The sequence below is a fragment of the Panthera pardus genome, unplaced genomic scaffold (assembly GCF_024362965.1).
Source record: "Panthera pardus isolate Hobbes unplaced genomic scaffold, ASM2436296v1 HiC_scaffold_13, whole genome shotgun sequence".
Taxonomy (NCBI): domain Eukaryota; kingdom Metazoa; phylum Chordata; class Mammalia; order Carnivora; family Felidae; genus Panthera; species Panthera pardus.
Window position 1 is genome coordinate 180,615,804 of NW_026526688.1, and position 72,089 is coordinate 180,687,892.

The following is a 72,089-nucleotide window of genomic DNA, read 5'->3' on the forward strand; positions in this document are numbered from 1 at the left end:
TTATGCAGGCGGATTTTATGCAATTTCTAGTGGCTGTTTAATTTTCCATTATGTGGGTATCTGAAAAATGTTTTAGTGATAAAATGCTATTCTAAGTAATTAATTACAATGCCATAATTAATTCTCCCCGAAGTTTTGTCTATAAATTGGGATTGTATTGATAGAAATGATATTCTATAACATTTATTAAGCAGTTCTTATGTGTGAACACTGTGATAAGTAATTAATAAGTCACAGGATAAAAGGCAGAGTAAATATAGTCAATGATATTGTAATAGCATTGTATGGTAATAGAGGGAGCTACACATGTGGTGAACACAGGATCATATATAGAGATATAGAATACATATAGAGACGTACATTTTACACTTGCAACTAATATAACATTGTGGGTCAACTATACTCAAATTTAAAAATAAATAAATAAATAAATAACCCACTCTTAATACAAATATCAAACAAAAACAAGGTGCATAACATTATTTCTCTGTTTTATAGACAAGAAAAATAAAGACCAGAGAGATTATTCACCCAGCAAGGATTTTAACCAAGGATGGAAGCCCCATCATATTTGACAAAACTTCAGGGAAGATCAGAATATGTGTGGGAGATAACAAAGGAAGACATGTGAATAAATGATAGAGGCTTTATCAAGGTGAGAAATAGGGTTAAAGCATTAGGGTTCAATTTTTGGAATCCTTTAAATATCAGGTTAAGTGTCTTTGGGGTACCTTAGAGCACAGTTCTGTTCTTCATCATAAAATATTGTTTGTTTTACATCACATTAGATGTCTATGTTGCCACCTACCTACCTCTAGACACTAAGATTTCTTTGGATGGGTATGTGTTGAAAGGACTTTTACAATACAAACCCCTTTAGACTCCAAATGATAATTATAAATAATACTCTAAAAAGTAATGTCTTCATTCACGAACTAACTTTCTATTGCTTTGGACATTGTCCATATCACTGTCTATTCTGATTATCATTATCCTACCCATACTTTTTGATTAGGGGCACATTTTCCATTATTTGGAAAACTTTTTTTTCTTAATCATAATAACCAGATATACTCACTGCCTTCTCTGAAATCCTATGGTTTTTACTGTTTTCTGTATTCTCATGGGTCTTAACATTTCCTTTTTCTTCTCAGATTTATTTGGATGTATGGTCTCTAATTTAACACAACTGTAAATTAGTTAAATTAGGAAAATATACTCTGTATCATTTTATAATGTGTATTTCCACCATCCATTAATTAGCTCATTAAGTCAGTCAACAAACATTGAATCAATTTTCAGATCTTGGCTTACTGCTTGGTATATAGCAGTGAACAACAAAGACGGAATCCTGGGGCACCTGTGGCTCAGTCCGTTGAGCGTCTGACTCTTGATTTCCACTCAGGTCCCGATCCCAGGGTCGTGGATCGAGCCCCATGTCAGGCTGAGTATGGAGCCTGCTTAAGATACTTTGGCCCCTCTCCCCAGTTACTCTCTTTCTCTCTAAAATAACTGCATATATATATCTATACACACACACACACACACACACACACACACATATATATGTGTGTATATATATACATATATACATGTATATACACACATATATACATATACATACATATATACATGTATATACACATACATATATATACTTATACATATGCATATATATACATGTGTATACACATATATATACATATATACATATATATACATATCCATATATATGTGTGTGTATATATATATATGTTTATTTATTTATTTTGAGAGAGAAACAGAGAGCAAGCAGGAGAGGGACAGAGAGAGAGAGGAAGACACAGAATCTGAAGCAGACTTCAGGCTACGAGCTGTCAGCACGCAGCTTGACACAGGGCTTGAACCCACGAACTGTGAGATCATGACATGAGACAAAGTCAGATGCTTAACTGACTGAGTCACCCAGGCACCCCTAAAATGAAAAAAAAAAAGACACAGTCCCTGTTATTGTGGAGTATTTTGTCTGGCAGGAGCCACAAATATAAGAAAATAAATTAGCACAAAAATATGTATTTAATTACAACTGTGATAAGTGCTAAAAAAATTATTTTTCTCTCCATTTCTTTTTCTCTCTTTTCATATCTATCCATCTGAATTAATGAAAAGAATAATGCACCTAAGATGAATGAATTAGCAAATGAAGAACATAACAATGGATTTAATATGTTGCATAAAATGTCAAAGTAGTTATCTGGGTTTTCTATTACTGCCACAAAAAATTACTACAAACTTAAAATAACACAAATTTATTGCCTCATGTTTCTATATGTCAGAAATTCAGTGGGCTCTGCTGGGGTTGGGGCACTGGGTATCACAAGGCAAAAATCAACATGTTATTCTCTGGAAGCTCTAGGCAGAATCTACTTCCTTCCTTATCCAGACTATTGGCTAAATTCAATGCCATACTGTTGTCAAACACAGGTTCAAGGTTCCTTGTTGGCTGTCAGTTGGTAGTCATTCTCAACTTTAAGAAGTCTCCTGGATTCCCTGGCTTTATCAGTCTTTCTTTTCATCTGTAAAGCCAGGGTTAAGTACTTCTCAGGCAAGGAAGCTCTCTTAAGTCCCTTTCCACTCTATCTCTCTTGCTAATTCTTCTTCTTCGCTCAGACTCATTCCTTTGCATTTCTCTTCTGTATTTAATGGCTTATGTGATTACATTGGACCCATCTGGATAATCCAGGAAAATGTCCCTATTTTAAGGCCAGCTATTTAGCAACCTTAATTCTATCTATAACTCCGTTTACCACCCTACCTATAAAAATAATCTTTTATTGAGTAACCTTAGAAAGGGACATATTTAGAACTTTGTTGACCACACTGGACTCTTTTAGTTGTACCAGAACCAGTGATTAATGAGTGCAGTTGAATATAATATTATATTACATACCCAAAAATTTAAAACAAGGTAAAGCAGCAATTGAATTTTTTTATGGAATTCACATTTTTTATATTTCCTAAAATGATCATATTTTGAGACAATACAAAAATAATGTGAATGCTTGATTACAACTCCCGGAGACCAAGTTCTCTGTTGGAAGATCTTAATCATTGTAATAATTATGTTCTTACTCTTCCGTGGCAGGGATTAGGTCAGATACTACAGAAGCCTCAGGCTTTCCTTCAATTCTTAATATTATAGTGTATTAATTAGCTCAAAATTTTAACACTGGAAAAGGACATAAATTATAAATGAACATATGTATATTCCCAGCTTTCTACCACCCCTTTCCCCTATACTTTCAGTAAACTGCTGTCACACAGGTAAGTTTTTCTTGCTTGGTTTCCATGGTGCACGTTCAGACTCAGCAATGCAGTTCCTTTCCAAGAGTAGGGTTTCCAAGGTAACTAGATGGCAAACAAAACCAAAAGTCTTCCTCAACATCAACATGTTGAATTTCCCTAAGAAATGAACACCTTAGTTCTATAATTTTGCCAAGAATTTTCAAGGAAAAGGCAGAAATTAAGATAGACCTTTTACCAATATGTTTTAAGCTATTAAAGAGATAAATGTTTAATTTAAAAGTTAATTGTTTAACACCATCAAATATCCACAAGGCTAATGAAATAGAAGCTTCCTGTTAATTTTGTTACTTTTGACTCTTTGATGTAATGAAATTTTGAAAGACATGAAGAAAAACCAATACATATTCAAGATTCCATTTATAAAAGGAGGAAGAAATGCAGTAAATATTCATCATTTCATGAGAAAAAAGTTGTACATAATGTAAATGAATTTCAAGTACTTTGAAATGCATCAAAGATATTTTACATGTAACATATATAATTCTAAAATTACCTACTCATTGAAACTGGTTAATAGATCTCTAATATTTTCTAAAAAGTTTTAAAAAATACTACTGCAATGAGGGAGGCACTATCATATTGGTACTATTATTTTTTTTTTAATTTCACTAATGACCTATTCTTACACAACAAGAATAGTAAATCGTATTTTTGATATCTTATGATGATGATAACTTCAAGAAAATAAAATATTTTGAAGTAAGTTTTTCAATAGAAAATAATGACATGAAATACATAGTAAAAATCATAATAATAAAAAAAAATACTTCCCCTCCTTCATCTCTACCCTTGTAGTGTGACTTTGTTGAAAAAGGTGAAGTCATTCCCTCCATCCTTTGAAAATGGTTTGTGCATGTGGCTTGCTTTGGTCAATGAGACATTAACAAATCTGACGAAAACAGAGATATAGAATATCTTGCTCCTTGGGGCTTGCCATATTTAGCTTAACATAAATTCCTCAGACCGCCTATAGAAGTCTGAGCTAACCTGTTAGAGGCTGAACGGCCATGCAGAAGAGTTTCAACAGTTTCGGCAGCTGACCACAAATGCATGAGTAAACCATAGTTTGGTAAGTCTTTTACAGACCAAATAGACTTCTAAGTTCAATCCAGCCCAAATTTACGACCCACAGAACCGTCTAAATAGTTGTTGTATTAAGCCATTGAGGTCTGGGGTGTTTTGTTACATAGCAAAAGCTAACTGAAACACTATGTTTTCTACCTTTCAAGATATAAATATTGCCAAAGATTTAATGGAACATTATGCATTCCACAAAAGAAAAAAAATATCTATCTTTCAATTCTTTTGGAAGGGGAAGATGTCTTAGCTCTGAATCTACAAACTAACCTGAAAAGATTTCAGTGTAGGAGCACATTTTTTAAAACTTCTCAAATTCTAATCAAAGAATGTTTTAGGTCCTCTTGGCTTGAGAAATTACCAACTATTCGTAAGTTTCATAATGCAAACTTGTCACCATACTAGGAACTATTAAAAATTGACAAATAAAGTTGTTTACCAGGGTGAAATAAATTTTTGGAAGTGCTATAACATACTGTGTAACATTAAAACTTTCCTGTGAAGCTAAATTTTATCTGGGGATAAGAATTGTAACCTTAACAATAATATATATTAACTTTTGTGACTGGATATACATTTAATTGTATGAGTTTATCTCATTATCCAATCCTAATAAAAGAAACCCCAGTGCTGTGCTAACAGCCAGAGCCTGGAGCCTGCTTCAGACTCTGTATCTCTCTCTCTCTCTGCCTCTTCCCCACTCTCATGTTCACATTCTCTCTCACTCTCTACCCGCCCCCCCAAAAACTAAATAAACATTAAAAAACAAATTAAATGGCACAAAGACAGACACTAAGTCAATGGAACAGAATAGAGAACCCAGAAATGGACCCTCAAACATATGGCCAACTAATCTTTGACAAAGCAGGGAAGAGTATCCAATGGAAAAAAGACAGTCTTTTCAGCAAGTGGTCTGGGAAAACTGGACAGCGACATGCAGAAGAATGAACCTGGACCACTTTCTTACACCATACACAAAAATAAACTCAAAATGGATGAAAGACCTCAATGTAAGACAGGAAGCCATCAAAATCCTCGAGAAGAAAGCAGGCAAAAACCTCTCTGATCTTGCCCGCAGCAACTTCTTACTCAACATGTCTCTGGAGGCAAGAGCAACAAAAGCAAAAATGAACTACTGGGACCTCATCAAAATAAAAAGCTTCTGCACAGTGAAGGAAACAATCAACTAAACAAAAAGGCAACCGACAGAATGGGAGAAGACATTTGCAAATGACATATCAGATAAGGGGTTAGTATCCAAAATCTATAAAGAACTTATCAAACTCAACACCCAAAAAACAAATAATCCAGTGAAGAAATGGGCAAAAGACATGAATAGACACTTCTCCAAAGAAGACATTCAGATGGCCAACAGACACTTCACTCACCACTTCACTCATCATCAGGGAAATACAAATCAAAACCGAATGAGATACTATCTTACACCTGTCAGAATGGCTAACATGAACAATTCAGGCAACACAGATATTGGCAAGAATGTGGAGAAAGAGGAGCTCTTTTGTATTGTTGGTGGGAATGCAAGCTGGTGCAGCCACTCTGGAAAACAGTGTGGAGGTTCCTCGAAAAACTAAAAGTAGAGCTATCTTATGTCCTATGACTTGGCAATTGCACTACTAGGTATTTATCCAAGGGATACAGGTATGGTGTTTGAAAGGGACACATGCACCCCAATGCTTATAGCAGCACTATCAACAATAGCCCAAATGTCCATCCATGGATGAATGGATATATATATATATATATATATATATATATGAGTATTACTATATAGGAGTATATATATATATATATATATATATATAGGAGTATATATATATATATATATAGGAGTATATATATATATATATATATATATATATATATATAGGAGTATTACTCGGCAATCAAAAAGAATGAAATCTTGCTGTTTGCAACTACATGGACAGAACTAGATGAACTAGATGGTATTATGCTAAGCGAAATTAATCAGTCAGAGTAAGACAAATATCATATGACTTCACTCATGTGAGGACTTTAAGACACAGAACAGATGAACATAGGAAAGGAAGCAAAAATAATATAGAAACAGGGAGGGGGACAAAACATAAGAGACTCTTAAATATGGAGAACAAACAGAGGGTTACTGGAGGCGTTGTGGGGGGGGAATCGGCTAAATGGGTAAGGGCCATGAAGGAATCTATTCCTGAAATAAATGTTTCACTATATGGTACCTAATTTGGACATAAATTAAAAAAATAAAATTTTAAAAGTTTTAAAAAATGAACACAAAATTAAAAAAGAAAGAAATTCCATATTACCCATATGCCAAGTCTAATAGGAAAGATATCTCATGGATTTAAAAAGATATACACATTTTAAATAAGTTTATGTGTTTATTTATTTTACAGTAATCAAGTACCAGTATTCTCTAATGATATGAAACATTAATTTCATCATGGCATAAAAACTACATAGCTTATTGCATTGTATGATTAATTTAATTATACTCTGGTATTCCCCATAATTTTTCAGCTCCTGTATAATGATATTTAATAACTTACAATGTATTTGTAACATACAGAGATCTCTATGAAATATTTGGTATTACTGATACCTCTCCTCTTGAATTCCATTGTATTCTTTCTTTTCACTTATTATATACATGCTCGATTTTACTTTTTTTTAAATAAACCTATCTTCTAACTTTCAAATTAATGAGTTTTTAGCCATGCCGAAACTGCATGGTTTGACACCATCCATTTTTGTCTTGTTCACTTAATAAAAAAAAAACTTGAGTTTTAGCAATGCACATGGTCCCTCACCTAGAGACTATATTTTTAATCATTGTATGAGCTAGTTACAGTGATATAGCTAAGTCTTTATCAAAATAATATGAATAGAGGTAATTTACAGATTTTATAGCTTTCTTTACATGATATTACTTACCTTTCGCTCTCTGTCTTTTTGACTTAGAAAAGGCAGAATGAAGAACTTTTTGGATTATATTTTACCATGTTGACTAATGTATTAATATAGAAGGAAGAGATATTGTGAATGATTCTGTGAGTAGATACTCTCATTGACATGTTTCCACCAGTCTATTATGTGAGAGAAAAGTTATTTCTATTTAGCACAGGTACTTTGGGGTACACTTTCCTTTTTCTTTATTTCTTTATTCATTTTGAGAATGGGAGAGGGACAGAGAGAGTGAGAGACAGACAGAATCCCAAGCAGACACCACACGACCAGCATGGAGGTCAATGTAGGGCTTGACGCGGGGCTCGAACTCACAAACCCTGATCATGACCTGAGCCTAGATCAAGAGTCAGACACTTAAGCAACTGAGCCACCCAGGCATCCCTTGTGATACCTTTTCTTACAACATCATAGTTTTTACCTTATGTAACAAAGAAACTTATAACTAAGAGTAGAATTGCTTCCAAAAAATAATATAAGTAAAATATTTGGAAAGCTGATGATTTCCGATGTCATGCCAAGGCATTTAAAATTGTCCCTTGCTTCATTTTAGAAGGTGGCCCACTGCACCTCTAGGTCATAAGAAAATGAATGGAAAGAATAGAATGCTAGTTTATGTTAGTTTTGTCTTACATTATCAATATTGTGGACCAGAGAGAAAACAGGCAATATTAAAAAAAAAAAAAATCAAGCCTGATGCTATATCGTTCCCTGAGGGCACAACCTTATTCACGGAGACTGCCACTTTAAACTGCTTGAGACACCACTAATTTGGAATCTCTCAGCCTAGATGGAAATCCAGTTTTTGTATCATATATCAAATTAAATAAGGTTTCTACACTTTATTAGTCACCTTCCATTAAGAAATCTTGATTTTGCAAAGAAAACTAGCACAGTGGCAAAAACACTACCTGATGCTCAGAACCAAGAACAGTTGAGTCTCCTTTCTCTGTAATTACACACAATTAATCAATTAATCTGCCAATTCTACGTTCAGATTACCCATGATATGACCACTTTTCATCAGTTTAATGGGTTTCGGCAGCATTCCATAAAGCCAGAAATATAGCTAATGAACAACAAAAAAGCAAGTCAATAAAAAACATGTAAACAAGTCAGAGGGGGGGGAAAAAAACATAAAATAATCTTCGTATATAGTAGATATGTGGAAAGATTGGAAAAAGGGAAAAAAGTACCTTGAATTGCTAACTGCTATGCTAAACTGTCCTCAGTCAATGATACAAATTATTATTTATGCAACAAATAAAAGGATATAAAATTAATGAGGTGATAGAGGATATCGAGGGGGCCTGGGTAGCTCAGTCAGTTAGTGTCTGACTCTTGATTCTGGTTTAGGTCATAATCTCATGGTTTGTGAGATCGAGCCCCACATTAGGCTCTGCACTGACAGTGGGGAGTCTACTTAGGAGTCTCTCTCTCTCTCTCTCTCTCTCTCTCCTCCTCCTCCTCTCTTTCTGCACCTCCCCACTCTCTCTCTCAAAATAAAAATAAACTTAAAAAATAGTTTTAAAAAATCAAATAGTTATTAGCCCAGAAGTAGTTGAAAAAGGAGAGACTAAGGGATATATAGAAGGCAAGTTAAATAAAAAATTAAAAAAAGAAGAAAATGATCATTAAAATAACAAAGGTTACAGTTTAAAAAACACTCAGTTGCATGAGATACATTGAGACAGTGAAGAAAGAGCGACATAAAAATAATAATGGGGCATCTGGATGGCTCAGTCTGTTAAACGTCTGTCTCTGGCTTTCAGCTCACGTCATGATCTCTGTCAGGGTTGTGAGACTGAGCCCCGTGTCAGGCTCCAGGCTGGGCATGAATCCTGTTTGAAATTCTCTCTCTCTTTCTCTCTCTGCCCCTCCCCTGTTCATGTGCACACATGTACACATGCTCGCTGTCTCTAAAAAACAATAAATAAAAAAATAATTATAATAACATTATATAAAGAATCCAAACCCTGGCTTACTGCAACCCTGAATAATGCAAAAACTGAATTTGTATATTAACAAAGATAGATAGCCTTCTGACAAGAAACATCAAAGAATTAAAAAAATGATATTTTATAATGATACATATATTCTAAATATGTATGTACTTTATGGTATATCTTTGGTGTAAAAAAGCAAGAGTTATCCAAAACTCTGAGCAGAAATAGACAACTCCTTGCCAATATCAACAAGTTTTAAGCACATGTCTCTAGATACCTGATAAAATGAATCATCAAATAACAAGATAATACAAATTATTTTCAAATGCACATGGAGTATTTACCAAAATTGGCCCAAGGCTGGTGTATAAGACAAGACAGTCATCAAAGAATGTACATCATTTCAAGAGATTCAATATCCAGACAGTAAGTGAGCACTCTATGGAAACAAAAGTAAATCAATGACAATAAAAGTAAAAAACACAAAAATGATAACATCTTTCTACTCGGAAATTGGCAGTATACGTCATAGGGAAGCAGGGGCCAAGAATATATTACACTGAAATATCAACATTATATTTAAAATATCAATGAAAACACTTTAAACTGAATAATGTTAAAGGTATAACATACTTATATTTGTGCAGCTAGAGCATAACAAAGAGAGACATTGTTTTAATTTTTTTAATGTTTATTTATTTATTAGAGAGAAAGAAACACAGAGTGTGAGCAGGGGAGGGGAGAGAGAAAGGGCGACAGAATCCAAAGTAGACTCCAGGCTCTGAACTGTTAGCACGGAGCCCGTCATGGGGCTCAAACTCACCAACCGTGACATCATGACCTGAGAAGAAGTCAGAAGCTTAACTGACTGAGCCACCCAGGCGCCCTTAGAGAAATTTAGTTTTAAATGAATAGGTTAGAAAGACATATAAAACCTTAACAAGTACAATCAAGGGAAAAGAAGAAAAATAAAAATTGTCAATATCAGTAATTAAAAAAAAAGAAAGAAAGAAAAGAAAAACAGGGAGCTTCAAGGTTTCAGTTCCATGAAGAGTATAAATAATATTCAGAAAAGAAATATATGATGCCCAGGGATGTGCTATGAACACGGAGAATAAGACATGGGGGTCATTAAAAAGTCTGTGAGGGAGTGGAGAAATGAGAATCTAATCAATACAAGTGTACAGAAGAGAGAAATTATTTATGATCAGAAAACCCTCCATTTAGGAAAATGATGGATAATTACATCATAGTATGTTGAGTGCTTTTTTTAGGAGGATGAAAATAATACCTTAGGGATTGCAGAAAATGGTATCTGAGGCCACCTTAAATGTTCTCTACGCCACGAGACAACCTGTCTCCCTTCTGACACCTATCATATTAGTTTGAATATTTCATAGTCCTACCAGTCACTTATTTGCACATTTTATATCTGAGCTCAATAGGAACATTCCTGGTTTCTCTTTTATTTGCTATTTCATTCCCAGCATCTAGAACAAAATAAAATATTAATAAATATTTATTATTGAATGACTAAATACTCTATGGAAGGTGTGATGAAGATTAATCTTTATTCCAATGCTATAACTAGCTTGATGATCAGCAAAATGAATATAGGCAAAACATATTTGTTAAGTGAATAAATGAATGAATTAATCATTTGGAATATTCATTTCCCCAAATGGTAAGTGAGTCACATTTCCCAAGAAAAACTTAATCAAATAAAACTTTGAAAAAGACTAAAAGTTAGATTTTTACATCTTAAAAATTATGTTAATTTATTGTTTAGTTTTGGGGGAGATTAAACTGTTCATTTGAGGGCTTTCTGGAAGCATGTAGTGTATGTGCCACTCTAACTGAGATATTGAGCTATGTGAACTTATGAATGTGAAACTGTTATTTAACTGCTATATTTCTGAATTTTGAATACAACTACTTCATGGATAGTAAATATCAATCACTCGATTTTCCAAAATGGCAGGCAATATAAATTCACAAGTAATTTACAACGTATTTTGAAAAAAACAAAAACCGATAACATATTTCAACTTTGAAAAATAAAGAGTAATCAAGAATATTATTTTTTTAATTTCCCTTTTTATGATGAGAAAATATGTGTGCCTTTATTGTTGTTTGTCATCTCCATATACATGTTCTTTGACTATCATATTAATGCATAATTATTAAGAAAATTCAGAAAAGCAGAAGTAAAAGATTAAATTTACCTATGTTTTTACCAAGTAGAAATCTAGGCTAGATTTTGTTTTCCATTATTCCATTCATTTTGTGTGTAAATGTGCATATACATATATACACACATATTTCTTTTTTCTAAAATTTTCTTCAAAAAAATAATGTTTTTTTTTCTCATTAAAAATACCACTGTGGTCATTTTTATAATTCTTTGTGTGCTTCTGCAGCTGATTTTCTTAAAATTAATTTCAGAAAACTGGAATTATAGGGTTCAATAAGTATAATAAATAGATTGATTTGTATACTATACTCTATTTTATATAGATTCCTATGCAAAGTAAAATATTTGCACAGATTATGTTACCACTAATAGTCATACAGGCTTAATGCTGAAGGTTAAAGAAAATTTGTAATATGCTGAACCTGTTTGTGCATTCTGTTGGTTATTGATAAGAATGGTTTAGTCATATTCATCACATATTTAACTCTCAGGACTGAATGGGGCTACTGATATTCTTCTGAAGGTGTTATAGGAAAGAGCTTATGTTCGTTTGAGTCCTCTGAGAAGCAGCTTCCAAACAAAATTATATGGATTAGAGAATTAGTGAGGAAGTACCTGTGAATGAGAAAAAAGAGAAGGATCCAGAAGAAAAAAGGAAAAGCTATCAGGAAGAAATGCAGCGCTAACTCCTGGGAAAGAGAGATCTAGGGTGGGGGAGGCTGGCCTTTAATTGTTTTCCTTATCTTACATATCATTGAATAGACTTAATTGTGCTAGATTGCATCTAGAGCTGGAGAATTGTGTTCTCATCCTGGTTTGGTTATTACATTTTTAGTGTCTTGGGGAGTGAATCTTCCCATGTATTTATCTCATCTTTCATACGTAAATAGTGCACCTTATCAGCAATACCCATTTCTTAGGTAAACTAATAAGCATTGAAGTATTTGGCAAATAATGATGGGGTACCTATGTAAATGCAAAATATTATTTTATAGTGTTAATAATGTTTAGTTGCAGTGGTCGGGGATGAGTAACTTTGACTAAAAGAATAGCTAACTACTGCTAACTAAATCCTCCACACTTCCTGGGGTTATAAGAATATCACGCATTGAGAAACCTGAAGTCAGAGAATTTTTTTTAACTAACAACATTTTCAAGAATGGAAGAGAATAGAAAAAAAAAATACTCACGATTAGGGCACCTGGGTGACTCAGTTGGTTAAATGCCTGGCTCTTGATTTTGGCTCAGGTCATGATCTCACAGTTCATGAGTTCGAATCTGTCTAGGGCTCTGCTCTGACAGAGCAAAGCCTACATGAGATTCTCAATCTCTCTTTCAAAATAAATAAATTATTTCTTTTTTAAAAAAGAGTCTTGGTAGCTTAATGATGGACCAAGTGTAAGAAAAAGTAGAACTTGTTCATTTCTAACAATGTTTGGGTCAAAATGTTACCTCCAAGACTGAGTATAAACCTTCATAGAAATCTAGAATAAAGAAAGCATATCATCATAGTGTTGTCAAATCCCTGTATTAACATCCTGTCATAAGTGAGAAACTGAAACTCTAGGAGCTCTATTTTAAAAATACAGCTTTAGTATTTGTTGTCCAAAGTAAGGGATTGTCTGTTGCTTTGAGGACAAAAGCAAAACAAAACAAAACAAAACAAAACAAAACAAAAAACAAAAAACAAAAAAACAAAAAAACAGAGTTATGATGAGATTCTTTCTCAGTCTATTTAAACACAGTCTAATTAATGGCAAGAAAGGAAGAAAGAAAGAAAGAAAGAAAGAAAGAAAGAAAGAAGAAAGAAAGACAAGCTAGTCTTGTTGATTACTCATAGATCATTAATTTATCATCTCTAATCATTTGGGTCTAAATTTTTTAAGTAAAATTATTCCAAAAGTTGTTCTTTGAATTATAAGTCAAGTTCATGTTGCTCTTAAGTGCAAGTCATTGTTTAATGAGATTTATAGGGTGGTAGTAATGATGGCATTTAGTAGCATAAAAGATCACTTTTTACACTATTAAAAAAAAACCACTTATTGGCTTTTCCAAGTGGAGAAAGTCTTTTGATTCTGCACTTGTTGGCACGCATTTATGTTTTTACTTTGACAGCATATTTAATTCATAGCCTTTGAAAACTCTTGAATGGTTAGCTATAACTGAGGAAAATATCTAAACATTTCAAACTTAACCATTTCTACTCTTTTCTAGTGCAATTCTCTACATTATTGAATGAATATCTCAATGGAAACAGTTACACTTGTTTATGATGTATAATCTCTTGCTGTCTCTTTACTTGGTTCTTTCACACCTGAAAACCTACAGTCAGATGTAAATGAATAATACAATGCTTACATTGTGCGATTGGATCATTACTTATGCTGGCTTTGTAATATTCCGAAAATAATTTGTGAGTTTTAAAATTTGTTTCTGTGAAAAGCAGAAGAAGGATAATAGAAAGAGTTCAGGTAGACATTCTTCTGGTCTTATTTCTCTTTGCTCTCTGGTAGTCTGGGGCCAAGGTAGCATGTGATGAACAACCACATTCAAAGGCTCTATAGAGAAAAGTATTTTCGTTGTTGTCAAAAAAAGAAAAAAAAAAGAGGACTGACTTAGAACCATTAAATATCGATGATTTAATTATTTATTTTCCAAGCTCTTCCCATTGTAAAAAAATAAAAATAAAAATAAAAGTACAACCTGAACTAGCTTAATTATTAAAGGGGAACCTATTGGCCCATATTAATTAACCACAAGCTCAGTGGTATCTCTGGCCTCATTAACCACTGGAGTAAAGGATTAGAATCTAGATAGGATCATATATATAGAGTCTCCATTTTGTTTGTTTTTTTTTTTTTAAGTTTATTTAATTTGAGAGAAATAAAACATTAGCCAGGAAGAGGCAGAGAGAGAGGAGAAAGAGAAAATCCCAAATTGTCAGCATGGAGCCAATTCGGGCCTTGAACCCATGAACCATGAGATCATTACCTGAGCCATGGTCAGACACTTCACCACCATGAGATGGTGAACTGAGTCAAAGTCAGACGCTTAAGCAAGTGAGCCACTCAGGCGTCCTTGATATTGCTTTTTAGTGATGGCTAGAAGTATTCCACTGAAGGTGGTTGTCACCCATGTTAGGCTTACTTCTTACCAGTTACATGACCAGAAATAAAAGAAAAAAAAAAAAAAAAGCAAAACAACAACAAAAAAGAACTTATCATGTTATTTACAGATTAGATATTACCAAGGGAGACCTTCTTCATTTATCATAGGTCCATTGGCCAATCATATGTGTAAAGGACTGAGATAGTCTGATGGATGATGCTCAGGATAAACAACATGAACAATCCATTGACCAACAAAACAGTAGAGTCTTTTATCAAACATGTGGAAGGACCACAGTCATGGCTACTAAAAATGATGTCTCCAGGAAGCTCTCCCAAATCATGTCTACTGAAATCTCACACCAAATAACTTCTTTGTTTTTACTATGTGTTGAGACACATTAAAAAAAATTCTAAAAATATAAAAAAAATGTACTATCTGAAATTAAAAAATTGCTATATGCATACACTAAAAGATTTCAAACAGTATAAGAAGATTATTCAAAAAGTATAGACTCTGTCTACAAAAAACTTCCAGCCATCTCATTAAAGGGTTTTGATTTTTCTTTTATAATCTTCCATAAATTACTCATTTAATAATATGGCTTGGAAAAATCTACATATTAGCTCAAACACAGTAACAGTATTATTATCATTGGTATCATCACTAGTGTTAATATTTACAACTATAATTATTTATTCTACTACTTTTAAGTTCCAGGACTTTTTTGAATAATAATTGTGGTAAGCAGAATCATATCCCAAAAGATGTCATAATTACCATAACCTAAGAATACGTCATGGTACGGGACATAACAAGAATTATGGTCACATACGGAATTGAAGTTGTTAATCAATGAATCTCAATAAGGACATTATCTAGGGTTATCCTGATGGATGCTATGTTGTCACATGACTCTTTAAACGAGGGAAATGTAGACAGAAAAATCAACACCAGAGAGTTGGTATCTTGAGAAAGATTGGGTCAACTATCACAGGCTTTGAACTTAAAAAGCAGTATGGGTCAAGATATGTGGGTAGCCTCTGGAAACTGAAAACAGCAAGAAAATAGATTCTTGTGTAGAGTTTTGAGAACCTTGTTGGCACTTGTGTTTGGCCCAGTGAGACCAACTTTAAGAAATCCTGACCGTCATGATTCTAAGATAATATATAATTGTGTGTCAAGTTGTAGAATTTGTGGTAATTTGTTACAGCAGCAAAAGGAAACTGAAACATTGGGCTTTTGTGGGGGGTTTGTTTTGTTTTGTTTTTGTTTTTAAGAGCTATTTTTCAAGTACTCAAATCTCATTATTGCCATTCCTTTACTAACATTTCTCATGCATATCCTGAAATCCAGTATTTTTGATGTGGTTTTCAAATTGATTTTTATTTATATTGTCCCAGGCTACCTATCAGCTTTGTCCTTCAATACTGTGCCCTTCCTTTCTTAATTCATTGCCCTGCTCACAACTCTGAAACGTGTCATGATGCTTTCACCTTTTCATATTGGCTCTTTCAGACTGGAATGTCTTTCCACACATTACGTACCCAATGCACACTTCCCACATGACCCAGCTCAAATTACAGACTCAAAGAAATCTCCTTTAATATAAATTCTTATGTGTAAATCTCTTTATAATAAATACCTGTGTGTATATTTGATAATTTTGTATTTCTTTATATCGTATTATTTAAAAAATAAATGTGCTATTTCTGGAAATATCATGCTGATTTCCACCTCTAAAGCTTTGCATTTTCTCTTACTTACACTGAAATTCTCTTCTCTTAAATACATGTGTTGTTTTTTTTTTTTAGCTTATTTATTTATTTTTGAGGTAAAGAGAGGCAGAGAGATCCCAAGGTGACTTGACGCCATTAGCACAAAGTCCAATCCGGGGCTTGAACTCACAAACCATGAGATGGCGACCTGAGCCGAAGTCAAGAGTCGGACGCTTAACCAACTGAGCCACCCAGGCACCCTTTGTCTTGAATACTCATTAGCCATGTAATGGTTCTATATTGGGCTCTGTACGATGACACACGATGTATTTTTTTGTTTTATTACTCCATAGCCCATAAGAAAATTGCACATTCTTTCTTTTCCCAGGATTTTTTTAAAAATCATTTTAATTGTTAAACAGCAAAACCAAAATACCATAAAAAATCTCCTACTCAACGTTTTCCATCTGCAGTCTATGTGCCTCAGAACCAGAGTCATAATGGCAAACGGGATGAGATGTATGGTTGATGTAGTTTGTTTTAAATTTCACCTGCCCCTCCCTGAGCTTAAAAAATAAATGCATTTCAGCTCAAACTTCCCTCGGTCGTTGTTACTTTGTGTCCCACCAAGGGTGAACCGAGAGAGAGGGACAAGAAGTACAAGAAATGAAAGGCTTGTCATACCTGCTCGTTGTTATAATCTGGCATTGATGCCTTATGAGAGTAGCAGGTATGATACCCAATCATTGTTTGCATGGTACTTTATCCAATTGGAGCATGTACAGCTTTCTAATTTGAGAAAAAAAACTTAAATAAGAATTAAAAAGGCCTCACTATCTAGAAACAACCCTAGTTCCCTAGTTTTCTCATCTGCAGTTTTTTTTTATGTTTAGTAATATGTCTTCTTTTTTTTCCTTTTATTTTAAATTTTTAATGTTTATTTTTGAGAGAAAGACAGAGACAGAGCGTGAGTGCGGGAATGGGCAGAGAGAGACGGAGACACAGAATCGGAAGCTGACTCCAGGCTCTGAGCTGTCAACGCAGAGCCCGATGCTTGGCTGGAACCCACGAACCATGAAATCATGACCTGAGCGCTTAGTCAGGCGCTTAACCGACTGAGCCATCCAGGCACCGCTAGTAATACGTCTTCTAAACGACCTCTGAGGCCTGCCAGATCAGGTCCAACTATTCTATTGGATCACTTCAGCCTCTAAGTGGATGTCTAGAGCACTAGGAGGCATCAGAGTGACCCAAATCCCACTTCATTTTTCAGGGTACATATTCAAGTTATATGAAACACATTTTGCCTTTCCAATGCAACCCCATATCTTTGCTCTGATATCTGCAATGCCAACCCAACACCAGCTGTATTTCACTGAATCTAAGATGCCATTCATCCTAAATTATCTTATTATTTTATGTACTACTAAAACAAAACAAAACAAAACAAAAAAACTCTCTGCTGACTAACCAGATAGTATAACAAACAACAATTTACTTTGAAGTCATAATTCTGGCTCTTATGTTAGTCTTAGTAATGGTCAAAACAACATATTTAAAATTTAAAGGTTATGGTATTGGAAATTCTGTATTATATGTGAATAGTGGTGTGGTCCTGCTTTGTGGATTCACAAAAAATTTAAACAAAGTTATTGATAACACTGAAACACCAATAAATGTCAGTCCGTTGATCGCTCACCATTGCAAGATGATATTGGGTATGTTGCAAATATTAAGTCTTTTCAGTCTCACGCAGCCCCATAAATATTATTGTCATTATTGCACTAATATGTAAATAGCATTTCAGTTTGTTTACATCACATGGCAAAGTATGTATAACTCAGGAAATATAACATAAATGTAAGAATGGCACATTCTAATGGCCATGGTCTTAGACATCATTTTATACTGCGCTAAAAACAGATTTCTTTTCCAGATTATTTATCTCTTCATGCCATACAATTCTGTTGTCTCATCTTCAATTTTAACTATAAGCCTGAGTTTAATTACCTTTCCTCTGTTTTCAGATTACAATTATGCTTTTTATCAGTCATGGATTTGAATCAGCACCCTGTTATAGTATAGGCGTAACAGAAAACAAATCATGAAAATAAAAAAATAAGAAAATAGAATTTTACCCTACATTTCAACTACATTAAATATAAACTTAGAAACATTTTTTAAAGGAATTTGTTTATGTAGGTTATCGGTGGGTAATGTTGGCTGTGATATTCAAATATATGTTCATATGTTAAATGGATCTACATTTCTTCATCTGTCCTTGTCTGGTATTAATATTGAGGCGAAACTGTCATCATAGGGTTTCCTAGTTATTAAGGTTTAATTAATTAATTAGATTCTCCAATAATTATTTCTTCTAGGGAGGTTAACATAAGTTGAAATGATCTATTCCCTTGACATTTGGTACCAAACATCAGTAAAATCATCTGTGTTGGGTTCACGTGTGTGTGAACCTCCTACTTAATATTTAGTTGCTATCAGTGCTAAAAATTACCAGTCTAGTTCAGTAGATTTTGCTGATATATATTTTTTAAGCTTATTTGCAAAACTATTTGACTTCTACAAATTCAAATTACTTTGAATGGCTTCTGCATGGAATTCAATCAAGAGAATGTTAGATACAAATATATGTATTTTTAACTCAATAAATCGGTTTGCTAGAGCAGTTGAAGTGAAAACTTAGATGATGAGATGATCCAGAGCTTAACTCAATGACTATGACAGCTTTGAAACATGGAAATAGGGATGATCACAATAAACTGAAAAGAAAACAAACTCAGGACGCCTGGGTCGCTCAGTCTGTTGAGCGTCTGACTCGGGCTCAGGTCATGATCTCGGGGTTCATGATTTCATGTGTTCGAGCTCCAAGTCGGTCTCTGTGCTGACAGCTCAGAGCCTAGCCTGCTTCAGATTCTGTGTCTCCCTCTTTTTCTGCCCCTCCCGCATCCGTGCTCTCTCTCTCTTTCTCTCTCTCTCTCTCTCTCTCTCTCAAAAGTAAAAACACTTAAAAAAGAAAAAGAAAACAAGTTGCGAAATTAGAAAACAAATAACTGCATGTCTAAAAGTTATATAACATAAAAAGATGGATACGTTTTAAAGGAGTTCTTGTTTGGATTTTACATCAAAATTTGGAGATAAAGTTTCCTGAGTGTAAGCTACAATCTTTTTGTCATGTAGCATTTCACTCGGGACCATAGTCCTTACTGAAAGAGAATAAAATTTACAAGCTAAAATTGTAGTTAATCTATGCACATGACAACTTCTATTTAGTTACATCAAAATTTCTTTGGAATTCGAATGACTATTTTGACATTTTCCCAGTTTGTAGGCTAAAATAACATTTATTTTCCAAACAAATCAGTTATCTCATTCATATTCTTGTATTTCAATATATGAGCATCCAGCTACAGATTGGTGTTGAAAATTGCATTCAAATATTGTTGATTCGTTCTCACTTGTATTTGGGATTTTTAAAAAAATAAATGACTATCTGCAATCATCCCCATTACCAAATACCCCAAGTATTTTCACATTGAACTGACACACCCATCCATTAACCCCTCACTAATTTTGAGTTAACATACTGCAGTTTTCATGTCACTTTTTGAATTTATTCATGCAACAAACATATAAAGTGCACAAATGCTAAGTAGTACCTCGGTAAATTTTTACAAAGTGAAAACATCCGTGTAATCATTACCCATTTTAAGAAATAGAACTTGAATTGCTCTGTAGAGGCCCCATGGTACTCCATTCCAGTCACTATTCCTCAAAAAAAAAAAAAAAAGTGATAAATTAATTAAAGAATCAATTAAAGGTAAGTTTCTATTTAGTTTAAAATGAAAGAAAATAGCTTGCATAGAAGATCTCAAGCCATGCACTATAGTGTGAAAGCATACTCCTAAAACTGTGATAATCCCTTATTTTGGTAGCAAATGTGTTAGAAATAAATTCATTTAATTTTATGGATATTGACTAGAAAAGTTGAGTTATTTCAAATATCATAATTACTTATGTATGGAGTTTTTCCCCCTACATTGGATCCCCATATCTTTTGAGAAATGTAGAAAGTATGCAAAATCAATTTAATTTCTATTTATTACACATTTTATAAGCCCTTACTTTATGTCAGATTCTGAGCCCTGTTCTGCAAATGCACAATATGAAGTGTCGCTATCCTAAGAAAAATAGTTAGTTTAAAAATGTTTACTTTGTTCATTGCCAAAAAGTAACATTTTGTAATCTGCTAAAAGTTAGCAATCTAATCAGATGTTCTTTTGCATTTTCTGATGCCTACAGATAACCTAATTCCTTTCAGGCTTAATAGGAGTATCATATCACCTCTATATTCCTATTCAATTGCCTTACTGGTCTACTTTTTCTTTCTATAGTATAATTTTCTTTATATTTTAGATGCATGCCATAAAGATCTGTTCAGTTGGTTGTATGCCTTCAGAATCGCTATCCAATCACTTTTATGGGACATAAACTCACATTTTTACCCTGAGATAGAGTTCTGAGGGTTGAAGATGGACAATGTGAATGGTGGGGTCCCTAACAGACTCAGTGTGATGAGCTTTAGAGAGGACTTACAGAGTAGAAATATTCTCCAGCCGAATTCTCCCATCACACACACACCTATGACACAATCAAATCCTACAGAACCATTTTCACTCAATTAATATTAAGGTAGAGAATGAATCCATGTTAAATGATCTAGTTATAACAATTTCATGATTAAGATAAATGCATCCATACAAACTCTGTGTTTTCTCTCTCATTCTGGTTCATTATAGACTAAGTTGAATGGAAATAGGCTCATTAAGGCAATAACCCACAAATACATCAAATAGAACACAATTTCATTTTCTCCTACTAAACTGAAAATTAGTAGAAAAAGTCCGTAGTTCCTACAAAAAGTTTCCTCATTATATCAGGAGAGATTATTATTTTCTGGCTCTTTAAAAACATACACAAAAATAAATCATGGAAATGAACATAATCAGGAGAACACTTATTAATGGTAAAAGGGTATTCATGCTTTTTAATTTTTTTCTTTTTTCTTCTTTCTTTCTTTCTTTCTTTCTTTCTTTCTTTCTTTCTTTCTTTCTTTCTTTCTTTCTTTCTTTCCTAGTTTTTTCACATTACCACATTAACTGATACTCACCTATGACTTACATTCCAATAAATTCATGTCTGGTGCCTGAGGCACAGAAGGTAAAGCATGTGTTGACACATTTTGTGGTGGGGAAGATTCTTTGTCAGAGAAATTAAAAGTCTGCATTAAATCCAACCAAAGAGAGTGTTTTCTTCCCCTTAATTATGAAATGAAATGAGTTTCAGTTCTGAAATCTGGTAAATTGATCCCAACAGAAACCTTGGAAAGTTAACTAAGACAAACCCTTTAATCTGAAAAAATACTGTGAAAAAAAAAATATATATATATAAGTATTGACAGAGATATCTAAGTGCTTGTTATTTTGTAGTTAAGATATTTTGTTCAGGAGAATTAACATCTGACAATTGACAGTTTAAATTTAGAGGAATAACTTGATCATATAGCAGCAGCAAGGCAGTTTAAATATAGAAGGATTTACAACCAATAAAGCAAGATAAATTAGGAGACAGATCAATTCAAGAAAACAAAGATGTATTAAGACCAGCGTAAAATTCTTGATGATGGATGATGAGAATCTAAATTATGGCAGTTTTGTGGATATGCCGAGGTGAGAGGTAGAAGGAAGATGGTTTATATATAGTCAAGAAAAAAATAAGTTATGAAAGTTTCAGTGCCAATTAGAATGGTAGATGAGAAGGAAGAATAAAACTTATTATGGAAATTAGAAGTGGAATTTCAAACAAAATGTTAGAAAAGCCTAAATATTGGAATATAACTTTACATAGAAATATAAATTTTCAAAGAATTAATTTGTAATTAATCACTGGCATCAAAAGCAAAACACTATGGCTATAGAGGAATGTGCAGGTGAGATATGATTAAGGGGAAAATTGAGTAACACCAACATTTTCCTCTGGGAGAAGAGACGATATTTGAGGTGGACACTGAGAATAACTTTTTTATTAGGTAAAGGAAAAAAACCAGGACAATATGGGGCCATGGAAGCTGATGGAGACAGGAGTTAAGAAGAAAGAGTGGATAAAAAAAAAATATGGTACAAAAGGTCAGCTGTGATTAGAACTGGAAAGGGGACATAGATTTGACAATCAGATAATTATTAATGACCTTCACTAGAGGATTCGCAATGAATAAGTTGGGTAAGGAATGGACCCATTTGAAAAGCTTGGTTATGAATCAAAGTGAAGAAAGCACATGCAATGCTAGGGCAGATCACACAGAAAGCAATAGAGAGGCTTTCTTCTTCTTCTTCTTTATTTATTTTTTTTTTCAGAAAGTATAAAGGTATTGACAACTGTAGAGTCAATAGTATGCCATTGGAACATGAGCCAGAGGAGATCATAAACTCTGATCACAAAGATTTCAGAACAAGTTTCTTCCTCAGAGAAGAGTCAAGTTTCTGATAAGATAAAAAAGTAGAAGAAATCTGTACCAGATCATTTTTACTGCACCTGCAACATTTGTAAGAGTCAACAAATATACATGAATGAATGAATGGCATCCATAGAAATTGAATGTACTTATCAGGCAAAGAGAGGAGAAATGGAGAAGCAGATGTAGCCTTCAGATTAATACCATCGTAAGAATCGGTGAAATATTCTTCTAATGTCATGAAGGACTTTCTCCCCCTAGCATTAGAAGAGTGTCCTAAGGGAATTGTCCCCAGTGAGGTACAGCCTGGGGATACAAGAATAGATCATTCTCTAACTTTCTATTCCCTCTTTAACCAGAGAGCTTCATGCATTGATGCTTTCTATAAGGATTTTTTTAAAGAAAATAAACACATTTAATAAAAATAAATAACCTCATAAGCCACTTTAAAATTGGTCGTTTATCTTTATCATGACACCTCTTATGGGTTGAATTTGGATTGATGATTTTTGTTTCTGATAGAAGTGGTCATTGGCCACTTGAAATAAAAATAGTGAAAGTCACATGAAGTTGTAACTATGTTATTGTATATATACATGAATACATATATAATGCATGTATATATGTATGTTTATAAGTTACATATACTATATATAAAATTATAACATGTATGTAAATTGACCAAATACACAAATAGATTTACAAACTCCCGATTTTGTCTAAACTAGAAGAATTTAAGGTCTTTTATAACGATTGCTACTATTTGTAATATCATTATCAATTGACAAAAAATACATTAAACTCAATTTCTTAGTTGTATCTTACAACAACATATTGAGATATGTTATGTTAATGACAATACCACTCACAGTTAGCAGATAAGGAAACTCAGACTTGTAGAAATCAACTTGCCTAAGCTAAGAGAGCTATTAACAGAATGAATTTGGGACCAAAATTAGGCATGCCGTGGAAAATTCCATGTGTTTCTGCCCTGTAGTATTCTGCCTTAGATAACTAGTATAGATGGTAACACAAATGTACGTATTGAAAGAAATGTAACTTCAATTCTGACATCCTTTCTTCTTTCTACCCCCTAGGATGTGGTATCCAGGATTTCTTTTAACCTTATTTTTTCTTTGTATTCTCATTTTTGCTCTAATTTACCCATTTTATTTCCCCTGCTAAATCCTGAATCCTGCTCCTGATCAATTCAAACACAACCAATCCACAGTGTTCTCTGTTCTACATCTAAACCCCTTTCAATTCTGGCGGCTTTAACCACATATTTCTTTACTCAGGCTTTTTAGTGCTTTCCCAATGCTCCCTGGATCAAATAGTAGCATCTAACTATGGCCTTCAAAGCCGTTCACCTTCTGGCTCTATTCCTGTGCAGCCTCTCTGTCTTCAGTCAAACACAACCTGTATCTTAAAGCTTGCCTTTTTGTGTTCTACATCTTTTTGTTTGTTCTAAATCTTTCCTCTTCATGTCTAAGTTTTATCTGACCTCTTCATGTTTATGGAACAACGTTACTATTCAGTGTCAAATTAGATGCCTTCTTTCCTTGATATCACTTGGCAGATAACCGCTGCTTCAAGCATAGTTCACATATTACCCATATAATTCCCATGTGTTATTGATTCAATATCAGTCCCTTCTTTCTGTATTTGTATTCATTCTTGAATTAAGTGCATATGTGAATGCCTATTACAAGGTATTCATGCTTTTTGTCATCCTTGTTTTAAATTTCCCAACCATAGACGTCATGCATGCTGTGGAAAAAAAAAAAAAAAAAAAAAAAATATATATATATATATATATATGGTACTAAAGAATATTTCCCACCAGATCACAGTCACAGACATCAAAAACATGGTATTTATCACAAAATAAGAAAAAAAAAAAGGAAGTATAATCATTTCAAATCATACTTTGTGAGTCGAGAGGAAAATGTTAAATATGTTGGGAATCACAAAGTAAGAGAAAAAAATATTTTTGAGTGTTTAACTACATAGAAATTAGCTTCTGACTGCCTCTGGGTAAGAATATGTTGAGTATTATTATCACTATCAAAATTATTTGGAAATTTATGTAATGATAACAGACCACATTCTGTGCCTTAGAATTCACAGTACAGAAAAACTCTGTTTAGTACTTTCTTTTATAGAGAGAATACTTTGTTTTCCAGGTGTCGATTACTCAGCCAATCACATGGTTGCAAATCCAAGTAAAATATTTGCTGAATGATTGGAAGGGCAGAGACTGGAAATAAAGAGAAAATTTTCAAGGTATATGTTTACACATGTATCTAAGAGCTAACGGCAGTATCCTGATGTTTAACCACATTTTTCACTCAAAGGCTTTTTAAATTCTTTTAATTCTAATCATATGTGAAGTATATAAGAACATTGTAGTTATTCTATAGCTCTGTCACTCCCAGAGGACTTAAAGACAAAATTAGTATGAAAATGGAAAAATCATTTTGAAGAGAAGATCAAAGAAAATATTTTTAAAATATCAAGAAATGCTTTTATAAATCACACATTTATCTCTGGGTACACATAACTTATCTATTTATATTCTCACTTGATACACATATATTCACGTGGTTCATCTTTAATACTTATTATAGAGGTGAGGCGCCTGGATGGCTCAGTCAGTTAAGCATCTGATGGGCTCGGGTCATAATCTTGCAGTTTGTGAGTTCAAGCCCCACATCAGGCTCTGCTCTGATGTGTGGAGCCTGCTTGGGATTCTCTTTCCCTCTCTCTGCCTTTTTCACACTTATGCACACATGCACACATGCGAAACACACAAACTCTAAGAAAAGAAAAAAAAAACTTATTATAGAAGTAAAGTGGAAGTTTTTGGTGCTCTATATTCAAACATTCTCACTTCCCATTCTCAAGTTTCCCAGAGGCAAACTTGTTCATCTAAGTTTCCCATTGGGAGTCAGGGTGGTTTTGTTGGGGGAGAGGAGGCGCTGTAGGATGAAAATTAAACATAGAAGTGAAATTATTTTTCTTATAGTGAAAATTAAGACCATAGAAATAAAACATTTACAGGATATGTCTGTCTGAATAGAGAAATGATCTTAGTTTCTTCCCCCACTTGAAATCATAAATATATAATTTAAACATTTAAAGTCCACTTTATTGATTTTAGGATCTATCAGGTTCCTTTTTCTGTTTTGCATTTTTTGTTAATTTTGTTTAATGTTTATTTTTGAGAGACAGAGACAGAGGGTGAGTGGGGTAGGGGCAGAGACACAGGGAGAAACGGAATCTGAAGCACGTTCTAGGCTCTGAGCTGTGAGACCATGACCTAGAGCTAAGTAGGATCCTTAATGATTGAGCAACCCAGGAGCCCCAGGTTTCTTTTCTTTTCTTTTCTTTCTTTTTTCTTTTTTTTTTTTAAGTTGATTTATTTTGAGAGAGAGACAGAGAGAGAGAGCACATGCGCATGAGCAGGGGGAGGGACAAAGAAAGGGAGAGAGAGCATCCCAAACAGGCTCAGCGCTGCCAGCACAGAGCCCTAGGTGGGACCCCATGTCAGGAATCACAGTCATGACCTGATCCGAAATCAAGAATCAGATGCTTAACCAACTGAGCCAGCCAGGCACCCCTGGATCTGTCAGGTTGCTGATGTCTTTCATGAGGAAGTAATTTGGGAAAGAAACTAGGCAAGTATTTTGCAGTTTAAGAATTTTTCTCCTGGGGGCACCTGGGTGGCTCTGTCGGTTGAGCGGTTGAGCATCCGACTTCGGCTCAGGTCATGATCTCGCGGTCCGTGAGTTCGAGCCCCGCGTCGAGCCCCGCGTCGGGCTCTGGGCTGACAGCTCAGAGCCTGGAGCCTGTTTCGAATTCTGTGTCTCCCTCTCTCTGACCCTCCCCCGTTCATGCTCTGTCTCTCTCTGTCTCAAAAATAAATAAACATAAAAAAAAAAAGAAAAAAAAAAAGAATTTTTCTCCTGAAATTATAAATAAAGTTGATTTTTTAAAAAGTCTATACCACTCCCTACTAATACGTATGGAAATAGCTTCACTGGATCATTAGGTCACTTCTGCTGGTAATTGGTTTATTTATTTATTTTTTTTAATTATGTGATCATTCCAGATTTTTATTTTTTTTTAATTTTTTTTTTTAACGTTTATTTATTTTTGAGACAGAGAGAGACAGAGCATGAACGGGGGAGGGGCAGAGAGAGAGGGAGACACAGAATCGGAAGCAGGCTCCAGGCTCTGAGCCGTCAGCCCAGAGCCCGACTCGGGGCTCGAACTCACGGACCGCGAGATCGTGACCTGGCTGAAGTCGGACGCTTAACCGACTGCGCCACCCACGCGCCCCGATCATTCCAGATTTTTAAAAATAATTTTCTGTTTAAACTATTAAATGACGGGACACTTTTGTTTTTATTTTGAATGATTAAAAAAAGAGAAAGAAAGTTTAGGGCAGACAGTCACCATATAGCACATACCTAGAGACAATACTTAGTGTATCTGTATCACCTAATGTTTACATCTTTCCCTTTCCCTGTCCCTCTTCCATCCTCTCTCCTCTCTCATCTGCCTGTTGTATATGTTATATGTTAGAAGCATCTGGGAATATGTTGGAAAAAGAAACAAACTTTTTGTGAAATCTTAGAATTCACTAATGACCTTGCCTTTTTGACTCAAAAAATATACTCTTAACACCTTGTGAGGCTGTGTGCTTTGATATGCAGATATGTAGAATGGATATGTAAGTGTTAAATGTTGCATTTTAACTTAGGAGAGGAAATAGAGCAGAAAGAATTGAAGTTTCTGGAAAAAGCTGTCTTTTGCTTTAAATATACACAAAAACAAGCCCGAACTAATCACAAGCAGTTACATCAGCCACTGCCATTATCATGATTAACTATCATTAAAGCTATCACTGAAATGAATGAGCTCCTAGTTAAAAGGAGCACTATTTTCTTTCTGTTAAATGACAAGAAAAAAAAATCAATTTGAAATGATATGTTTCCCTATTTCTCAGTGCAAACTAGCACATTTACAAAATATTTTATTGCTAAGCTAATTGTTACTACACTAAACAATGTTTCAAGACAGAATGTTTTCATTATTCCTTGCAATTCTCATTTCCCTTTCTATCTTTCTCTTCTCATACTTCATTTTTTGCTCATTTTGAATCTTCATTGTGGATCATTTATAAATATATCCACCCCATTGGTTTCAAAATGCCTCTCTTTTCTCCATTTGTTTTTCAGTTGGAATGCATAACTGAAGCACATCTTTCATGTAAGACAAACACTTCTGGTGTTTTTGAAATCTTTATTAAATCTTCATCTTTTCAAAGAGAACTTAGAGCCCTACAGTGTATTTTCTCTTAAATGTTATTTGTCACAGTAATTTGGGGATGCATCGACATTACTATTATGCCAAGCATTTATATTTTTTATATCTAGAATTGCTGTTAGATTTTTTTTCCTGCCTTCACTTTCCTAAAGCCTTTTCAATAGTGAATGATTATTACGTTACAAATTTACTAAATATTAGATTAACAAAGAACACTTAATATTAAACTATTTGCTGCATTTTTTATTAGAACAACACCTTCCCTCTCACCCTACAGACTCCCCACACAAGCACATACACACTGCTGAGCTAATTATTCAATATACTCTGTGTTAGGAACTATGTTGGTTCCTAGCCAGACATATGTGTATTTCTAATTAGTTATTTTTTTATGTTTTTGTGTTTTTGGAGTTTGGATTACCAATCCTTTTTGCCTTTAACACGATATCCTTTATTTATTTTGTTGTTTAAAAAAAAAACCCACTTTATTTTATGGATGTATTCCATTATTTGACTTTTTGCTATATCTTATTACAATTATATTCAAATCTCTTTAGATTATTTTATTATCTTTTTTTTAAGTTTATTTATTTATTTTGAGGGAGACAGAGAAAGAGAGAGAGAGAGAGAGAGAGCAAGAGAGAGAGAGAGAGAGAGAGAGAGAGAGAGAACAGGAGGGGCAGAGAGAGAGAGAGAGAGAGAGAGAGAGAGAGAGGAAGCCCAAGCAGGCTCTGAGCTGCCAGCACAGAGCTCAAACTCATGAACCATGAGATCATGACCCAAGCTGAAACCAAGATTTGGAGACTTAACTGACTGAGCCACCCAGGCGCCCCTAGATTACTTTGTTATCTTAATTTTGAGATCACTGAACTGAATTCCTAAATTTGAATTTATTGGATGGCCTTCTTAGGGTCAATAATCTCCACTTATTTTGGAATTTCTACATTTCTATTCCTCTCCCTCTCTCTCCTTCCCTCCCTCTCCCCCCCTCTCTCTCTGTCTCTCACTTATTATTTCTGGGAACTTATAATTTTTTACTAACAGTTTGGCATTTCCTGGAACTCTTGGGTCTGTGTCTAGTATTAGTTCTTAAAATAGTATTTCAAAATATATGCCCAATAGTTACATTAAAGAAATCAAAGATATGGGAAACAAATCTTGGTTTAGATATTGTCTGGTAATTTGTAACTATGTTTTCTTGTTTCCTTTCATATATAAGTCTTAGTATCAATGTTTTGTGACAGTTTTTTTTTAATTAACTTCCTTATAAATGGAAGGAGGACACCAAATCAAAATCTTAATAAATAAAAGATGCGGAACACCTTTCATCTCATTACCCAGTGAGCCAAGCTCCCAGTTTCCTTGCCTGCTTGAGTCAGTAAGACGTATTACTTCAGCCAGGCTCACCACTTTGTTTTATTCTTTTTTCCTTGTTATTATTTTTTTTTGTTTTGTTGGAGGCTATGACCTTTAATTATTCTTTGTTATAATTTATCTCTCATTGTCATATTTTATCTCCCTTTGTTATATGTTCACAGCCAAGTGAAGGCTTCAAAGCATGACCTTCAACACCATCTTGACTGAAAAAAAAATAATAGTATTTTTAAAAGTAAGTTACGAGTTTAGGAGTAAAGTATTTTAATTCACAGAGACATTATACTTGGGGAGATGAAGTAGAGAGCATTTTCTCTCCTACACTATGGCCTCAAAACTATAGCTTAGTTTCAAAATTAGTAGGTCAAATTCAGCTTAGAGGTAAAGAAAAATAAGAACAGAATAGTTAATGTCTCCTTAACAATCTCCTTTTGTATTATATTCAATAGGGCAGTCTCTTTTCTATTTTAATACTTGTCAACTTTTTCTAGAGCTAGTTAATGAATTTGCCAATTACTATTGTAGACTTGAAGATGTGATCAGAGATGACCGAAGAGAAGGCCGCTCCTTTGTCTTTGTTTCATGAATATATTGAACATCCATCGGATCAAAACACTTTTGACCTCTGCTAAAATCAGCTGGATTTGAACCGGCCACTAGGAAAGACTTTGGTTCTAATTATCAAAGATCTTCGCGGTTCTGTTCCTTAGAGACTTAATTTTCTTTCTTCGTCTTCACCCCTGTCATTTCCCAGTCACAGTTCTGGCAGTGAATCACGTTTAAAAAATTTTACTCTTCAAAACTTTGGGGATTGAAGCAAAATGTGAACTGAGCATTTTTTCTCTTACTTGATGTTTCTGAAAATATTTCATTATTATGGACACGTATTTATGGCTTAATTAAAATATCTGTCTGTCTATTTATCCATCCATCCATCTAACATCTATCAATTTATCCCATTTATACTTGTCCTTTGTCATTAGACAAAGGAAATATAAACATGTAGCAATATACTTCCAATCAACAAACATATTAGGATAACTAACACTAGCAGAATATGTTAGTTAAATTAGTTACAGCAGTCGTGCTATTGCTAGACTAACATAGATGTACATCATACTACAATTGATGAAAGTCAGGCCCAAACCTTAATGTAATCCATTTTGATCTAGACTTAAGCAACTTTTCCCTGTTTTCTAAAGAAATCGTAAGATCTAGAAATAAAGTAAGGTAAAATTTCTAATGTTCACTTTTATATTATTTTTTTTATTTAAAAAAACATTTAACATTTTATTTATTTTTGAGAGACAGAGAGAGACAGAGCATGAGCAGGCGAAGGGCAGAGAGAGAGGGAGACACAGAATCCGAAACGGGCTCCAGGCTCTGAGGTGTCAGCACAGAGCCCGATGCGGGGCTGGGACTCACAAACTGCAAGTTCATGACCTGAGCTGAAGTCGGACGTTCAATGGACTGAGCCACCCAGGCGCCCCTGTTCACTTTTACATTAAATAAATATATGAAGCTTAGATCTCGTTGCACTTTAGTAATTTACACCAATCTCTTAGTAACCAACCTGAGATAGAGAATGAGTTCTTCTTAGGCTTTCAGAGTAGTGGTGACAATGACAAATAACAGTGGAGGGGCTCTTCAGGACTTAAGTGTATCGGAATCTGACACATAGTAGAGAATAGGCAAGGAAACAAAAGTGGAACAAGAATAAAAGAAAGCTGAGCCTTCTTGGAAAAAGCCTGGCATACCCTTACACGTTGCCATTAGTAGAAGATGAAGAAAAATGATCCAATATTGTTGACATCTCCAACACTGGAACTATGACCCAATACAACCCAATCCATGTGTATCATCCACTCTACAGTGCAAATTCTAGAAAGGAAAACTGCCATGTGTAATTGGTCAAACTGCCATATCCAGTTCCAGGCCTACCTACCAGGAAGCGATAAGTATATATTAATTAAATGTTTGAATAAATGCCTAATCAAGCTATTTGACAACTTTAAAAAAGAAAAAAAAACTCTTAACCTCAATGCACTTTTGTGCATTTCTGCTTTGGCCAAATAAGGAAATAGTATGCACCTAGATAAAGTACTGTCTTGATATCATAAGATTACTTTTAGCGATGCATTATGAATTGTTTTTGAAGTTGCTTTCAAACCGTATAATGACCACATATTTTTAAAATTGTTCAATAATCTCCTTAAAGTCAAAAATATTCATTTCCACTCTTAAACACAGGAAACAAACTGAGGGTTTATGGCGGTGAGAGATTGGCAGGGTGGGGAAAACGGGTGATGGGCATTGAGGAGAGCCCTGTTGATGGGCGATGACGAGGGCTCATTGTTAGTATGAGCACTGGATATTGTATGTAAGTGATGAATCATGGGAATCTACTCCTGAAGCCGAGACTACACTATATGTTAGCTAATTCGACCGTAAATAAATTAATTAAAAATAAAAAAATTAAAAACAAAAGCAAACAATTGAAATCATCCCTTACCAAACAACATTATGGAGAGATAGAATTTTTATATGTGCTCAATGACAGTTTGAAAAACTCTACACATCCAAAATCTAAGTTAAGTCTGAGTGCATTTGGTCTGTGGAAACATATCATAACCACAGACAGTTTTGTTTTCTGTATTTTTATTTTGGTATTTACCCAGTCCTTCTCACTTAAAATAAAATATAACTTGACAGGTGTATCTAAGTAAATTGACTCTCTCAAGAATCCCTTTTTCAATCATTTATCTTTTCTCTTGTTCTCTACTATGTCAAAGGATTGGCTACTTTTGGACATTATATCTTTATTACCAATAAATTTCACTTCATTACTAATAAAATTATTTCACAGATAATACTACAAAGAATGTGTCTTACTCATAGAGTCCTCATTAATTGAATTAGCAATAAAGTTTTCCTTTTATAGAACTCTGTACAGGAAACAGTAGTTTATTTCATTTGTTTTTAACATTTATATTGAAATATAACAGCATACAAAAAGTGACAGATCCTAAGTATACAATTTAATTACATACTGTCCAGACTAACATAGAACAACCAGATTAAGACACAAAACATTGCCAATATCCAGAAGCCCCTCCCCACTACCTTGTGTCCCATCCCAGTTATATCATGGCAAAAATAAAATTATTTTTATTTCTATCACTGTTGGTCATTTTGCCTGTTAATGAATTTTCTATTTATGGTATATTCTATATATGGTATATATATTTTCTATATATGGTATATTTCTATTTATGACATATTTTCTATATGTGGTTTATGTCTCATGTCTGACCTTACTCAACAATCTATGATATTCATCATTATTATTGCAAATAGATTATTCTATTTCATTACAGTAGGATCTTTCAATACATATATACAATATTTTATTTATCCATCCTACTGTTAATGGATATTTGGGTGTTCCCATTTTTTTAAACGTTTGTATAAAAAATGCTGCTGAGATTTGTTTGTTTGTTTGTTTGTTTGTTTGTTTTGGGGTGTTTTTTTGGGGGGTGGAAGGGTAGCTCCTCAGCAGCTGCTTGCTTTCTTGCTTGCATTTTCCTTCTTTCTGTTTTTTTGCTTTGTTTTGTTTTGTTTGTTTGGATGGCAACTGAACATGTGCCATTAGAAACATCCAATCACTGAAAAGAAGGCTAGGTGCAGATGTGCTTTTCTGAAGTTCACTTCCTTTTGAGATGTTTGCTCTAAAGTCCCATCTCTTGGTAGCCCTCTATACAATTCTGGTCTCCCTATTCCAGTGAGATTAAAACAAAGTTTCGACTATTGCTTTGCGTTAAGTATTTTTTTGCATTCTGTACTCTTGTTTCTTCTCCATGACAAGCATAAAACCCATTGGAGAAAACTCTTGGGTTAGCACACATCTTTGACATCTTTTTTTTTTTCGTATTACACTTCAAGGTGATTCTACTAAACTCTAATTATGGGGTTTGCATAACTTCTTTACAAGGAAAGTTCATTATATTTGAATCGTTGCCACTATTTTCAACCATCATGAAATTTTAATACTAATATAACACCACTCTTTATTACACAAAAATGCAATGTTTCAATGTAAATCACTCCAATCCTCTGAAAGGTGAGCTACTTAAATAGGAATACTACATTACAAAGATATAAATAATAATATCTAAGGGGCGCCTGGGTGGCTCAGTCTGTTGGGCATCCAACTTCAGTTCGGGTCACGATCTTGTGGTCTGTGAGTTTGAGACCCACATCGGGCTCTGTGCTGACAGCTTAGAGCCTGGAGCCTGCTTCGGATTTTGTGTCTCCCTCTCTCTGTGTTCCTCCCCCACTCATGCTCTGTCTAAGTCTCCGAAAAATGAATAAACCTTTAAAAAATTAAAAAAAAAAAACTTCAAACCCTAATATTTAAAATCAATCTTCAAATAGAAATTGAAAATCTAATTAGTAAAAGGAGACCTCTATTTTAAACATTTTATTTTGAAATCATTTCAGATTTTCTGAGAATTTTTAAATGTACTGCAAAGGTCCTCTATGTAACCTCACACTCATTCCTCATATGCTAACCATTTTATTACTTTGGTTACATCATTTCTGGTATGTATTATTTTTGAGCCATCTGAGAGTAAGTTAAATATATGATGTTACTCTATATCTAAATATTTTAATACATGTTCCTTAAAAATGAGGATATTCTCTTATATAATCACAATCCAGTGAGAAAAATGAGATAAGTATCAAAAAAATTATGCTATTTTCTAACCTATGAGTCCTATTAATATTTTCCTACTGTTCCAATAATGCCTGTCCTTTACAGAAAAATAAGCTGTTTCTGGCGTAACCACCAATTCAGGGTCAAAGGTTACATGCAGCTACCACACTGGTTTAGTCACCTTTAATTAGGAATATTTCCTTAGCCTTTCTTTGTCTTTCGTGATCTTGACATTTTTAAAGAGTATAGGACATTAATTTTGAGGAATGCCCCTCATTTGGAAAACTATAGCATTAGTTTCTTTTTTTTAACTTTTGCTTTTTAACTTTATTTGAAAGAGAGAGTACGTGAGTGGGGAGGAGGGGCAGAGAGAGGAGAGAGAGAGGATTCCCAGCAGGACCTGAGCTGTCACCACAGTCCTGATGCAGGGTTCAATCTCACAAACCCATGAGATCATGACCTGAGCCAAAATCAAGATGCTTAACTGACTGAGTCACCCAGGCGCTCCTAACATTAGTTTTTGATTTCTGATGAGAATCACATAATGCATTTTTAGCAATTATACTGTAGAAGTTTCCTTTTTTTTTTTTTTTTTTTTTTCTTCAGTGGGTCATACCCAGAGTAATATGCAATCCCTATTGCCCTTACAGGCACTATTAACCTTTATTATTTGGCTAAGGTAGTATCTGCTAAGTGATGCACTGTAAGGTTACTATTTTATCTTTTGTAATTAATCAGTACTTTGCAGGAAAGACTCTCTGACACTATGTAAATATCACATTACTCTTCAAACTTTCATTCAATAGTTTTAGTGTTTATTGATGAACCTTCCTTGAATTATTATTGTGATGGCTGTCAAATAGTGATTTTCACAATCTATCATTTATTGTAAATTTCTCAGCACTCTAAGGATGATTTATTTACTTGTTTTTAGCAATATGGATTTGTGGATTATTGTTACATTCTATGAGTTATAACCTATTACAATATTCATTTTCATACTCTATTCCTTGTTTTCCCATTGTGACATTTTTGGGTCTGGTGTGCTAAAATTTTATTTAATAGTCTAACCTTCAATTCAGAAATATTATAATTGTGTCATTTATTTATTTTTTTGCTGTAATATTTTTATCAGTTAGATGCCCAGATGATAGTTGCTTCATAAAAAATAATCTTTGAAAAATTCTCTTCCTTTTTCTATATTTTTATATTAGACTTCTCCAGAGCATCAGAACTGATAGGATATATACATAGAAAGAGATTTATTATGAAGAAATGGCTCACCCAGTTATGGAGGCTGACAAGTTCCAAGGTAAGCAGGAGGAGGCAACAAGCTAGACCCTCAAGGGAGCTGGTGTTCCAGCAGGAAAAGTGCTGGTATCCCAGTTCAGAGGTAGTCATGACAAAAACAAAACAAAACAAAACAATTATCTTCCTTAGGGAAGGGTTAGCCCTTTTGCTCATTTAGGCCTTCAGTTGATTGAAAGAGGCACTCCCACATTAGGAGAGCAACATGTGTTACTCAGTCTAACCATATAACTGTTTATCTCACCCAAAAACACCCTCAAAGAAATGTCCACAGCAGTCTTTGACCAAATATCTGGGCACTCATGGCCCAGTCAAGTTGAGACATAAAATTAGCCATCACAATTCTGGAAAAAATTGAAGACTTTTTTGAATTCCATTTTGAATTGTACTTTTTGTCGGTAGTTTGTTTGTTTCTTTCTTTCTTTCTTCCTTTCTTTTTCTCTATTCTCTATTATTCTCTATTATTCTCTATTAATAATATTCTCTATTATTTTCATTACACATATTTGTCTGTCTGAACTTTCTCTATCTAATAAGATAAACTCAATTTCTCTAGGATATGAATCATTTATCTAGGTTTTATAATATCTGAGCACTTTTATTTTTTATCTTATTTCAACAGTTATATCGTTTTGATACATCTTATTTTGTTAATTGTACTTTTCCTTTCTTCATCTTGATTCAATTTACAGGGTGTTTATTTAATCAGTTTTTGTTTGTTTGTTTTTAGAGACAGAGTGTGTAAGTTGAAGAGTGGGGCAGAGAGACGGGGGGGAGAGAGAGAGAGAGAGAGAGAGAGTATCTTAAGCAGACTTCATGCTGAAGCCCGATGCAAGGCTTGATCCCATGACTCTGGAATCATGACCTGGGCTGAAATCAAGAGTGGGACGCTCAACCAACTGAGCCTCCCGGCAGTCCTATTTAATAAGTTTTTTAAGTGTGGAATATTGATTTATTAATTGTGTCTTATGACATAATTCTATTCTCTACATCACTGATTTCTATTTTGTCTTTGTATTTGCCTTCTTTCTGCTTCTTTTATGGTTTTTGAAATGGAAATTTAGTTCAAATATTTTTATTTTATTTTTATTTATATTTTTATATATTTTAATATATTTATATATTTATTTATATTTATTTTTATTATATTTTTATAGAAATGCTTATAAATAAACATTGTTACTTTTCTCAATAACTCAACTATACACCCTGAAATATGTGGTTTTGATCATTATTATTTTTGAAAGCTAATAGTTTCTGCTACCTTTCCTCTTTTACCCATGAGTTTTGGGCAATTTTTAAATTTTCTTTTTCAATTTTGATCTCTTGGTTACTTCCTGTTTTTGATTTTCTTTTGTTTTGTTATGATATTTTCTGTTAAGTTTTCATTCAAATCAATACTTCCCTTGGCATTTTGTAATGAAGTTTTCATTTTTTGTATGAATTTTTGTCTTCTAATCTTTTATAAACTCAATCAATTCTAGTTTTACTTCCACCTGTGGTCAATTTCTGTTCTCAGGGCATTTTTTGTTAAATCTCTAATTTCTAATGTTTTATTTTATCTACAAATTCTGTTTTGAGCGTAATTTGGATGTGGAACATCCTCTTCTATCAGCTTAATAAATTAGATTTCTTTTACTAAATGCCTCTTTTGGGGGGAAGTATAGAAAACGTGAGGTAGGTATTATGTGTATTTTGAATTCTTTTGTTCTTTTAAATTTTTTTGGTTTTGGCAAGATTCTTAATTTTTTCTTTCTCTCTCTTTCAATCTCTCTCTCTCTCTCTTTCAATCTCTCTCTCTCTCTCTCTCTCTTTCTCTCTCTCTCGGTGTGTGTGTGCATGTGTGTTTCTCTTCACAGTGCAGTATTTACTTTTTTGGTATTTGTGCCTTCCAGTTCTAGTGAAGATATGTGTTTAGTTTTATTTTCCCTTAATTTTTAAACTTTGTTTAAGATGATTTGAGAAATTTTGATTTGAACTGTCACCATTCTCCTTAAGCATCTTTGAAAACCCTTTTAATTTTATTTGTTTTTATTTGTTTCCTTTGTTCTCCTGAGTATCATATCATAACAAATCCCACAACCCATGCAGGCACATTTTATCTTAACTCTGGAGGAAAACAATAAACAAAAACTCACATCACTATGCCACTTGCCAGATTATACCATTACTTCATACACTGGACATCAATGAATATATTCAAAATTAAATTAAGAAAGAATGGAGGACAAATGGAATATTTGCAAAAAGTCAGCTGGGGCTTTATATTTTGAAATAAAGAAATCATACACATCATTGGTCTTTCAAACATTCTTTCTGAAGTAATTGGACAAGGGCATACAGGTAAAAACTGATTTGAAATTTGGAATTTGGGGAATATTTTTGAAACACATCTTCATTTATACATATGCATATACATTTTTATATAAAAGAAAGAGGCATTTTGAAGCAGTTTGCATCCTTAGGAAACACAGAAATTTGGGGTGTTAATAGTCGTACACAAATGAAGGAAGAATGAATATTTATTAAAGATAAGTATGAAAGCTTAAGAGAAACCTCAGCAAAATGGAAGGCAATCTAGGACTGGCAAAATGACAACTTGACACATTTTTTAAATAAAAATAAAGAGTGGTACATTGAAGTAAAAATAAAAGATGGTAATATTTTTAGAAAATATTACTAGGCATATCCATTTAGTTTTTTTCATGTTTTTATTTCACACATATGTGTTTCAGGCCCTGTAGTAGGCACTTGGACTATGTTTTCATTCTCACAGAGATCCTCCTGAACCTATCAAAATTTGTTTCATGATGTTGGCTTTTATTTGAATACACTGATAGTTGGGTTAGATGTGAATACAGAATTAGCACTCTGTACTGAACTCTCTGGGAGGAAATATGATTACTGCTACTAAATATGTTTCTATTGGTTAGTTCTAGGCCTTTGGCATTTCAATTCAGGGAAGTGTTTTTCGTTGTTGTTGTTGTTGCTGTTTTCTGTCTATCTAGAGAAGATCTTTAAAAATGAGTAAAATAACATCTTTGTGATCAGGCTTATTTTGTTTTTGATGTCTTGTTTTGTATCCTATGCATAAAATTTTTCTCCATAAGTCTTCATATCTGACGCTAATTCAGGTGTGAGATTTACACATAGTAAGATTTCATCACAAAAATTTTAAAGATATAAAAATATAGAGTATAATTAAGGTTACCATGGCTAATTTTAAGGTAGAGTGACAAAAATATGTAACTTTTATAAATTTACCACAGACATATCATTATAAAATTCTCCAAAATTTTCTAACTTATATTTCCATAGGCAATCTGAAATATTAGTTGAGTTTTTCAACTGAAGTAATTAATTTTCAGTTTTATTATTAAAATATCAGCAAATATCTACAGAAGTGTGGATTTCTAAAGCCTATTATGATTGAAATTCAGCTTGGTTTCTTTCAGCAGGATTTTTTTTTCTTTTTTTTTCTTTTTTGGATAATAGCTAAAGACTGAAAAAAGAACCACTCATCAGATTAACAAAGGAGTTAAACATTCAAGAGAAGAATTTGCATTTTTAGAAGAGTCATTTCTTGATATACCCTCTGTCATGTTACAGGAGAGAAATACCTAAGGGAAATTAAATATTCATGGATTATAATTTGCCACATAGTAGTTACCTGCTTTTGCAGGATAGTAAAACTAATTTGCCCCTTCTTTAGTAATTATGGTCTTTTGCTATTCATTGTAAAAGGCTTTCCTGATCCAAATGTATAATCAGCAACCATACATATTCTTACTCAAATATCCTTTTTTTTTTTAACCTCATGAGCAATATATTAGGATATTAAGTGTTTCTATATCATTCTATAGAGAGTCTGGAGACTTTTTTTAAAGAGAAAATGATCTGTTAGGTGGTTGCAATAGATCTCTGACTGGAGGCGGGGCTTTGGAAGAAATAATCTGTTAGTGTTTCTTTAACCTCTATGATCAGACAGCTGCCTAAAGGCTGCTGATTTTTCCATGCATTTCTATAATTGCATATGACTTTGATACAAAGTATAACTATGCTCAAAGGCCAAGCTTCATTTGAAGAAAATTATAGACTTGTACTGCTGAATGCATAGAGACTGAGTTCATAAATGCACTTCAGCAAATTCTTTTTAAGTGGGGCATTTTTGATGTGGTCCCTGAGGGTATTGGAATCTTCTACCAGGTAAAAATGTATGTCAAGAGGCTCTGAAATAAGCCTGCTCTTGCAGTTGTTAAAATTTGAATGAGAGTTGAAATGAGGTGAACATAGTAATAGAGAAATGGAAAAGTTGGGAGAGAATGAGCTACCCTGGAGACTCCATATTGACTTTCCCTATGACTTAAAAATCTGATGGGTCTGCAATTATAAGAAAGGGCCCTTAGGGACAAAACTCCCCTGTCCTAGCAGGGTTTGTGTTTTGATGGATTTAACTGGGACAACTTCTAAATACTATGTGAAACTAGGTTGAAACTAATGCGTATTAGCCATAGTTATTTCAGTTTTAATATACTTTTATGCTTCTTTTGGGTATGGAAGGAGGCAGGCCTTGTTGAAATACTTCATAACACTGTTAGATTATTCCATATTTAGAGTTTCATCAGTTGTATTTCTGAATTCTCTCATTATGTCAAGAGGTTAAGAAAATCAATAATGAAAGAATACAAGAAAGGTTAAGCAAATTTCTATAGATTTGATATAAGCATTTCAAAAACGTCCTTGCTTTCACTAGAGAATTTTATGTAGCGCATTTAACTCACAGAAGAAGTACAACAAAAACAGAATTATTCTCTCAAATCGTATGGCAGAATCAAAGAGCATCTTAAGTAATCAAGTCAGAATTATAGATAACATTAAAGTGAGGTCCATTGACTGGAGGGTAGATAATTTATGGCAACATAAACTTGTTTCCACATTATTACATGCTTAATTATAGATACACAATTGATCCATTCCATTATTGTCATTGTAGCTCATGGATAGTGTAATCTAGAATTTTATCTGCACTATGAATAGATAGAGGAGAGAGAAATATAAATACATTTAGGTGCATACTGGTATACATGTACCCATACATATATACACATATATCTTTTTTTCTGGAAAGTGTTATTTACTTGCAACTGGTTTTTCATACGCCATATCTTTTTATTTTTATTGTATTTTTTATATACTCACAATCAATTTCCACTTATTTTTGAATCATGAGTTTTTCACAGATTGAATTGTGTGTAGGTCCAGTTGGACATCACTTTCCTCTAGCTACGATCAATTTTCAGCTAGAGAATGTTTAGGATTTCAAGTCTCCTTTCGGCTCCATTGTCACAGAGGCAAACCATTCCTTACGACTCGCCCATGTCAGTCTTCATTTGGGTCTGACCCTTTGGTGTTCAGAAACAAGAAACCTAGGGAGCTTCTGTGATTAACACATGCTTTCATTCTTGCTGCTCCAAATAAGATATTTGGGTTTCGAATCTCAGGCTGTGCTCCTGACCATAAAGAGGTATGGGTTTTAGGATATCTCTGAAGAAGTTTTCACATCTTCTAGGCTTCATCTGGCATATAGCTCCCTTTGGTTTCCAATGTGTGTTGTTCTTAACTTTTTATTCTTTCTCTCCTCTTAAAAAAGGTATTTGGAATTTAAAGTCACTTCTACTTCCATAAAAATGTTTCTACTATTTTCTTATTCTTCTTGCTACTGTATGATTTGCAGGGAGAAAACTGAAGTGCCAACTTAAACCAGAATCCTCAAAAAAAAAAAAGAAAAAGAAGAATCTATATTATTTAAATAATAAAGTCGAATTAAATTACTTTACTTATATTTTGTCATCGTACCACTTTGTCCACTTCTTTTGGCTCTCAGTCAGTTCTTTGAGTATTGGAAGGATGTTGTTTCTTTCCCTAAGAAATATCTCTTAAAAGAAAGAAAAGGAAAACTTCAGGCCCACAGTAAAACTACTGAAGTGACTCATGTGATGGTCATCTCTATGTGAAAATGATAAACTTGCGCAGAATGAAAAGAGGATTCTACCTGCGCTGACTGAGCCATAGAAGCTACCACTGACCTACAGGTGATTTGGTTCAAGCTGAAAATAATAGGCACCAGATCTAATATATTGTAGGCCTTAAGTTTTTGTTTGTTTTTTTGCGAGAGCTAGAGAGACAGGGAGTGCACCAGTGGGGGAACGGGGTGGGGAGAAAGGGGAGCTGGAGCGGTGGAGAGAATCTTAAACAGGCTCCACATGGAAAGCAACACAAGGCTCAATCTCATGATCCTGGGATCATGACCTGAGCTGAAATCAAGAGTCAGACGCTCGACTCACTAAGCCACCCAGGGGCTCCCCATAGACCCTAAGTTTGAACATGCAGGCTATTCTTTAGAGATGTCAGTTTATTAATTGGGCAAGATTGAGTTTCTTTTATCACAGTATCTGTACTAGTTGTTGCAACGATACTTGCGACGACAGGTAAACCACAGACTCTCAGTCCCTTAATACAATATCTTGCTCTTATACAGGGTAAAACAGTGGGGTATGATTAGTGAGCAGGTGACTCTCCGGTAAGCAGTGATTAAAAGCAGCAGGAACTTCTATTTAATGGTTCCTCCATGTTCAGCACGGGGCTTTCATGTTGGTCAAGCTGGTTTCCATAAAGACCCAGAGAAGGAAATAGCAAAACATCAAGTTTAGATGTAGCTCCTCATCGTTTTGTTAGATCTTAGGCACAAATGGCTAAAGTTAACTGCCAAAATGAACCAGGCAAGTTAGTCTAGTCGAATCCCTCAAAACACAGGAAAAATGGGCCTGGTGAGAGGCTAGTTATTCTGTGCCACAATATCTTCAACTAAGTGTTAGAAATTGTAAAAGAAAAGTTACTTAACACACGCACTTGGAGGGGCTATTTTCCCCATAAAATATTTAGAAATAACTACTTATATAAATTATGGGGATTAATGACATTAGACACATTTCATAAGATTAAGTAAAACTGGCCATTAAATTGAGTAGCAAGAACTTTGGCTAGCAGCCAGCTAGCCAATCAGTTAATTCAACTTTTAAACATAGTATGTTTGGAAAGAAGTGTTCGATGCTGATGAGTAGCCTCTGAGGAAATGCTTCTTAAAATACATTAACACTTCACATAAAACCCAGTTTTACGTGTCTGTGAGTGTATGTATGTATGCAAGGGGGGGGAGACTGTGGGAGATTTGGGGCAAGGATAAAGAAATAAAAGAACACATTTGATTCAAAATATCGATTTGAATCTATTTCAGAAAGTCTATAAAATGCTTTTGAATATGCAATTACATAATTAATCTTATTTCATGCTTATCTTATTGCTGTAATTTACTAATTATATCTCTGATAGAAACCATGGGGCTGGGATTTGAGAGTAAATATTATTACCTTAAATATTAGCTAATGAAACATGAGAGTAAATACTAACGTTGGATAAATGCATAAAAATCATACTGTAGGCAGAATTTTTTCCTCTTTCTCTCTCCGCCCTACCTGGGAAGATGTCCCTAAAACCTGTAAATATGTCAACATGGTGTGGTGGGAAAAGCTTTGCAGATATAATTAATGTTACAGGACTTAATATAGCAAAATTATCCTCGATTTTTCACTTGGGTCCAATCCATTATTGGCCTTAAGAGACAAGAATTTTCTCCACTTAGAATACAGAAAAATATGGGATCAGGGAGGGGCGCCTGGATGGCTCAGTCAGTTAAGCATCAACTTCGGCTCAGGTCATGATCTCATGGTTTGAAGATTTGAGTCCTGTGTCGGACTCTGTGCTGACAGCTCAGAGCCTGGAGCCTGCTTCGGATTCTGTGTCTCGCTCTCTCTCTCTGCCCCTCCCCTGCTCATGCTCTGTCTCTCTCTGTCTCAAAAATAAATAAACATTAAAATAAATAAATAAATAAATAAATAAATAAATAAAAATATATACATGCTCCTCTTATCTTAAAAAGAATAAGTCAGTCAGAAAAAGACAAATACCACAGGATTTCACTCATAATGCGGAATTTAAGAGACAAACCAATTGAAGAAAGAAAAAAACAGACAAACCCAAAAAACAGACTCTTAACTAGAGGGAACAAACTGAAGGTTGATAGCAGGGAGGGCTAAATGGGTGATGGTGTATTAAGGAAGGCACTTGTTGGGGCGCCTGGGTGGCGCAGTCGGTTAAGCGTCCGACTTCAGCCAGGTCACGATCTCGCGGTCCGTGAGTTCGAGCCCCGCGTCAGGCTCTGGGCTGATGGCTCGGAGCCTGGAGCCTGTTTCCGATTCTGTGTCTCCCTCTCTCTCTGCCCCTCCCCCGTTCATGCTCTGTCTCTCTCTGTCCCAAAAATAAATAAAAAAAAAAAAAAAAATGTTAAAAAAAGGAAGGCACTTGTGTTGAGTACTGGATGTTATACCTACATGATGAATCACTAAATTCTACTCCTGAAACCAACGTTACACCATATGTTAACTAACTAGAATTTAAATAAAAATGTAAAACAAAGCAAAACAAAATAGAGTTTGCTATTCCACTATTGGTTGTATAGATTTATCTTTAAAATATATTCTAAAAATTCACTGGAGTTCATATGTATATGGTGGCCATAACTTTTTTTTTTCCAGGTAGCAAGCCAATATTGTCAGCATCTTAAAAAACAAGTTTTTATCAGTCTGGTCCCTCTCACAATATTTTGTTAGGTGTTTCTATGTATCAGCTTTTCCTTTGGTTCTAACGCAATTCCAGGATGGTGAGGTGTTGGCCATCAGGAAGCAGCGCTCACCTTTTTGTTGTCCTTGGAAAGATACTTCTGCATTCTACTATTCAGATAAAATACAGCACAGTCTTGTTTTATGACCTTTATCCTATTGTCAGGTTGTGTTTTTTTCTAAAATGGACCATAAAGGTATTTAGGATATATCTTCACTAAAAATATGTGTAAGTTAGCATTTTCTTTAAGTGAAAAAATATTTTCTAGCTACAAATAGGTGGGGAAAAAATAATCCTTGGCTAGATCAAAAAGCTCGGAAAAAATTAAAATTTTGATATTTACAAGTAGTTACTTAAAAAAGAAATCTCTACAGGTCTGGTTCTGATTTAAAGAAATTTAGCAAACGATTCCAGCTCCATATTCAAGGTTTTTAGTTATAGGCTTTTATTCACTGAAATTCTATTCCCTGGTAGAAAAAAAAAATAAGTTATCAATATTATACATATTTATATACATATCTGTATGCTATGTATGTACATATATATATATACATTCAATATAAATTAAAAAAATAAATATATATAAATTCAAAATAATATATGGAACATGTACTATTTAAAATTTATATCTGATGTATATACAATTCAAAAATATATAGACATTTATGCTTCTCAGTCTCATATTTTTAGCATATCCTTATTTATTTATTTATTTATTTATTTATTTATTTATTTATTTATTTATTTATATTTTGAGAGAGATAGAGCACAAGCAGAGGAGGGGCAGAGAGAGAGGGAGACACCGAATTTAAAGCAGGCTCTAGGCTCTGAGGTGACAGCAGAGAGCCCGACACGGGGCTTGAACCCACAAATCGTAAGATCATGGCCTGAGCTGAAGTCTGACACTCAGCTGACTGAGCCACCCAGGCACCCTTCATGTATCCTTTTCTAAGCATGCAATAGTTCAGCCTGTCCTTGAGCGTTCAATATCTTCTCCAAAATGTAGACTGATCACAAAGTCAACTGTCTACTTTGGGAGAAGATTTTAACCATTTAATAAAACAGTAAATATTTATTGTGCCTTCTGAAATGAAGGGCATTGGAAAGGTGCTGAAGAATAACAGTCTTTCCTGACATTAGAACGTGCCAGAATTGCATGAAATTGCTACCAATTGCCTCAGCCACTAAAATCGCTAAGCCAAGTGATTCCTGTGAGTATGTCTGACACCCCCTCAAAATTTCACACGTCCCTTTTGCTAAAAGCCTGAATGCCTTTATGACCAAGGAACAAGTCCCTTCTCACCTGTTGAATTTGCCTGTGTGTCTCCTATTCAAGTAACCAAAATGAACCAAGCATTCAACGCGTTCAGCCTTCGGAATACAGGAAAGAATGTAGAAGTCAAAGATAGCACTAAGGTATGTTAACAAATAATGTTCTTGTACATAGTGTTTCCTAAAAGCTTAAACATTGTTAAAGCCTGCTTTTTCACCCTTAGCAATGTAACTTTGTAGAAAGCTTTTACACATAGTTTGTACAGTTAATTCTGTTGTCATTTCCTTTGTGGGTACCATTTTAAACAATTTCTGACTCCAGTCCAGAAAGTTAGCTCTTTTGTCTTCTGTGTCTTACGCAGTTCTTGTATGCAACTGTCATAGCTGAAGACTTTATATGACCCTAGATGGTCAATTTGTAGGGAGCTGAATTCATCTTTATGTCAAGACACTTGTCCAGTGTAGCATATAGAGAGGAAGTAATAAAGATGCTAGAAAAGATTAATTGAAAACTTGACCAAGCACGAATTTGAGCCAAACATTGAAGAATGAGGGAGACTGCTAGGTAGGTTCTGAGAGAGACTGGGCTTCCAGACAATAATACCAGAGGCAATTACAGATGTGAAGATAGTGCATTAATTGAAATCAGGATGAACACCGTTGTCTTTCATTGTTTTGGAAAAGTTGAAATTTATTTATTTTTATTTATTTTTTTTAACGTTTATTTATTTTTCAGACAGAGAGAGACACAGCATAAACGGGGGAGGGGCAGAGAGAGAGGGAGACACAGAATCGGAAGCAGGCTCCAGGCTCCGAGCCATCAGCCCAGAGCCCGACGCGGGGCTCGAACCCGCGGACCGCGAGATCGTGACCTGAGCCGAAGTCGGACGCTTAACCGACTGAGCCACCCAGGCGCCCCGAAAAGTTGAAATTTAAACTCAGTTTGAAATTTTGATATTGAGACAACTTGCCGAAGCAAATACGTGTGCCTCAGAGAAGAATTATAGAGAAAAAAAATCATCATCTTTAGGCTTTTAGCATATGTTCTGTGTCTGGCACCATGAACTGCTCAGTAGAGCTAGTATTTTGAATCAATTGATTTGTTTAATTACTACTTTTTATTTATACCATACTTTATTCTAAAGATAATTTTGGTAGCATTCCTGCTTTTCTGAATTATATTTTGTGTAACTGACACAAAATCATCAGCCTTATATTTACTTTGTTTTTGTATGTAGAGTGAATTCCGTATCACTGTAGACCTGTTGAACTTTTAGAAAGATAAAATATATTCACCTATGTAGCCTATTATTGACAAAGATTAAATTACTAGATAGATAAATAAAAGGCATACATACATTTGATTTATATTTCACTTATCCATAATACATATTTTTAAGAGTTCCGGTTATTGAGAACATTTAAAATTTAATATTTTATCTTTGATTATGCCTTTTCAACATTTAAAAGTTTCATTTTTTAAGGTAAATCTTAGCAAAGAAGTCATCTTTAAGGTTTTCCAGCTCATGAAGAAGCAGAGTGAAAGTACGCTTAAGAAATTAAAGCAGAGATCATGGGTTTCTTTCTGTTAAATTATTAGTGAGTGAATTTCTGATAGCTAAAAGAGGTCAACAGAATCACAGGGAAATTAAAGAAATATTCAAAGCTAAAGTAAAAGCTGTTGACTTCCTCCCCTTGAAAAATTGCACTTACATAGTCACAATCTTTGTATTTTTTGAGCAGAAATTAGCAACATTAACATTAGTTGAATAGTACACTCTAAACTTGACATTGAAAAGACTTTTTCATGAAAGATAAAAATATTCAATTGGGTCTGTCTGTCTTTTGTTTTTTCTGGTTGCGCTTTCAGCTTTCCTTTCTTCATTTAAACCCACTAAATTGAATAAAGATTTAAGGTATATGAATATTCCCATGGGAACAGAATTTTTTCAAGTAGGCCTGCTTTCTAAAGCATGGTGACCTCCCAAGGAATATAGCATAGTTTCTATTAAGTATTAAAGTTGCCCAAGACTTTTATTTTGCCTCTCTTCTCATGCTACATTTTCTCCCTACTTAATCTTAGTCTCCTTCCAGTGTTTCAACTAGTTTTTACACAGAGCTATCTTTCATGTCCTTCAGCATAGACATTTGTACCAGTCTCTAACACTTACACCCAACTATTGGTAAGACATACTCATTTCAAAGTCTCAAAGAAATTTCAAACTTAGGCTGTAAGTATTCAAATAATTATCTTTATCTTTTCATTAAAAAAAAGCAACCCTTTATCTATTGTTCCCTCTTCCAATATCATGGTGTCATTTAATTATCGCTGTGTAACATGCCGCTCTAAAACTTCATGTCCTAAACACTCATGAGTCTATTGATCAACTGGGATGTTTCTCCTATCCCCGCCTCCCAAATCCACATTTTCAATAATTGCTGGGGCATTCACCACTCCTCCACCCACAGTTTTCATCATCTTTGACAAATGGACATTATTTCTCAAGTGGATCAGGGCAATTAATTTTTACATAATCTCCGAGTCCACCTTTTGTACATCTCTAGTTATTCTGTACTGTCGGAGATGTCTCTAAAGATGTAATACTGTTTAGGACATTACCCTACTTAAAATCTTTAGAGTTATCTTTTTTTTTAATTTTTTTTTAATGTTTATTTATTTTTGAGACAGAGAGAGACAGAGCATGAATGAGGGAGGGTCAGAGAGAGAGGGAGACACAGAATCTGAAGCAGGCTCCAGGCTCTGAGCTATTAGCACAGAGCCTGACGCGGGGCTTGAACTCATGGACTGTGAGATCATGACCTGAGCTGAAGTCGGTCGCTTAACCGACTGAGCCACCCAGGCGCCCCTAGAGTTATCTTGGGACATTTCAGATCAAACTTAAAAAGCTTGAAGTCTGAGTCTTAATTATCCAACAGGATTTGGAATATTTCTTGCTACTCTTATACTCACTTTGTTGATTCCAGGTGCTATGGAATTACATATTCTCTTTTCTCTGACAGTGGGGCTTTATCATATTTCCATTTAATCTTTATCCTTCAATCATACAATGCAGTAACTCTTTAGTTTTATCCTAAACATAATTTTCTTGAAGATTTATTTTTCAATATTATTTTCATATAATCATACCAGCCATAAGCTGATTAAATTGATTAAATTCTTCTGAGACTTACTATGCTTCCAAAATGCCCTATGTTTCTATTTTGATATGTTAATTACAACTGCAAATTTGAATTTCATTCTTGCATTGTCTCTTAGTCCACTGATGCTCATAAAACCTTCTGTGATGATGGCAATATTCTATAATCTGAGCTGTCCAAAACAGCAGTCACTAGCCACATGAGATTGTTGAGCCCTTGAGATAGTCACATATTTTGACCAATGAACTAAATTATTAGTCTTATTTCATTGAAATTAATTTAATTTTAAGTTAAATACACGAGTTGTGGCTAATGTCCATCATAGTTCTGGACTATTAGTTTTTGAGAGTGGAATTAAAATGTGTTTTTAATGTCTTATGCATACGCTATGTATCATAGTACCTAGTTAATATTTGCTTAATGTACAGCTGACCGCATAGTATCTTAAAAGACTTGTAGGTACAGTCCATGATCAAAAAGAATACAGTCGCTAGTGATCTTATCAAGAATATATATAAAATTCCCTCAAATGACCTTTCTTAACTTGTAGACTCAGAACCAATTATCTCCACTTTCCTTTTCTCTTTTGTTTATTTTATAATCTTCAAGCCTTCTCCTCACCCCACTGCACTACCTTGAATCCTTGAACTATACCGTTCATGACCTAGATTGTCAAGGTTGGTAAAGTCTTTTTCTTGCCTCTGTCTTGAAGAGTTCTTTTGAATCTGTACAGATAATAGCTCTTTGTGTGTTCTCTAGCAGTACAAGCCTAAGTTTTTGTCCAAGAGTACAAGCTTAAGTTTTTCTCTAAGAAAAGCAAAGCATATTATTGGAACTATTGACAGAGTTTGTAGCATACTTTCGAAGGATTTCATGCTAAAAACAGGCCCTTTCACAATAGGTCAGTAGGAGAAGAAAGTAAAGGAATGTAGTAGGCGTTATGTGGAAAACAAAGACAAAAGATCAATGTTCACTCTGATGTGAACTTAAACATCACTAAGTGATATTGTTTGTGGAGTTTGTGGAATAGAATTTGAAGACACAAACCGAGACCACCTCCCTCATTTGACAAGATTAGAAAGAAGCAAGAGAGCAAATGATTTGCCTGAATAGGTACATTAGTGTCAAATCTAAGACTAGCTAGCATCCAAATCTTCTGACCCCTACGATAATCTCTTTTGTCTAATATAGTTTGTCTTTTATATACTACTTTCTCTGCTAAAAGTACTCCTCCTATTCCCACTTTTGCACAAAATATGCAGACAGATAAAGTGAAGAAATATCTGATCTAGTAACGACATATTGGACATTTTTAATTTTTTTATGCTGGACATTCCACCTCAGTTACTCTCTTTCCTGGTTATCCTTTGACTATTCCTTCTAAAAATTGTATTTGTTATTATTTTTAGGCAACTGGGTTTTCATGTTTCTCTTCCTCAACCCCAAATATATACTTTACGAAAATAAGCCCACTTTGTCTTGATGCTTGTAGATTCCTGCCATATAATAGAGTCTCTGGCTCATAGTTGTTGATCAGTAAATAAGAGTTATGTGAGATTGAACTGAAAAATATTCTCAGTGGTGAGGAGGTGGGAAAGTAAAAGTTGAAAGTTATAAATGAAAACAGGAGTAGGATGGATAAAATAACGTCCAATTTGTAAAAGAAAGAAGTGGTAGACATCCCATTTCCATAAGTATCCAAAAATTTTCCAGAATGGTAGATTTGTTTTTTTTCAAGATTATTAATAAATTACTAGAGTTGAAGGGTTGTTCATTCTCTTGACTAATGAAGAATCTCCTGTAAGAGCATTCTAAGCAGTAAAAAGTAGAAAACTACATTTTTTAACTGGAGAGAGAAAAAAATAAATATTTTCTATTGAATAAGAGAGAGAGGAATTCTGTATTGCGAATCATGTAGCAAACACTATGTAATAGTCAAAATATACTTGTTCTGTGTCTTTTGAGACCTTGAGTGTGATGGTGAAATACAGAATGATAAGAAACATCAAACTTCCAAGTATTACTTAAAGGAACTGGATGCAAAACATAGAGAATGAAGTAAATTGTCAGTTTAGTAATTACAGAATATATTTGCTGTTTATAAAAATAATATGAGTGAATAGCCATGGTAGTACACCTTTCATAACTACTAAGTTGCAAATAGCTGCCTTCTTGTTAGGGGCTCACATGCAAGATAGAGAGGTTTGGACTCTTCATCCTATATGAGGACACATCCCATCCTGGGGCCTCCGCCCTCATGAAGGTATCTAAATATAAGTGATTCCCAAAGGCCCAACTCCAAATACCATCATATGGGAATTACCGCTGCAACATACAGATTTTGTGGGCACACAAAGTTTTAGTCCAAAGCAAGAGAACGCATTATTTTAATCCTTGGTCTGATGATCATGTGTTTTCATGGGTCCTTTTTTATCACACACACAAAATCTCTTTTTCTACTAGCTAAAGGCTGGAAAAAGTTACTAGAAAATCTAGTAATGGTTTTCTCCTCTCATTTCAAATTAGACTTTCTCATCTTATTTCAGAAAAAAAAAAAAAAAAACCTTGTATTGGATGAAATACTTCAAGGATTCTGGACAAATCGTTTCTCCAGAGACTTGGAAAAGTAAAACACTGGATGAAAATTTGCAATGTTTAAAGACCATTGTTGGTATAGTGGAGAGCTCTAATGTACATTTTAGGAAATACAGAGACTTCTGGGAAGCATAAGTATACTGTAGGGAATGAAATGTCCATCTGTGGGTAAAACTGCCATGTAATGAGGTCATTTGGGTGGGCTTCCCCTACTTTCTTACCAATTCTGTCTTTTGTGTAATTAAATATAAATATATTTAATGACTTCCCTCTAAGGTTAGTTCAAACTTTATATAGTCAGTATTCACAATCAATAGAAGAGAAAATTGATTACTTTAAAATAGAATAAACATTCTATTTAAATGTTTCAAAAAATTCCATATTTCAAATATGCTATTGTGAGCATTTATGGCTCACAAGTTCTAGTAGCATTATATTTATTGACTTCATCAAGATTTTGCTTGCTCTTAAGTGCAATGCTCTTATCACTTTAGCAGTATATTCTGATCACCCAATCTTCCAATCTTAATTTATAAAAAGAATCAGGCAAACAATATATAATATAATTAACACATAGTTTTGCTGTTATGTCTTATCATAATCAGTTATGTTTTATCATAAAATTTCGCAGTTTTTTCTAACAAAAGGGGATTAATCAGCTTAGTTAATATTGTAAACATAATGTTACCATTTCCCAAATGTTTCAATCGAACATTAAGAAATTATAAATAAAAATTCTGTATTAATGACGTGACAGACACATCTAACTTTGATCTAGTTTTTTCCCTAATATCTGCAGAGCTCACAACTATGAAGATTCTTTCTTTCCTGCTTCTCCTCTGTACCTTGTGAAATGGCTGGGTCTAAAAATGAAAAAAAAAAAATGAACCCTGGAAGTCGCATGTCCGTTAGAGTTGGACCAGATCTGGTAAAAAGTATACAGTGCAATGGTGAGGTTAGCTGCTGAAATGCACTATTCGTAGAATGAGCCATAGATGCTAGTGTAGGAAAACAACCCCAGATGGGTTTAGAAGGCCCCAGGTTTCAGCTTCATGCTGTAATGAAGGCATAGATATGGATTAAAATGTCTAGGAGAAGACACCATAGGTATAGCTAGAAGTTCTTCAACTGCCATCCAGAGTATCTGTCCCAAGTTACAGAATAAACATATACTGCTTTTTCAATTGCTTAAAATCACTAACCAGGAAAATCAGTCAGATAGTAATTTGGGTTTGGAAAAAATAAGATTTTAACATGGATCTAATCAGGAAGCATTCATTGTCCACCTACTTGAAGCCAAGCAAATACAATCCTGCGAATCATGTATTATTGACATACAATGAATGTACTCATTTACCTGAGAAGATGTATATTAGAAAAAGTAGTTATTTGTGGTGTAGGTAATTTAAGGCTACACTGTGTCACTCTGAACCATGTTCACCTAACCTCTGCTGCTTTCATAACTAGATTTTTGCTTTTAGACTCACTCATTAACTTTAGGTTCAGCTTATGAAATATGGATACACTCTACGATGATGGCAAAGTATGAATTGCCATGTTAACGATCCTGACCTCACATCTCTTGAGACCGAGATATCAGATGTAGCTTATCTGAACATATTAATTTGTGACCATATCTGGCTGCTGGGTAGTGAAGGAAGAGAAATGCCTCGAACTGAAACATGCAAAAGACCATTAACTTGGCAAAGCTGCCATTAGCTGACAGTGGTCGTCAGCCTGGGATCACCTATTCATGTAGCAATGACAGGGTCCATTTGTGACCTAGGAGAAGTATGGCTGCAAATTTGCATACATCGTGTATCAAAACACCCTCCCAGAGGAAATTACCCTACTTATGAAACTCCTGGTCGTCTGGGTAATTGCTGCTAATTCTTAATAAAAATGAAAGTAGCAACACCTGGCAGAAGGAAAACAGGATATCTAGTAACTTGTTTTTCAAAAAAGAATGTAATTGATAGTTGTGGTCATATTAAAAAATATTAACTCATCGAGTTTATCTCTCTTGTCAAAGCCAAAACTCAACAAAGAGTATTATATTCTACTCATCTAGTTATCCAGTAATATTTGTGACTGAATGTATTTTGCACTTGCTTCTTTAATGCGAACATTTCAACTATACTTTTAATGAAAACGGAAATTCATGAAAGGCAAGAAAATACAAATCGAAGCACTCACAGCGATTCACTGTTGCTATGATTTGTCTAGATTCTTGGTGACTAAATGAAAACGTATTAAACTTGATTTTTTAAAAATTATGTGGATATTTTCTTTTACCTTTCATCAGAAGACATAATTGTCAGATGACAATAAAGACAGACATAGTCGGCTCTTCCCCTGCTCATGCTCTGTCTCTCTCTGTCTCAAAAATAAATAAAACCATTAAAAGAAAAAGACAGACATAGTGATTATTATATGAAAGAACAAGGCAAGCCCTAAGAGATATTACTACGGCAAAGGGAATTGTCTCTGGTATGTTTTCCTTCTATTTTTTTTTTAGTTTTATTTTTTTAAGTGTTCGTTCCCTTTCGTGTCTCTCATGATGAAATTTCTATTCATAGCTCCTTAGGAGTTCTACTTCAACACTTTTCCTGAACCACCCTCTCAGAAGTAGTTTTATCTCTGTGTATTAGGCTTTTATGACTGCGTAACAAATTACCATAAAAGTAGTAGGTTAAAACAGCACACATGTATTACATTGCAGTCTGCATGTGCCAGGAGCTTGAGTACAATTTGACTGGATCTTCTACTCAGACCTTCACAGGCTGAACTCAAGGGAGCTTGAGGTCTCCCGACCTCATTCCCCTTCTTGGCAGAATGTAGTTTCCTGCGGTTGTGTTTTTTAATGTTTTTTTAAAAATTTTTCAATGTCTATTTGTTTATTTTGAGAGAGAGAGAGAGAGAGAGAGAGAGAGAGAGAGAGAGAACAGGGGAGGAGTAGAGGGAGAGGGAGAGAGAGAATCCCAAACAGGCTCCACACTGCCAGAGCAGAGCCCCACACAAGGCGTGAAATCATGACTTGGTCTGATATCAAGAGTTGGGTGCTTAACTGACTGAGCCACCCAGCCACCCCCCCTTGTGATGGTTGAACTAAACTTCCTACCTTCTTCCTGGCAGGTGGCTAGGCATCTTTCTCAAGAAACTCCTAAAGGCCAAAGCAGGCTACAAAATCTATGAATAGCTATGGGAAAGGAACTTTTAGCCCCATTTTTGGTTAAAACAAAAGAAAACAACAGCAGCAACAAAACCAAACTGGCTTCTATGATAAGAATAAATCAGAATTCCTGTGTGATGAATCTTTATCAGAAATAGCCACAGCACCCATGTGTAGTGAAATATAAAAAGGCTCTAATGTCATCAGTAAGCTAAGTGTGATGGGTATACATGTTTATTTATTTAATGCTTTTTCTGGAAGCCCTACTCAATAGGTAAAATAACTTAAAAAGACATTTTTCCAAAGAAGACATACACATGGCTGACACAAATATCAAAAGGTGCTCAGCATAACTAATCCCCCCCAAAATACAAATCAAAACCGACAATGAGGAGTGCCTGGCTGGCTCAGACAGAAGAGCATGCAATTCTTGATCTCAGGGTCATGAGTTCGAGTCCCATGTTAGGTGTTGAGGTTACTTAAAAAAAGTAAGAAAGAAACTTAAAAACAATAATGAAACATTATTTAGCATACATGCACACACACATACACACACACACAGGAAATCCTGCTGTTAGCATGCAATAACTTGGATGAACCTGAAGGACATTATGCTGACTGAAATCAGTTAGACACAGAAGGACAGATACTATTACATGGTATCACTTGTATAATGATTCTAAAATAGACTCTAGAAGGAGACACTGGAATGACGATTGCCAGGGCTGTGGGGGGAAGAGAAAACAGCAAGAGAAGACAGGTAAGATGCTGCTTTCCTTTAGTCAGTTGTTCTTTATTAGGGATTCTGACATTTACATTGGACTATGTTTTGTTTTGTTTGTTTTTTACAGTTTTTTTAAAAATAATTTTTGAAGATGACCCAGTTTTTTAAAATAAATTTTGAGGATGGTCACGTTCTGAGGATTTCACAGCCTCATATACTGAGACATATACATATTCAACCTTGATTTGTTATTTTTTCTCTCATGATCTTTCCGGTAATGACAATACAACTTTTGCAAAGAGAATGAATGCCATTTTTTATGGATCAATCCACCAAAAGGCTTGTAAAGCATGCTAACTGGCAGTTCTCCGCTATTTTATTTTTTACCATGGTGGTTTTTTTCATCCTGTGAATAAGAGAAAACTATGTTTTACTGTAATAGAAGTAAATCCAGCTTTCAACATATTTCATTATGAAGTGATAATATATAACAATAATATTTAGGTTACTGAGCATTGGCTGTTATTTAGGTACTATGTTTTACATGAGCTTCTAAATATTCAGAACAATCTTGCTAATTTTTTTCATGATGTTGATGGAGAATTAAACTATCAGATACTAAATCCAATAATGGATGTTGTTTTTGTGATTGTATTTTAAATCTATAAGAAAATTAAGGTTTTTCTTTTTATTCTGTTAGTATACCATGATGATTGACTATTTTAATTGATGTAATATTTACATGACATAAGATTTACACAAAATAAAATCTATTCACAATTAAATGTACAGATTTTAATTATGAATTGTGAGTTTGGTGAGGTTTAACAAACATGTAAATCCAGGTGACCATTGCCCCCCAAATTTGGAATATCTGAAATTTGAAATATTTTTTATCACCTCAGAAAGTTCCTGAATGTTTCTATCTAAACAACTCCCCTTAACCTTGGGAGAAACACTTCTAGATAGCTAGCTCCATAATTTAATTTTGACCTATATAGAAGTAATAAGAAGGAAATCACATGAAATGTGCTCTTTTGTGTCTGGATTTTCTTTCTCAATAAATATTTTGTATTCATTTATGTTGTGGCATAAATTTTTAGCACTTTCCTTTTTTATTGCTGAGTAGTATTCTTTTTTCAAATACGCTAAAATATGTTTACTTACTTTTTTGCAGTGGACATTTGAATTGTCTCCAGTTTGGGCCTATTATAAATAAAGCTGCTATAAATATTTGCACATAAGTCTTTGTGTGGACATATTTTTCTCTAGGATAAATACTTAAAATTGTAATTGCTAAATAGTGCAGTAGGTTTAACTTCATAGGGAATCTCATATCCTCTTCTCAAATTGCTGTATAATTGAATGCTCCTGCCAGAAGGATGTCATTTCCAGAATTCTGTGCCCTCACTAACATTTGGGATGTTCCTTGTTTTTAACTTTAGACATCTCAGCTTGTTTAAGAGGTGGCACATCATGGCTTTAACTTGCATTTTCCTTATGGTCGATGGTGATGAATATCTTTTAATATAGTTCTAGGCCATTATGGTAGCATCAGCTGTGAACGTTCTTTGGAAGACATTTGCTTGTTTTTCTTTTTTTTAATGTTTATTTAGATTTTTGAGAGACAGAGAGCAGGGACGGGGCAGCAAGAGATGGAGAGAGAAAATCCCAAACAGGCTCTGCACTCTCAGCGCATAGCCTGGTGTGAGGCTCAGTCCCACGAACCATGAACTCATGGCCTGAGTCTAAATCAAGACTCAGACGCTTAACAGACTGAGCCCCTCAGCCACCCCCATTTGCTTGTTTTCCTTAAGCTAGCTTTTTGGAAAACTTATTGTTGATTTTTAAGGATTCTGTATTCCAAATACAACCTGTTTGTCATTTGTTTGTATTATTTCTTCCAAATATGTAATTTGGATTTTTTTTTTTTCTCATTTTTATTGAAGTATAATTAACAAATAAAATTGTGATATACTTAAAATGTAAAACTTTATGATTTGATATATGTTTACATTGTGAAAGGATTCCATCATCTCACATAGTTACCTTTCTCTTTTTTTGGTGAGAAGAGTTAAGATCTGCTTTCTTGACAAATTTCAAATATATAATATAGTATAGTATATATACTAGTATATATAATACATACTAATGTATATAGTATATATACTAATATATATAATATAGTATAATTATATTTATATATTTATATATATTTATATATACTAATATATAATATAGCATGATTATATTTATATATTTATGTATATTTTTATATATTTATATATACTAATATATAATATAGTATAATTATATGTAATTATACTATATTATATATAACTATACTAATATATATAATATAGTATAATTATATGTAATTATACTATATTATATATAACTATACTAATATATATAATATAGTATAATTATATATACTAATATATATAATATAGTATATATAATATAGTATGATAATATATAGTATCATTTTCTTAATGATGACTTTGGAAGTCAAAGTTTCTAATCTTGATGAAGTCTGAATGAATCAATTTTGGTTTTTGTGGTTAGTATTTCATCCAGTCTGGGACATTTTGAACTAATCCAAAGGCATGAATACTTATTTCTGAGGTATTTTTTCCCATATAACTATCATAATTTTAGCCCTGATGGTTAAGTCTTTGACCCCACTTCATTAAACTTTATCAAATGGTATAACACGGAGTGAAAGTTTCTCTTTTGTTGTCATTCCATGTATATCCAGTTGTTCCCCCATAAATTGTTAATAAACTTTGCTCTCCTCATTAGTTTCTTAGTCAAAAAGCACTTAATCATGAAAAACAAAAACAAAAGTAAAGCACACAAAACAACAAGATCAATTATATTTTATGTTATCTGAGAACACAAGAGTCAAATAAATCAGTGAATGGGAAATATAATCAGACAAGGATCGTAACTTGTTTGTACTAGCATTTTAACAACCTGTAATATGACAGCGTAACCTGTAAACTTGAGATGCCCCTTAATACTAAAATTTGTTTATTGTTGGCAGTAGTTCAGTTCATTAACTATGCATGATATTCCTCAACCTAACTATAAATAACATAATGGTCTTCTTTTAAATTCTAATATGTCTAATAATTGCCCTTTGATTATTGCCTAAAGGCCAAATACGGAGAATATAATTCTTACAAATTTTTATCAACATGTACAGGTAGAATAAAATTAAGAATGATACCAACATTGAGAACTCAAGTTGAAAAAAAAAATACTTTTAGAAAGTTACGGATAACTGAAAAGGATGTAACACAAAAATAACAGTAAAAAATAATAAAGAAGTATATTTTGTCTCCAAATCAGCTAGAGAGCTGTGTTTCAGTTCTGTTCTTCTCTTTTTTCATAATAAAACCAAAATTCCACGCATATGGTGTGTTGGTGTAACACCTTCGGAATTGTGTAACATTTGGAAAATTTTATTCGTACTTAAGAAAGACCGTCAAACATTTTGCATGTAGGATTTGGCCTGGTGCCATCTAAGAAAAACGTAAAAAAACTTTTAATTGCCGCATTTAAATTTCGGATTCCACATTAATGTCAATGTAATGGGAACTAGGCCTGATGATTCTCTTATCTAAACAAGGGTGTGAGATTCATCCAAGGGATGTGACAGATCAGTGATTAGCAAATGTTCTACCAGCTAGGATATTTTAGCACAGGACACTATATTGTCTGACTAATTACGGGATAGCTTAAAGTAGAGGTTTGTGCTGATAATCAGGAACCAGAGTCAGTGGAAAGCTAATTGTAGGGTCAGAATTGAACATTTGGAGGTGATAGCTGCGTCCTGATTTATTAACCCAGACAAGACCATACTAAGAAAGGATCAATCATGCTATTTAGTAGATAAATTACATCCTTGACTTTACCAAGGGAAGAAAGAACATAGTCTCTGTGTATGTTATAAACAAACTTCTCCTTTATTCTGAACCACAAATGGAATAGTTACTTCAATTTTGTATTTTAAAGAAACAAAAAATATAGTACAGAATGAAAGACCAATATTCTTTTCAAAATTGCACATATTAAGTGATCAAAAAAGTTGTAAAGCTTAATGAAAAAGTGGTAACTTTTTTTTAATGTTTAGTTTTGAAAGAGAGAAAGTGGGGAAGGGGCTGAGAGGCAGAGAGACAAAGGATCCAAATTGGGCTCCACACTGACAGCAAAGAGCCCAGTGTGGGACCCAAATCCACAAACCATAAGATCATGACCTGAGCCGAGATCAGACGCTTAACCAACTGAGGCACCCAGGCACCCCAAAATGTGGTAACTTGTTGATGAAAGTGTTGGAAGTAATATGCTAATTTTATTACCACCAATTCAAACTAGATTGGAAAATATTCCTCAAATATATTATTAGGCTAGCACATCCAAGTAGTGTGTGATGCTTGGTTCATAGATGGGAAGGCACCTTCTTATTACCATATATAAGAAGTATTTAAGCACCCCATACTTTTTTAAATGATGTTATTTACAAGATTAACCGGAAATGTAGCACAGCCCAGAGCCAGTTTACCAACTGTAATCACAACACCCGGATTGAGTTCTTTAATGACATAAGCACAGGACCAGAGAAAGCAAGTCCAAAATGACTGCACTTCCAAACTTATTTAGAAACAGAGAACTAAGAATGGTTTCAATGAAAAATGAAAAGAGCACAGGAAAATGGGTTTCCAAGCAGTAAGAATGGTGAGAGTTTTTGCAAATATATTTTTTTTTAAATGTCACAAATCATCATTATTCGACTAAGTCTACATTGCCTGAGAAGATGTAGAAAGTAGGATCAGAAAAAAAAAAAAAAAATACAGGGACGCCTGGGTGGTTCAGTCGGCTGAGCGTCCAACTTCAGCTCAGGTCATGATCTCACAGCTCGTGAGTTCAAGCCCCGCCTTGGGCTCTGCGCTGACAGCTCAGAGCCTGGAGCCTGCTTGGGATTCTGTGTCTCCCTCTCTCTCTGCCCCTCCCCCACTCGTGCCATGTCTCTGTCTCTCAAAAATAAATAAACATTAAAAATCTTTTTTTAGAAAAGAAAAAAAGTACATGGATAAAGGTCAGAACTCTCTCCCTTGCATTTTTAAATCAATATTAACAGACTATACTCCTGTGGATGGTAATGAGTACTCTCACCGAGAAATCTGCTAAATTTTGTGTAAACGCAGCTACGGCATATTGAGATCAGTATTGGATACTGTAAGTGACATTAATTTTGCCTAGTGGTTTTCCTATTCTATAGGCACGGGGATGAGTTTGGGTCCCCGGATCTCTGAAGCCAACATGGTGACAAAGTTGGTGGGAAGCTGACAGGACTTTGCATTCCCCTACCCCCTCAGACTTCACTTCTGTCCTCTTCAGATAGTTTTTGCCAACTGCTTTTGATTTTATACGTTAGATTGCACATTTGTCTTTAGCTGTAATTCGATCTGCAACTAAAATTTGTACTTCAACCTGAACAACAGGCCAATTTCTATAGCATTGCTCTAGTCAGGAAGTATACCATGTTATTATTACAGCCAAGATCATAAACACTGTCGGTACACAGAAGCTAATTGGCTCACAGAGTTTTCATGTGTATTTAGAGAGTGAGTGGTGAGACAGAAGAATACCTAGGGATTGGAATTTCTCAGGCAAAGCTTTTCCGTATGAACCACATTGATTGACTTCCTTTTATCCCACACTTTCCCAAGGCATACTACAGTCTCAGATCAGACCCATCCTGGAAACTTGATTTCCAAGTCTGTGAATAGTAGGCAGAAATTTCAGTTGGGATATAGGTGCATACCTAGTTCTAGATTGACATACCAAATTCAAGTTACTTAGCTTTATGTTTGTCATATATATATATATATATATATATATACACATATATATATATTTATTTTATTTTATTTTATTTTATTTTATTTTATATTATTTAATTTTAATTGACACACAATGTTATATTAGTTTCAGGTGTACAACATAGTGATTCAACAAATTTAAACATTATGCTATGCTTACCCAAAAGTGTAGTTATCCTCTGTCCCAATACAGCACCATTATAATATTATTGATCATATTTGTCCTTTACTTTAAAAATCTGTATAAAAATTTTACCAATATTCAGGCATATTTTAAATCATAAACTTGGAAGCTTCTTTGAAATGTGTAAGAAATGCCTGGTCACTTAATACGCTTAGAATTACCTGGAAATCTGGAACTCTGTTATAATATTCAACAGGACCAATGATGAGCTAGTAAAAAAAAAATATGGTCAGAAAAATTTTCCAAAATATTCTTTATTATAAATTTATTGACAGTTGTCATAATCTATTGCATTATGGAAGGAATTATGTCCTCTCAAAATTCATACATTGAAGCTCTAACCTCCAAACTGACTATATTTGGAGATAGGACCTTTTCAAAGGTAGGTACGTTTAAGGAGGTCATAAGGATGGGGCCCTAAAAAAATATGACCGGCGTCCTTATAAGAAAAGGAGGAGGGGCGCCTGGGTGGCGCAGTTGGTTAAGCGTCCGGCTTCAGCCAGGTCACGATCTCGCGGTCCCTGAGTTCGAGCCCCGCGTCAGGCTCTGGGCTGATGGCTCGGAGCCTGGAGCCTGTTTCCGATTCTGTGTCTCCCTCTCTCTCTGCCCCTCCCCCGTTCATGCTCTGTCTCTCTCTGTCCCAAAAATAAATTAAAAAAAAAAAAAAAAAAAAGAAAAGGAGGAGACACCGAAGATACACCTACACAGAGGAAAGGCCATGTAAGAACATAGATAGAGGACAGCAGTCTGCAAGTCAAGGAGAGAGGTCTTAGGAGAAAACAAGTCTAACAACTCCAAACTCCAGAACTGTGAGAAAATAAACTGGTTTTTTGAACCACCCATTCTGTGGCGTTTTGTTACCTCAGCCCCAGGAAACTAATGTAATTCCATAAACAAGATAGCTGCTTGTTCAGATAGGCAAAGTTGCCTGTCTGAAATACTTCTGCTGGCTGGAGAGACTTTGGAAAATGGACAAGTCACAGGAATGAATCCTAGACTCCATTTTTAGTAATGGGTGTTGAGAACTTGATTATAAAGCATGTGCATTGGATTTGCTGTAAGTCAAGAACATGTGGAAAAGGTTTAAAACATTCGACTTTCATGTCTGGTTCAGTTGCTAAAGTGAATATTAATTCTTTGGACCATGCCAATTCATAGTTGACTCTGCTAACACTTAGCTTACTATAATTAAAAAAAAAAAAAAGTTTATTTATTTATCTTGAGAGAGAGAGAGAGAGAGCACAAGCGAAGGAGGGTCAGAGAGAAGGAGAGAGAGAATCCCAAGCAGGATCTGCAAGGTCAGTGCAGAGCCCAATGTGTGGCTTGAACTCACAAACTGTAAGATCACAACCTAAGCCAAGATCAAGAATCGGACGCTTAACTGACTGTGCCACCCAGGTGCACCTTAGCTTACTATAATTAACTCAGAAACAGCTGACAGACATATGACCACATATGTTAAGAAATTATTTGTTTTCTTAAGTTCAAAGAGCAGTTAAAGCACATATATAGGAAATCTGATGAAATGAGGCACATATGCACATTATATTGGACTATTACCTATTAAAAATTAACTTTACCTTATCGTTGATGTATCATCAAAAGTATTTACCAAATAAAGCATAAAATCCAGTGCCTACTTAAACATTCTAATAATTTTTCAGTAATGCTGTATCTAAAGACAAAGAAGACTATTAGTCAGGTTAATAATATCCTATTTTTATTCCTACTTATAACCTACATATTGATTGCACATGAAATATAATTCAGCTTGCTTTGGAATAGTTTTAGTATAGGTATGTTTATAAACATATATTCAATAAATACCTTACATAAAGTTGTGTGATTGTAAAGGATAAGTTGGTCATAAACTAATGCTAAAATAATGAATGAGAGGATGTGCTTTTTGTTATTAGCTGAGTGGCTTATCACCAAAAATATATTCCATAGGAATGCCTGGGTGGCTCAGTCGGTTAAGCGTCTCACTCTAGATCTCAGCTCAGGTCTTGACCTCAGGGTAGTAAGCTCAAGTCTCATGTTGGGCTCCACACTGAGCATGAAGCCTACCTAAAACTATATACATAGGGGCACCTGGGTGGCTCAGTCAGTTAAAGCATCTGACTCTTGATCTCAGCTCAGGTCTTGATCTCAGGGTTCATGAGTTCAAGGCCCACATCGGGTCCACACTGACAGTACAGAGCTTACTTGGGATCTTCTCTCCCTCTCTCTCTCTGCCACTCTCCTGATCGTGCTCTCTCTCTCTCTCTCTCAAAATGAATAAACTTAAAAAATTATATATATATATATATATATATATATATACACACCATAATACCATAAAACACTTTCCAAATGTTTGTTACCGTTGTTAATAATCAAGAATTCACAATAAAGTCTCAATCTTGTAATTCAATAAATATCCATCGTAAGATATTACATCTCACAGCAAGGAATTTGCTTCCCTGGAGATGAAAGAACATTACCAGTGTGAGAGTGCCAACCACCTTTTCCCGTTTTTTTTTTTTTTTTCAGCATCCTGGTCTCCCACAGATGTAGACACTGCTGGAGCATTCCAACCTGCAGGTAGAGACCTATCAGTATCCCCGGGTATGCCATCACCATTCCCAGATCTCTAGGTGTTCCCACATCTCTAGAGCAATGGCAACCCTTGTCCTCTGTCTGGCGGGACATTTAGTCTGATATTCAGGTAAATCCTGGCAGATGGCAGAATGCGTTATAGACATTTTGCCAAATATGTTTCTCACCAGCGGCATCCGAGGGCCTCTCTGGTATCTTTGGAGGAGAGAGGAAAATCCTCCAGAGTCCCTAAAACACATTTTGATGAAAGAACAGAAACCATAGGGCATGTGAGTTGTCCTGATCACGTATTTCATTCCATATGAAACTTGTGGTTATATATTTCTGGGGAATTCAGAGGTCCTAGACTCCCAAAAGTCCTTGGAGAAGCTCTCACTGAATCATGCTTTTACAACCAGATGCAACAAAACACTAAATCCTTCCCTGAAACTCACTGTACTATGTAACCTTGCTTGAATTAACTATTTTATTCAATGCCTGCCTGAACCAGCTCTTCCCCATATAAACTGCATTGACTCTTCCAAAAATCTCACCTGCAATCCAGAGTTAGGGACTTTCAGAGATCCTGTTCTTATCCGAAAAACGAAACAAAACAAAACAAAAATGGAAAATGCAAATTAATACAAATATCTTAATCGTTAGACAAATTTAGTTCTAGTTTTCTTAGAATTCTCTTCTAGGCTATACGCTGATACATTGCAGTGCCTTAATGATAAAATGAAGAAGTCTTTTATTTTCAAAATGTAAATTTACTGAGTAGTATGCACGTAATTGAATTTATAGTGGAAAAAAATAGGAGAGAAACCTAAACTTTAAGAGATTAAGGAAGACTACATCTAAATTGATGGCAAGGGGAGAAGGGGGATTTCTAAAATATTTTTTTAAAAAAGATAGCATTGAATATATTTAAGGGGTGCCTGGGTGGCTCAGTCAGTTAAGTGTCTGACTTCAGCTCAGGTCATGATCTCACAGTCTGTGAATTCGAGCCCCACGTCGTCGGGCTCTGTGTTGACAGCTCAGAGCCTGGAACCTGCTTCAGATTCTGTGTCCCCCTTTCTCTCTGCCCATCCCCTGCTCATGCTCTGTCTCTCTCTGTTTCTCAAAAATAAACATTAAAAAAATGAATATGTTTTTTTAAAAAAGGGATTAAAAAATAATCTGACCATGCAGCACCAGAGATAGACATACTAGTCAACCACAAACCACAGTCTACCAGGAAAAGTTTATGTGAGCCTGCACTGACATATCAATGCAAAATGTATCAATGAAAAGAGCCCAGAAGATATTTGTACCTTTTTAAATAAAAATCTATCCTAACCTTAAAAAACACATTTTATCAGGGCACCTGGATGAGTCGGTTTATCATCAGACTTTGGCTCAGGTCATGATCTCACGGTTCATGAGTTTGAGCCTCGCATCGGGCTCTGTGCCGTCAGCTCAGAGCTGGAGCCTGCTTCAGATTCAGTGTCTCCCCCTCTCTCCGTCTCTCCCTCACCTGCACTCTGTCTCTGTTTGTCAGAAAATGAATAAATGTAAAAACAAAATTATCTTCTTTAATTGATGTCTTCTTTATTAGGAAAAATTATTAGTCAATGATTATGTTGAAAATATAGGATCTCACACAGTACCAAATTGGCCAATGCGTGTCCTAGAAAGAAATTTCATATCAGCCAGCAAGATGATCCATAACAGAAATGTATTTTAAAACAGGGGGATTTGATATGCTGGGGTTCTGCATTTTTTACTTGTTTTTTTTATGTATTTTCTCCTTTTCTTTGACACATTTTTTCAAATGTAACAACGGTCAGTCCTGTAGCTGTTTTTCTGAGTCCCAAATGGTGGAGAGAGAAGAATACCAGGGGGCAGATAGTAGAATAGTGTGTGAAAAAGCCAAGGAACACTAGGATTGCAGACAACCTCCAGAATTTAGGAAAGGGTCATGGAACAGTGTCTCTTTCACGGTCACTGGAAGGAACCGACCCTACCAACACCTTGATTTCAGTTGTCTAGAACTGAGAGAAATTCTTTTTGTTGGTTTAAGCCATCCAGTTTGTTGTGCTTTGTTATATCAGCCCTTCGAGACCACTATAGACCTAGACTCAGTATTTTTTGTTTTGTGTGTGTGTGTGTGTGTGTGTGTGTGTGTGCATGTGCGTGTTGTTGTTGTTGTTAATTTGTTTTTTAGATCTAATGTAAGGGGGTGGGTATTTAGGACTATATGATTTTATGTAACATTGCAGTTAATCTGAAGCTAATAGTCTAGATGAGAACCAAATTTAAAAAACATTTTTTGTTTTAAGTTTATTTATTTTGAGAGTGAGAGAGAAGGAGAGAGTGAGAGAGAGTGGGGGAGGGGCGGAGAGAGAGGGAGAAGGAGAATTCCAAGCAGGCTCCACACTGTCAGCTGAGAGCCCAACGCAGGGCTTGAACTCATAAATCGTGAGAGCATGACCTGAGCTGAAATCAAGAGTCAGCTGCTTAACTGACTGAGCCACCCAGGCATCCCTAAAACCAATTCTACCTTCCTCCATTCTGATAAAAAAAAAAAAAAAAATCATAGCACGAAATCACACAAATAATATTGAAACTGTCACGATTTGTTCTTCACCCATATGAGGACTTTAAGACACAGAACAGATGAACACAAAGGAAGGGAAGCAAAATAATATAAAAACAGGGAGGCGGACAAAACATAAGACACTCTTAAATCTGTAGAACAGAGGGTTAGTAGAGGGGTTGTGGAAGGAGGATGGGCTAAGTGGGTAAGGGGCATTAAGGAATCTATTCCTGAAATCACTGTTGTCCTATCTGCTAACTAACTTGGATGCTAATTAAAAAATAAAAATAAAAACAAAAACAAAAAAATAAAAATAAAAAAACTGTCTAGATTTGTTACGACGAATCCATCACCCCCTCATTAAACATGACAGGGGTTATATTTGCATTGATGTGGAGCTATATCTCTTATGCAGAATCCTAGTTTCTATGTTTCACCACTGAACTCAACCAACGTGAGGAAGTCACTGATAGATTCAAGAAGTATGAAATTTTGGGTGATAGGATCAGATAAAGGGGCACAGACAAACAAAGGAAGGCTAAAAACATAGTTTGGCAACATAGCAGGGTAAGACAGGTCCTCTGCAGTCCTGTTTGACAATTCAGGAGAGAAAGACCAGGTACAGAAGAGGCTTTCACTTTCCATCTTTCTATGTTACTACCTTACTACCTTTCGATGCCACCGGGGTTTTTTATATGCTTAATATTAGTAGGGGTTAACGAAATAAATGTTGAAATTAGGTGCCATTTTTTGTTACTTCCACATTTGTTATGTTAAACTTAATGATACTTTGATTTTCTCAAAGAAACAAAGAAAATGAGCCAATACCATGGAAAGAGGAACAGATGCATTGCTTTCTTCTCATCCCTATCAACCACCCATTCAAGATAGTATGTTTTTAAGTTTATTTATTTATTTTGGGAGAGAGAGAGCACAAGCAGCAGAAGGGCAGAGATGGAGAGAGAGAATCCCAAGCAGACTCTGTGCTCTGTGCTGAGCCCAACACGGGGCTCGATCCCCGGCTGGGTCCCACAACTGTGACATCATAACCTGGGCCAAAATCAAGAGTCAGTCACTCAACCTACTGAGCCACCGAGGTGCCCCAACCAGATACTGTTTATAAATGAGTGAGTAGCTTGCCTATTCACTTCTCTTTTGGACAAAAAATAAAACACCCACACTTGAGTTTAGGGACGAGATTTGGGTGAGCTGGAGAAGAGGTTCCAAATCTAGCTGCATACCTGATTACTATGTTTGTACTATTGTCTTTGTGAATAAGAATGCTTGGGGTGGGCATATGAGTTACTGTTCTCAAAAACTTCCCCTGAAATTCCAATTAGCAGCCGACTTAGACAACTACAGGGTCCAGTGACCCCTAGTGTTCCCTGTTTCAACTCTATATTCTGATGCAACAGCCATTCAAGCAAATTTATAGTCATGTTGTTAAACGTTGGCCAACTAATTTTAAAAAGTATAAGTGCCTACAAGTAATTGTTGGATTAACTAAAAAAATTAATGCATGGATATACCGCTTAGTTGTGAATAATGGTATAATTTATTAAAACTTAACATAGTATCTACGCACTGGTATATACTTGTTTACTACTTAGAAAAATTCTGATAGGTATTACCGTCTTCGTTTAATCTGTTATGATGCTATGTAGCTTACGTGTAGAAGAACCTGAACTTGGCTCCAAACTCCGATTTTTTTTTCTATTTGTTATGATAGTTCATTAAGCATCATACAATTAATAATCAGGAAAACTGGAATTAGAGATTAATTTCTTTCACTTAAAATTTAGCATCTTACTAAATTTGTCTCTGTATTTGACTGCTTTAACCTGCACTGTGTATTGATAGCAAAAAAAGACCTTCCAGTAGAAAATACAAATGAATTTCACCTCTGAACACAGCAGAACATCTCATTTGCAAGGATACTTATGTAATAATGACATAGCCTCTGTTCCCTGACTTGCTTTGTTAGCGATACAGTGTGCCAATATGAATGCTTTTTCAAACCCATAGTTACATGCAGCTAGTTTAATGACACACATCAGTCTGGAACCTCATGGAAGCTGTAATTGTACTCTTTCTGCTTTCATAACTGAAAGGAAGTGTATTCATTGCAAAAATATACCCAATCTGACATATGGCCATTACTGTCCTTCACAAAGGACCTAAGAATTATTCTGACCTCATTGTAAAATATTTTAAAAAAAAATTGAACCTCCAATAAATACACATTAATGAATATCATTAAATTTTCTAGCAGCGCCTGGGTGGCTCAGTCGGTCAGCCATCTGACTTTGGCTCAGGTCGTGATCTCGTGATTCCTGGGTTTGAGCCCCCGTGTTGGGCTATGTGCTGACAACTCAGTCTGGAGCCTGCCTCGGATTCTGTGTCTCCCCCTCTCTCCGCCCCCCCCACTCCATGCTCATGCCCTGTCTCTCGCTGTCTCTCAGTAATAATAAATAAACATTAAAAAATTTATTTTAAATTTCTATAATTTTCCCCCTGGTATTCTCTTATTTACCTCATTATACATTTAATGTTATAAGAGGAAATCAAAGGACAGGTAAATAAGTTATTATCACAGAATTACACAGAAGAACTTCTAGCAAGAAGCGTTCTGATGTAAGAACCCTAACCAAGACCAATTTTTGTATCCTTTCAATTGTCTACAGTCTTGCACAGTGTTAAATTTCACAATAATAGTCTTGAAGCACTTCGAGTCCTCCAATCTCTTTTGACTTTAAAGATTAATATTATCTGAATAATGTATAAAAGTATTCTCTGCGAAGGTATTGAAGTGTTGGTGATATTTTTACTGTAAATTTAGGAAATGCCATGTTAATTAACAATATATTAATTATTCATACAAATTATTGTCATCCATATATCTACTTTTTCCCGTGCAGATTAATAAATAGAACTTTATGTATTGAACTGCAAATTCCACAAAAATCAAATGAAGAAATTCTTTGCCAGGAGAAAACCTTCATAAGCAGAATATTTGACTGAGAAAATTAATCTGAAGAGAATCATTAAATAATGCAAACTTAGAAGTAAGTGTCACCTGAAATCTAGCCACAATACAGTTGTTTCCAGGATTCTATCTTTCTGTGTGCCCCTATGATTTTGACCTTGGCATGCAATTATGCCACGATCCAAGGTTCCCCGAAGGGTGGAGAAAAAAGACCAAAAATCGTGAATGGGAGGAAAGAGAAAAATACTACAAAAAATACTCATAGACTACATAGATTGGGGCACAGAAAATAAGTGGTTGAACATAACAGTAACAATGAAATCTTACCAGCTCAGTAGTCACTTTACTTCTCTCCTTTTTGCACCAATTGTGACAGGTGTCTTTATTCTTAAAAGAGTTTATTACCTTTAAAATGTAATGCTTTCTGCTAGGAAGAAAAAAAAAAAAAAGAATTCATGCCTCATTACTTTCAATCTCATTTGTTTCTCCACCTTACATTTAAGAAAATGAAAACACATTAAAAGGCTCACATATCAACTTCACCAGTTAGGGAATTTCTAGCTGGATTATGCCTAAGGTAGTGCAATCTATTAAATCAATAGGGAGAAGGAAATTTCTTCTACAAATTTGCAATGAAAAATATTCAGCGTACCTTCTGAATTTATTTCTTATGTTACCCTATAATGAATACAGATGGTTCTTGGAATCATATTTAACGAACAATGTATGTAATGCAAAGGAGTAATCATATGGTTTTGTGATGTTTCCAGTTACCAGAACGCCAAATTCGCTTTGTAAATTAATCATGGTGGGTCTTTTTCTTTTCTTTCCTATGCCTGCTTGAACTGCATCAAGACACTGTATTTGGATAACAAATTTTAGAGTTTAAGAAAGCTAATAAACTACCTGCTTGCCTTCGCCCAAGTTCAGAACCTTTTATACCATATAAATGATGAATGAAGCAGATAGATGTGAAATATCAGTTTAAGTTTATGTAATGTTACTTTGGAGTAGTATCATCTTTGGCTACTTTAGAGTCCCTGGGATATCTCCCCTGACTCGAACTTTCCCTAAAATCTGGTATTTTTTTCTTCCAGGGATATAACCTGTACCTGTGAGCATTGTCTGCAGAGGGATTGATTCCAAAGAGAATGAAGAGGAATAGGGCAAGGAATGCTCAGTCCATCCCTGAGAGAAACAACTACATGAGAATAAAAACGTCCACCATAAACCTTTCCTGCTTTTCTCTCATAAACTTCAAGCTTACCAAACACACTTATGATCAACCAATTGTGGCTGACCTAAGGGAAGGAGATCTAAAATGCATCATAATTTGCCAGAATTCGTGGATTGATCTTTCAGTAGCAAACACCAATATCATCTATTTTGTGCATCTCGGGGACATTGCTCACTCTCTGTGCACATCTAGTGAATGGGCTGAAGAGCTCTCAACTGGCAGTTTTTTGTTTTTTGTGTTTGTTGTTGTTGTTACTCTGCATAGGCTTTGCTTCTAACCCCTGATTGAGCCAAGAGCTATTATTTCAGGGGCTCAAAAACAAAGCAAAACAAAAAACTGTAAAGTCGCTTTCTTGGATGAAATCTTTTTTTTTTTTTTAATTAAAAAAAATGTTTTATTTATTTTTGAGATGGAGACAGAGTGCGAGTGGGGGAGGGGCAGAGAGAGAGAGGGAGACACAGAATCTGAAGCAGGCTCCAGGCTCTGAGCTGTCAGCACAGAGCGCCACGCGGGGCTCAACTCACGGACTGCGAGATCGTGACCTGAGCCGAAGTGGGACGCTCAACCGACTGAGCCACCCAGGCGCCCCTTGGATGAAATCTTTGAGACACGCTGTACTATACGCAACCCTGACATGAGAACCACATGATGCAGTAAGAAAGGCATGATATCCTCATTTGTGGCTAGAACACAGGATAAGTTAACACATGAAGGATTCCAAGAACAGCACTGCATTGACACTTTGAGAGTTCAAGCCAAATGGGCATCAGGGTATATATCACCTTCCACTGGGCCATTGAGGTTCTCACCTATGGACTGTAGTCACTACAGAAGTGATGTGGCAGTAAACATAAAGCAGCAATCAGAAATCAAATGTAAACATAGGAGGCTTTGAGGAAACCTATGAAACAGAAATGTATGAGCTCATTTATTACATCCACAGGATGCAATATCTTTTTCTTTTTCCTTTTGTGTTAAATTTTTTAAAATATTTATTTGTTTTTGAGAGAGAAAGAGAGAGAGAAGACAGAGCATGAGCGGGGGAGGGGAAGAGAGAGAGGAGACAGAATCTGAAGCAGGCTCCAGGCTCCGAGCTGTCGGCACAGAGCCCAATGCAGGGCTTGAACTCATGAACCGGGATATCATGACCTGAGCTAAAGTCGGAGGCTTAAACAACTGAGCCACCCAGGCACCCTGCAATATCTTTTTCATATAGGAAAAAGTACTAAAGGGGTAAATAGGAGTACTACAAAAAGTAAGTAATATGTGTTGTTAATTTTAGCCGTTCTGACAAGTGTGAGATCATATCCCAAGGTAGTTTTGATTTTTATTTCCCTGTGATGAGTGATATT